The sequence below is a fragment of the Bufo gargarizans genome, chromosome 6 (genome assembly GCF_014858855.1).
Source record: "Bufo gargarizans isolate SCDJY-AF-19 chromosome 6, ASM1485885v1, whole genome shotgun sequence".
In the NCBI taxonomy this organism is placed as follows: Eukaryota; Metazoa; Chordata; class Amphibia; order Anura; family Bufonidae; genus Bufo; species Bufo gargarizans.
The window spans coordinates 236730779-236802867 of NC_058085.1; the positions used below are offsets into that span (position 1 = coordinate 236730779).

At 44.3% G+C, this 72089-nt stretch overlaps 1 protein-coding gene across 3 annotated transcripts; it reads right to left on the minus strand.

Annotated features, from left to right (window-relative positions):
- Positions 1-8762: 8762 nt before the first annotated feature.
- On the minus strand, positions 8763-50210 carry LOC122941356 (zinc finger protein OZF-like). Of its 3 annotated transcripts, none has more exons than XM_044298538.1 (5): positions 50095-50210; positions 48198-48358; positions 44160-44257; positions 28993-29101; positions 8763-10691 (listed from the first exon to the last, which is right to left on the minus strand). In XM_044298538.1, exons 2-5 carry the CDS (start codon positions 48322-48324, stop codon positions 9592-9594), a joined length of 1434 nt encoding a protein of 477 aa, XP_044154473.1. In that variant the 5' UTR covers positions 48325-48358; positions 50095-50210; the 3' UTR covers positions 8763-9591. The 3 variants fall into 3 exon arrangements, with proteins under 3 accessions (XP_044154473.1, XP_044154472.1, XP_044154474.1); XM_044298537.1 differs by having other exon boundaries at positions 50012-50195; XM_044298539.1 differs by having other exon boundaries at positions 49995-50195.
- Between the last annotated feature and the right edge of the window lie 21879 nt (positions 50211-72089).

Sequence of the window (72089 nt, forward strand, 5' to 3'; positions counted from 1 at the left end):
GCCGCTCATATACAATATCATTGAGAGATGAGAGGCAGGGCTGACTAGGCGAGATGAAGCGTTTATGGATAAAGACGCCAGCTATAATGCAGCACATATGAATGACAATGAATATAAATATAATGAATATAACTATAACTCAATAAAAATCTATGAAATTGAATGTAAATATAGATATAAATAATAATATATAAGCAGTATACAATTAAATCACAAATAAATAATTAATTGATGTTGAATAAAAATAGATGCTAAATGACCTGGACATTTAAAATGCACTAAAACTATCTAAAAAGGCAAAATTAATTTCCCATATTGACAATAAAATCATAATTGCATGACAGGACAGGCTAGTCCATAATGGTAAGATACACGTTAAACATAATATACTGTGACAATATCAGTTTGGTAGTGAAGCAATTGAGATGAAGTGATGTATAAATGAGTAGGTTATCTAAATGTGAGGCTACGATTGGGGCACTGCAATGCAAATGTGATGAAATCGGGGGGTTGGATGTCAGGGCAAGAGAGGGAAAAAAAAAAAATATCCCCTTCATAAATTAATCTCAAATGCTTTATTAAGACCGCGTGGGTTCAAGCTGTTGAGCTTATAAATCCAAAACATTTCTCTTCTCCGCAATGTTTTGATAATGTTGTAGCCATAAGATTTGATCTGCTCTATCGGGGTGATGGTAAATCCAAGGAATGAGCCTTGACGATGTTCGGTGGCATGCAGGGAGACACTGTGTTGAAGAAATCTTTTTTTGACATTGGATCTATGTTTGATAAGTCTACTGCAGAGGGTCTGTATAGTGCGCCCCACATACTGGAGGCCACAAGGGCACTCGAGTACATATATTATATTTGAAGAGCCACAATTCAAATGTCCTTTAATAAGAAAGGTATTGCCACTGGGGTTGAGAACCGTTGTAGTAGTGCATATACTTTTGCAGCATAGGCACTTAAAACTTCCAAATGGACCAGTACTGTCCGAACACAGATCGGGACTCAATTTTGGTTTAATTTGGCTGGGTGCCAATAAGTTCTTTAGAGACTGGGCCCTCTTAAATGTCAAACGGGGTCTCTCAGGTAGAATCTTATTCAGAATGGGGTCCCGTTTGAGGATGAACCAATGTTTGGAAAGGATCTTTTTGATTGTGGTATGATTGCTATTAAAAGTAGTTAGAAAATTGGTACTATAACCTCCCACGGAAGGGTCCTTCTTAGTAGTCAGACTTTTTTTTCTCCGGTAGGCAGTCTTCCTGTGTGAGTGCACGGGCTCTATTAAAGGCCGCTTCTACTATCCCGGGGGTGGGGAAGCCTTTCTGTGCAAATCTGGTACGAATGATCTCACTCTGGGCAATAAAGTCAGTGTCTTCTGAACAGTTCCGCCTAACACATTTAAATTGACTAAATGTAATGTTGATCATCCACTTTCTATAGTGGTTACTGGAAAAGTCGAGGTAGCTGTTACAGTCTACTTTCTTAAAATATGTGCGAGTAGTTATTTGTCCAACGGTACAATTAAGTTCTGAATCCAAATATTCTGCAGTTACCTGGCTGTGGGTCCCTGAGAGTGTAATGCCCCAGCTGTTGTTATTGACATGTCTGATGAAATTCTCCACTGACGTACTGAGACCTTCCCACATGAAAATCAAGTTGTCAATATAACGACGATAAAATATAATATTGTTAATCCAATATTCTGAATCGTAGATGTGGAGCTCCTCAAATGCCCCCATGAACAGATTGGCGAAACTGGGCGCGAAGCGGGTGCCCATTGTGGCCCCTTTGGTCTGAATGTATAGGGTGTCTTCAAATCTGAAGACATTATGGGTGAGGATGAAACGGCTGCATCTCAAGAGGAAGGATTTTTGTTCTTCGGGCATAGCATTATCATCATCAAGGAAGCGTTTGGTGCAGCTTATCCCTAATTCATGTTCAATATTTGAGTAGAGGGCCGTTACATCCAGAGTGAGCCATCGGTTCGTGTCCTTCCAGGTGATTCCTTTTAGCGCTTGTATCAGAGAGGTTGTATCCTTCAGATGTGACGCCAACTGGACTACATGTTTTTTGCAGGAATATATCCACATAATGTGACAAATTACACGTGAGAGAGGATATCCCTGAAATAATGGGGCGACCTGGTGGTTTGGAGATGTCCTTATGAATCTTGGGTAAATTATAAAACAGAGCAATGACCGGGTCTGTAATTAGGATATATTCTTGTTCCTTCTTAGTCAAAATATGGGATGCAGAGTCTAACAGCTCCTTAATTAGTTTCTTATATTCCACCTGGGGGTTTTCCTCTAATCTACTGTAGTATTCCGTGTCCGACAGAATGTGATATGCTTCCTGAATATAATCGGTTCTATTTTGCAGCACTATTCCTCCGCTCTTGTCTGCGTTCCGAATGATTATTTCCAAATTGTCCTGTAGCTGTTTGATGACTAGTCTCTCAGATTGTGTTTCGATATGGGTGTCTGATCGATGGTCCGAAAGTCTTCCATGACTAGATCATAGAATGTCTCTATAAAATTGCCCCTATGGTGTAAGGGGTAGAAGTGAGAATGTGGTTTTAGGTTCAACGAGATATACTGTATGCCAGAAACTGGGGGGGCACTGGTCCTCATGCTACTTGTCTTCCTACTGTTGCCTGGTAAGTTGAAGTGTCTTCTTAAAGTCAGCTATCTAATAAAATCATGTAGGTCCAAAAATATATCGAACCCCTTAACTTTGGACGATGGACAAAAAGAAAGGCCTCTAGATAATATTGCGATCTTGGCGGGGTTTAGAACGTAAGAGGACAAATTAAAGATTTTTATTTTTTTGACAGGTGGCTTGGAACATTTCACATTTTTCTTTTTGCCCTTGCCTCCTCTGAGTTTTTTCTTTTTGCGGGTCTTGTCCCCAGTGAATGGAAGTAATTTGTTATTGTCGTTGTCCCTGAGTCTTTCAGTATTGGGTACAACGTTACTAGGTCCAATAGAGGGGGTAGGTATGAAAAAGATGGTGGACAAATGCTGGTTGATATTAAGAAGTTGGAGTGATCATCCAATATAGAATTGGGACATATAGTGTGACCCGTGGGTACAGGGGCAGAAGGGGCGCTTGAAATGTGGGGTGGAGACTCCCCATGAAGGGTAATGAGTAAAATTCGAGATCAACAGGTGTGATGGGAGAACCCGGAGTCGATACTGTAGGTGAGGTACATCCAGTGCCGGGTCTGGTGGATGGAAATATTGTAGGTGGTAATTTGAGGGGGGCACAGTTTGAAAGGACCTTCTGTCCAAACAAATCAAGTGTGTTAGCTCCAGGAAGCTTGGTGATAAGAGGCAAATGAAGTGGATGGATATGCTGGGGTTCTGAACAGGATGGCACCAGATGGGAAGGGGGAAGTGTGAAGAATTGAGTTTCAGGTGTGCCTGGTGGTTGGCGGGCAGCCGGTGTGCGATTCTGACGCTGCTTCACACTAGGAGGCTGGTGAAATGGAAGCTTATTGGTGCGATGATGGATCTTGTGGGGGCCGTGCCTGTTGCTATGTGTGAATGTAACCTTATGTTGTGGTCTAGTGGAGATTGAACCAGCTCTAGGTGGGTCAGCAGGCTTGGGGGTGGCATGGTCTTTGAGACAAAATTTGATCTTATCCATGCAAAAATCCACCCTATCTCTAGAAAGTTTGCCCGCTTTCCTATTCAAAATATATTTTTCATGCTGAGTGATCCGTGTAGAGATAAGGCGGTCAAATTTCAGGAACGCAATATGATCCCTATACTTAAGGATATTAGTATGACCTTCTGTGTATGTGACATTGTTTAAGCTGTATACCTGTATTATAAATCTCCCTTTTGGGTCTATAATCGTGGCAATAGAGTGGTAGGCAATTGATGATTCAAAGGCTAACATCACCCCTCTGTTTTTTGTGATAATGGGAATGTACAACATGGGGGAAGAGGTGGTGAGCTAATCTATGGGCATCCTGCAGCACCACATGTGACTCCTGAACACAAAAGACATCTGCGTGGAGTTGAATTGCTTCTCTCCACATATAAGAGTGTTTTTGAGGGCTATTTAGGCCTTTAACATTTAGGGACACAAATTGAATTACCATGATGTAATTTGGTTATGCTGTGACAGATGGCATATCTAAAAGAGCCCACATTACAAGGGTGAGAAAAGGAGTTGTGTATAAGGTACCCTGTTCGGAGATATACACTGCCCCTACTATTGAAGAGATGCTGTATTGCTTCCCACTCCAAGTGAGTAGGATCTTTACTGGGAACCCCCATTTGCAGGCCATGCTGTGATCTCTGAGGGCTATAGTGATTGGGGCAAGGGCCCAGCGTTGACGCAGGATGGCCGCTGAGAGGTCTGCGTATACTTTCACTGTTTGGTAAGGTGCAGGCAGTTCAGGCATTTGTCTCGCTGCAGCCAGAGTAGCTTCTTTTATGTGATAAAAAAGGATACGCGCCAAGGTGTCACGGGGAGCTGTTTCTGGGAGATGCCTGGGTCGTGGCATTCTATGGGCCCTGTCTATAGTGAAGTCCATAACTGAGCTAGTGGGAAGAAGCTGTTTCAAAAGAGCCTGCAAGTATGGTGTCAACGCAGCTGGACTTATATCTTCAGGAATCCCTCAAAATTTAATGTTATTGCGCCTAGAGCCTAGATCTTGTTTTCAACATGGGAGATCCGAGTCTCAACCGCCGTAATGGAGGAGCGGAGAGGGGTAAGTAATGTGGATAAGTCCTTGTAGAGCTAAAGGCAACCAGCATATCCTTCATTAGGTTGCCAGATGCAGACTGGTCAGATATAGAAAGGCTGTGGAGTACACCTGCTAGGTGGCTTGCTGAGTGTTGCTCAGAAGCTGGGCCTACCTTTTGTGTTTCCTCCTCTTGGCACCGCGGCCTCTGTTCCGCTCGACAGCCACTGGGTGGAGATGGAGGTAAGCTGGGGATGTTCGGGCTCTGTCAGGTGGTGAGAAGACTGCTGTTTCCTGTTAAGCTGAGGTAGGGGAGTCCGCTAATGGCGATGAGCCAAGGCCTCTGTTAGAAGAGAGAGCCTTAGTGGGAGAGATATATGGAGATGGCTGTGCACCGAGGTCCGCGCTTTCAGCTTCTTTGTCGAAGTAAAACTCCAACTTTCCTTGCTTTGGCGGAATTATTTTCCCTCTAGGCATCTTGTAAGGGTCTTCCAGAGTATTTTGGCAGAGCTGTGGCTCGATTGAGACGATGGACTACGCTTTTTAATACGCTATGTGCCGGATCTGAGAAATCAGGCAGCCATACCGCTCAGCAGCCAAGCCACGCCCCACATCTAGGACTTTTTATACATAAAGGTGAAGTACAAGGTGTCACAAGAAAACAATCTCAGAATCGCTTGGAGTAAGTAAAAGCGTTCCAAAATTATTACCATATAAAGTGACACATATCAGATTTGTGAAAAACAGCCTGGTGCTTAAGATGAAAAATGGCTGTGTCCCCAAGGGGTTAAAACAGTTTAGTGAACCCTACTGCATTTGGGGCTCTGAATCAGACAGAAGGTCACTGCGGCTCTGCTAACAAAGTTGCATTGGCAGAAACGCTTCAATTTTTGCAGCAGTATCGGAATTGGACCTCTGCTTATTGGCAAATGGTTGCCTTCTCCAATGAGTCACATTTTCTGCTTCATCGAACAGATGGACGTTGGAGTGTCAGGTGAGAGAAATCAGAGAACAAATACTTTGAACCCATTGCTGGAAGAACACAAGCTGGTGATGGCAAAGTTATGGTCTGGGGAATGTTTTTGTGGCATTCTCTGGGCCCACTCATCCATATGGAGGGCACTCTCAAACGATTTGGGTATGAATCCGTCCTTGCAGATCACGTACACCTATACATGCTGATTGTCTTCCCTGGGGCAGAAAACATTGGTTGAAAGAGTATGACTAAGCATTCCAAGGACTACCCTGGTCCCCTAATTCCCCTGTCTGCCTCCACAGGAACAGACTCACAGCAACTGCTGTGGTGCTGGACAAGAAAACAGAGGAGGAACCAGAGGAGGGTCAAATGTATTCTTCTTGTTCCACCTCGATGGAGGAGGGTAATCTCAGCGTAGGTGATGTTCTGGAAGACGATAGGAAATAACAAAAATGCAAAGACAAAAATGACCTGCTTGTGAACAGGTTGAAATAGAATTTAAAAATATCTAAATTATAGTTTCTAAATCTCATTAGTACATAATTTTTTTTACCTAAATGGCTATGGACATTAGCAGCTTGGATCTAGAAAACATATCCTAAGTCCCTGAAATAAATTTTTAAAGGCTGTGAAGGCTAGAAGCTTGCCACCAACTTTACCACTCATCACAACATTCTCCTGCCACTTTTTTTTTTTTTACTCGGACTATACTTCAGAGAAGTTTACCCTAGGCACATAACAAGTCCTTTTTTCAAACCATCTTTAATCAATAGTTTCTATAATAGAAATGGGTAGGACATAAATAACATGGCATAAGTCAATCTCTAATATCACAGTATTTATATATGTACAATAATTGTTCCAAGAGAAGTGTTAACATTTGCAGGTACTGTACCAAAGGTGAAATTTCACATGTCACACAGCTCACAAAAAGTGCAGGTCTTTGTTGCAAGAATAAGCAAGATGATCATCCGGTGCAGGATGGTGAACTGTTTAAAGTTAACTAATGTGAAACATTTCTGGGCTGTCCTAGCCCCTTCCTTAGGCACAGATTTCAATAACATTACCTAAGCTTCAGGGATCAGCTAGTCTAGTTCTGAAAGGCACTGCAGTGGGTCACAATAAGAAAAAAATAATCACTACTACGTTTTCTCAGTTGTCACTTCTGCACCAAAGATCACTTCAAAATAATTCTGCAGTTTCAAGTAGTTCTGCAGCTTCTGCCCACCCTCACATACGTTACTACATGGCCATAAGACGCCTGTGTCTCCTGCAGTTCAGGAACTGGAAGGTAAGCACAATAACATCTGCCTATTGGCTCACACGTTTTTTTTTTTTTTTCTTTCTCATGTAAAAAATTTTTTAACGGTTCTGCAGAATCAGGATACTTATAACCGATCTAACTCCTTGCACCCCTGCCAATCAACTGGTTGAAAAGGCAGTCATGCGAACAGTGGGTCTTCTTCAGTGTTTACCTGCACGCTGTCTCGCTTGTAGAGGCAGTGTAATGACACCTTCCTCTCCCATTTAGGTGAGTGGAAGATGTAATTATACTGCACCACCGTTACAACAGAGACAGCGTGCAGGTAAACACTAAAGAGGACACTGCACTCACACAAGCACCGTGTCCTCTTCAATCAGCTGGGGTGCAAGTAGTTGGACCTCGCCAACCTGATATTGATTATCTATCCAGAGGATAGGATGTCAATATCCAGACACTGCACAACCCCTTTAAGAAACAAATAAAGAAAACTCAACCATCACATTGTTTATATGTGATCCTTCTACAAAAAGAGAGGAGATTCCAGCTTCCATAAAACCAGCGTATTCTTTATTGGCTCCAGGAAATCCGCTGGTACAGACACGTATACACAATGGACGGATAAAGAATACGCTGGTTTTATAGAAGCTGGACTTGCTGCAGGTATTCCGCACAGCCACAGGTGAGCTGAATCTTCTCTGCTATCTCCATGACATTTTCCTTTTAGTTCAGCACTCGAGACAACTCTGTCAGTTACCCCCACCTACACAGATGTCAGTGGGCAGGTGCACAAAGAAGGCGGCCATGTTAATACACTAATTTACAACAAAAAAAAGAATGCACCAAAAAGGAGTTGCTGCAATCATATGAATCTTTCATTTTGCGAATGTAATGATGATATATGTAAGTTCTTACAATATTTGGCAAGACCCAGTGTCTAATCAGACCACGCTGTAATCATTTACATATCTGCATGCCAACATTGGTAGCAATCCCACATTTCTAGTTCTGCTTTATTTATTTTTGTCAACGAGTGTACTTCTAACTGGCAGCTAGATATGATGCCTCGTAGAGAGAACCAACATTATCAAAGACTGGTGCTTGCAGAAAGGGGTAGCTATTATTGTAAAATGATGTGATTTGTTATCAGTTTGATGTTTATTTCCTATACCTACTTCTAACTTTTTTACAACACTGCTGTTATAGCCAACTCAAACCTCTGATGTGCCTAGAGATGAATAGTAGAAGATGGCACACGTGGACTCCACAGACAAATCTGCCACAACATCTGCACGCATTACATGTTGATTTTGATGCAGATTTAGTTTTAAAAGGATAAAATCCAACTCTGCATGCACTTCTGCACCAAATCTGCATCAAAACATGTGCATCCGCCCTAATAGCATCATTCATGTGTATATATAAAAAAAAAAAAAATTGGGGTCTATTACATTAGCCAAAAGCTGAATTTGCATTTTTTTTACCTGGAGTAATTTTTTGGGGTGGATTAAAGCTACATATTTAAGTTTAGTTTTTTAGGGGCAAAAAACACCATGACCATGCAGGTCAACAGGATATTGTAAAGCACCCTACACACACTTTTTTTGTAGTACCATTTTAACTGTACCATTGACTGTTTCCTAGCATTTTCAGATTTTATGGCTATTTTTTATAATCGTAGAATGCTCTGGGTGTTTCAGTTAGGGCTCATGCACACGAATGTATTTTCTTTCCGTGTCCGTTCGTTTGTTTTTTATATACAGAACCATTCATTTCAATGGGTCCGCAAAAAAAAAACCTGAAGTTACTCCCTGTGCATTCTGTCTCTGTATGTCCGTTCCGCAAAGAGATAGAACATGTCTTATTATTGTCCGCATTAAGGACAAGTATAGCACTGTTCTATTAGGGGCCAGCTGTTCCGTTTGGCAAAATACGGAATGCACACGGAAGTATTTTTTGCAAACGGCAAAATACAAACGGTCGTATGTATGAGCCCTTACCCTGTGACTTCTCGATAGAAAAAAAGTCATAAAAAAACACCACCCCAAAAATACTTGCAAGAATTTCACTCAAAAGCCAAGTCAAAAATATGTAGTGTGGTAGCACCCTTTTACATGTATTTTCACATGACTGAAATGTCTGCAACTGAAAATCCGTTTCATACTGTACATCCGAAGTGGGTTGTGTCTGCCAAATGAATGGGACAGTAGAACTAAAAGTGAATTCACCCTAACAACAGAAGCTTTTAAACTTGCTTTTGTAAGAAAATACCATCATGAGGTCCACTAAGAAATGAAAAATCAGTCTATGGCCACTTTCACACAAGCGTATTTGCAATTAGTATATAGACTGGGCTATTCACATGGGTGTATAATTTCCATCAGTATTTGAAATCTGCAGCATATCTGAGTTTTGTGCGTATTTGTTTCCAAATACATCTATTACAGTCTGTGGGAGGGCTTCAAAAATACAGGGAGGGAAAGCATACGCATGTAAATATGTATATAGACATGTGTATATCATCAGGAATCCGTGCATAATCCAGAACCAGTACTGACGGATTTCAATATGCTCGTTGGAAAGAGGCCTTAGTCTGATTTCTGTGTGTGCGTTTGTTTCTGTGGTGTCGAGAAAGTAAAGGAATTTCTGAAGAAACTATTTCTCGCTTGCAGACTCACTAGACTCGCCAACAGTGTTGGGATATATGTGAAGCTGCTGATGTTTAATGAGATGAGACTTCTGAGTGAAGCATCGTCCACATTCGGTGCAAGGAAATGGTCTCTCCCCCGTGTGAGTCCGCTGATGTTTAGCGAGAGTTTCTTTACGTGTAAAACCCTTTCCACATGCCATACATGAGAAGAGCTCTTCGCCTGTGTGCATTCTCTGGTGTATTATAAGATTAGACTTGCGTTTAAAATATTTCCCGCAGTCAGGACAAGACAACGTGTCTTGACCATTGTGAACCTCCTGATGCACATCGAGGCTCGATTTCATTGTGAAACACTTTCCGCACACCAAACAAGTAAATGGCTTTTCCCCTGTGTGGACTCTCAGATGCTGGACAAGTTTAGCTCTTTGGACAAAGCCTTTTCCACATTCAGAACATGAATAAGGATGCTCGCCAGTGTGGACCTTTAGATGATTATCAAGATTTGATTTATTTCTGAAATATTTCCCGCAATGAGAACAGAAGAAAGGCAGCTCACCCGTGTGGATTCTCTGGTGTTTGAGAAGAGCAGTTTTTTGGGTAAAACTTTTCCCACATTCCGAACATGAAAATGGCTGCTCGCCAGTGTGAATTCTCTGGTGACTAATAAGATTGGATTTTTTTGTAAAGCATTTTCCACACTCCAAACAAGGGAACGGCTTCTCCCCCGTGTGGACGATCTGATGGGCATCAAGATTTGATTTAATTGTGAAACGTTTCCCGCACACAGGACAAGGGAAAGGCTTCTCCCCGGTATGAGTTCTCTGATGCAAAATGAGTTTGGCTTTCTGTGGAAAACATTTTCCGCAATCAGGACAAGAAAATGGCTTTTCTCCAGTGTGAATTAATTGATGTCGGAGAAGGTGTGATTTCTGCTTGAATCTTTTTCCGCATTCAGAGCAAGCATATACTTTGTCATCATCAATGCTACATGTAATAATATTCAAGTTCTCAAGATTAGAGGGATCAGATGGTAGATGTCTGAGGTCATCATCTTCAGTGTAATGATATAGACTTGAGTGCTGCTCTGGGATATCATCATGCTCATCTAAAGAAATTACATAGAAAAAACAGAAATATGGCAGGATTGCAGTAGGCATAAATGTAAATCTGCGAGCGGGAGAAAGATTAAAACGTTTTAACTGTATGTTTTCCAGGAGCCATAATATAAAACGCAATAAAAATTCATAAATGTATTGCAGAGGATTTAACATTCTCTTTGTGCAAGAACTATGTCAGGAAAAAGTATTTTGTCTCACACCACTACTTTTGACAAATGGCTATAGTTAGGTAAGTTAATTAGGTGTATGCCAGATTTATCAACTGCAACCTTTAAACGGTTGTAATGTTACTCCAGTAGGGAGGTAGTATAAAAGAAACTGTTGCAACATAACTAGACAAAAATTAAGGTTTAGGGAATGATCACATGGCAGATTTTGCAGAGGCTGGTTTTCACTTTGAATGCCACAGACATGCTAGCAGTTTAGCCCCACTGAATGGAGCTGGACCACGATAGGACACCTGCTGCGGCTTTCAGCGGCATCCATCCAAGGAGGACACTTCTTGGTGCTTGCTTGGTGCGGTTGCAGCTTTAAACCGCCAACTGTGCAAACGTCAGTCTGGCCTCCCATGCGGCATCCAGAAGGGGCCTTCCGATTTACATCAACATCATTTAAAATAATAATTTATGAAGAGAACCAATATACTGTATTAAATAACATTATTTCTTTGGGTGCAGAAGAAAAAAAAATGCAATTCTGCCATTGTTTTTGGAATTTATTTAGAGCGCATTTACTATACGGTATAAATAATATGTTAAAAGGGTTTTCCAACATTTTAATACTGATGACCTAACCTTTGGATAGGGCATCAGTATTTGATTGATGGGAATCAGACACATAGGAACCCCGCCGATCAGCTGTATTGAGAAGGCATCGGTGCTCACCGGCGCTCATCAGTATTAAAATGTTGGAAAACCCCTTAATTTCTACATTTATTTTTGTCTCTCTACTTTTGCACAATAAACCTTTTTTTTTTTATGAGGCAGTGAGTTATAACACTTTAACCTGTTCAGGACACAGGGCGTACGGGTACGTCCTGTGTATTTCCGATCACCGCCTGCTCAAGGCCCCATCGGGGCCCCATGCGGCTTTAGGGGGGACCCGATGGCATGGAAGGCAGCCCCCTGGATCTCACAGGCCGGAAGCTGTATGAGTAATACACACAGTATTACTCATACAGCCAATGCATTCCAATACAGAAGTATTGGAATGCATTGTAAAAGGGATTAGACCCCCAAAAGTTGAAATCCCAAAGTGGGACAAAAAAAAGTAAACAAAAAGTTGAAAAAATAAAGTTTTCCCCCCCAAAAATTAAAAGTTTCAATTAAAAATAAACAAAAACATCATTTTCCCCAAATAAAGTAAAAAAAAAATTGGTAATAAATAGGGGGGGGGGGGGGGAATATAGTAGACATATTAGGTATCGCCGCGTCTGTATCGACTGGCTCTATAAACATATCACATGACCTAACCCCTCAGATGAACACCGTAAAAAATAAAACAATTTTTTTGTCACCTTACATCACAAAAAGTACAACAGTAAGTGATCAAAAAGGCGTATGCCCACCAAAATAGTACCAATCTAACCGTCACCTCATCCCGCAAAAAATGACACCATACCTAAGTCAATCGCCCAAAAAATAAAAGCTATGGCTCAGAATATAGAGACACTAAAACATCATTTGTTTTGTTTTAAAAAAGCTGTTATTGTGTAAAACTTAAGTAAATTTAAAAAAGTATACATATTAGGTATCGCCGTGTCCGTATCGACCGGCTCTATAAAAATATCACATGGCCTAACCCCTCAGGTGAACACCGTTATAAAAAAACGGTGTAAAAAAAGCAATTTTTTGTCATCTTACATCACAAAAAGTTTAATAGCAAGCAATCAAAAAGTCATATGCACCCCAAAATAGTGCCAATCAAACCATCATCTCATCCCGCAAAAATCATACCCTACCCAAGATAATCGCTCAAACACTGAAAAAACTATGGCTCTCAAACTATGGAGAGACTAAAACATGATTTTTTTTGTTTCAAAAATGAAATCATTGTGTAAAACTTACATAAATAAATAAAAAAGTATACAGATTAGGTATCGCCGCGTCCGTATCGACTGGCTCTATACAAATATCAAATGACCTAACCCCTCAGGTGAACACCGTAAAAAAAAAAAAAAAAAAAAAGTGTAAAAGATGATAATTACTCTTACCAGTAATTGGATTTTCAATATAGCCTTCACAACGGCACTTCAGCAGGAGGGTACCCCGCCCCCAGGGACAGGAAACGACATAGAAAGCAGAAGTTTAAATGCCTCCTCCCCATTACCTTCTCCAGTAAGTACCAAAGGAACCAGGATGATGCTGAAGAAGTAACCTTTTATTTGTAGGGAGATATAAATCAAGTTATAATAGACAAAAGAATATAAGCAATTAATGGGTGGGAAAAACACAGTGCTGTTGTGGAGGCTATACGGAAAATCCAATTACCGGTAAGAGTAATTATCATCTTTTCCGTACACCTCCCACAACGGCACTTCAGCAGGAGGAATAACAAAGGAATCCATTATGGGGGGACTGCCGCTGACAGGACTTTACGTCCGAACGACAAATCCGAATTGGACTGAACGTCCAACCTATAGTGGTTAAAAAAGGTGGAAGGATTTGCCCATGTAGCGGCCTGGCAGATCTGAGACAAGGAGGCGGAGGCAGATTCTGCCCAGGAGGTGGAAATCGCTCTGGTTGAATGAGCTTTTAAACCCTCTGGAGGAGTAAGACCCTTAACTGTATAGGCCATTGCAATGGTCATTCTTATCCAGCGGGCTATAGTAATTTTTGATGCTGCCTGCCCCCTATTTTGGCCTGCATAATGGACCAGAAGACGGTCGGATTTTCGCAGTACTTTTGTGGCTTCCAGATAGCCAAGTATACATCTGCGTACATCCAGATGGTGAAAACGTCTTTCTTTTGAAGATTTCACCCCTGCGCAGAAGGTGGGTAAGGAAATCTCCTGTTAGCAGTGGAATTTTGAGAAAATCTTTGGTAAGAAGGAGGGTTCATGTCTCAATATAATCCTATTGTTAAGGATGGCTAGGTATGGAGGTCTGCATGAAAGAGCGTGGATCTCCCCCACTCTCCTGGCTGAGGTGATAGCTATGAGAAAAGCGGATTTAAAAGACAGCAACCTAAGGGGGATTGACTCAAGAGGTTCAAAGGGATTGTCCATAAGGATGGAAAGGACCAAATTAAGGTCCCAAGGCAGAACCGTGAAGTCTGCTGGCTCCCTTTATTAACCTCTTGACGACATCCAAATCTGCCAATCTCATATCCAAGAAGGCACTAAGGGCTGAAATCTGGACTTTAATTGTACTGACATGAAGACCTTTATCTAATCCCTTCTGAAGGAAGTCTAGAATTACCCTCATATCTGGTGGAAGAGTGGGATTCCAGGATTCCTTGGCAAATGAAAGGAAGGTTTTCCAAGTTCTCCAGTAGATATTGGAAGTTACTTGCTTTCTGCTAGAGAGCAGGGTGGAGATAACTGCATCCGAGAAGCCCTTGGACTTCAAAATGGAGCGCTCAAATTCCAAGCTGTCAATTTTAGTTGGCCGATTGCCGGATGCCAGGCTGGGCCCTGATGGAGGAGGTCCGGAGACTGAGGATGGGTCCAGAAGTCCCCCTTGGAGAGGCTCAGGAGGAGGGAGAACCAAGGCCTTTTGGGCCAGTATGGAGCCACTAGGATGACATGGGCTCGTTCCTCTAATATCTTTGCCACAACCTTTGGTATGAGCTGGAAAGGAGGAAACGCATAGAGCAGACCCAATGGCCATGGCCCCGCTAAGGCATCCACTCTCACCGGGTGGTCCTTCGCCGAGAGGGAATAGAAAAGGTCCACCTGTTTGTTCTTCTGGGAAGCAAAGAGGTCTATTCTTGGGACTCCCCATTTGCTGCAGATGTTCTGGAACAATGCTTTTTTGAGGTTCCACTCCCCTGGCCAAATTCTGTTCCTGCTCGGGAATTCTCCCAGTGTATTCTCGCCCCCCTTTAGATGGACCGCGGTTATGGACTAGATGTTTGACTCTGCCCAAGAAAAGATCCGAGATGCTATCTGACAAAGGTAACTGCTTCTTGTGCCCCCTTGCTTGTTGAGATATACCACCGTGGTGGCGTTGTCGGAGAGGATTTTTACGTTTTGTCCTCGGATGACTGGAGCCAGGGCTTTTAGGGCCAGAAACACGGTCAGAAGCTCTTTGCCGTTTGAAGAAAGGGGAAGGGTCTCTGCATCCCAAGACCCCCTGTAACAACTGACCTTGACAATGGGCTCCCCAGCCTGCCCCGCTTGCGTCTACCACTATTTGACTGGAGAGCCTCCAAGGGACCCCCTTGACTAGGTTTCTTTCGTTCAGCCACCACTGCAAGGAGAGTTTGACCCCTGGAGGTAAGGTACGTGCCTTTTCCAGGGAGAAGATGCTTTTGTTCCACTGTTTTAAGAGGAATTCCTGAAGCGGTCTCCCGTGAGCCTGGGCCCATCTCACCACAGGAATCGTCGACGTCATGAGTCCCAGAATTCTCATAATCCTTCGGAACGTGACCTTTCTCTGGTGTGAAAAGACAGAAATCTTTGACTTGATGTCTCGGATCTTTTGTTCTGGAAGAAAAGAGGTCATTTGGCTGGAACCCAGAAGAATACCTAAAAAAATCATCTTTCAGCTGGGTGATAGATTTGATTTTTCTAGATTTAGTTTCCAACCTAGGGATCTTAAGGTCTCCAGGACGAACTTCACCTGTAGCTGCAGCTGAGTCCGAGAGGCTGCTGTAATGAGAAAATCGTCCAAATAGGGTATGAAGTTTATCCCCTTCTGGTGGAAAAAAGCTGAGATTTCTGCAATAATCTTCGTGAACACTCTGGGTGCTGAGGCCAGGCCAAAAGGTAACACCTGAAACTGGAGATGGAGAAGACGCTCCCCCTTGAAAATGGTGAAACGCAGATATTTTTAATGTTTCTGATGGATCGGAATGTGGTAATATGCGTCCGCCAGGTCGAATGTTACCATGGAGCAGTCCTGAGTTAAAAGGTTCACTGTAGATCTGTCTCCATTTTGAACCTTTTGTATTTTATATACTTGTTGAGGAGCTTTAGATTGATTATTGCTCTGAAGGAGCCATTGTTTTTTTTTTTTTACAAGAAAAATTGGGGAGTAAAATCCCCTTCCTTCCTGGTCTGCTGGAACTGGAACCACCGCTCTTTTTTCTAACAAAAGGGAAATCTGAGACTCTAGAAGATTGTGATCTGACTTCAATCTTTTGTTCAATACAAATCTGTCTGGGGGGAGAGTGCAAAATTCCAGCTGGTATCCCTGACGGATTACGTCTAGGACCCAGGCTGAGTTTGAGATCTTTTCCCAGGAAGGGACAAACTCTTTCAATCTGCCCCCCACTGGGCTCATGGTGTCATTGGGAGGACTGTTTTGTAGACTTATCCTGGCTAAAGAGGAAATTCCTACCTCTCCCCTTTGAGGACTGCCAAGAACTAGAGGGATCCTTTTTCCTACGGTCCTGTCTACCCTTTCTTTGGGGGCGAAAGGAACGATGCGGTTGGAAGAACCTGGACTCTGGCGGAAACCCCTTTTTTCTATCAGAGGCCTTTTCCAGCATGTCGTCTAAGACAGAACCGAAAAGACGATCTTCTTCACAAGGGATACTGCAGAGTTTATTTTTTGAAGCGGTATCGCCTGACCAAGAGCGTAACCAGACTGACCTCCTTGCCATATTAGAAATGAGCCGCCGACCTAGCTGATAACTTTACCAGATCGGCAGACACGTCTGCCAGGAAATTAGAGGCCTGTTTCAAAACCGGCAAGGAGGCCAGGAGATCCTCTCTGGGGGTGTCAGAGACCAGGTGTTCCTCCAGCTGAGAGAGCCAGAGATCTAGCCATATAGGTGACTGCTATGCTAGGTCTCAACATAGCGGTATTGGATTCCCAAGCTTTTTTAAGTACGGATTCACACTTTTTATCCATCGCATCCTAAAGCCAACATCTTCAAAAGGTATTGCTGCCTTTTTAAAAATTCGCGCAACAGGGGCGTCAACCTTTGGCGTTTTATCCCAAATAGCTGAATCTTCCTCGCTAAAGGGATATTTCCTTTTAAAGACTTTTGATGTACCAGCCCTTTTCTCTGGGTCCTTCCATTCATCCCGTATAAGTTTTCGGATCCGGTCATGGATGGGGAATACTCTCCTCTTCCTATCACCCAGCCCTTTGTAGATCTGATCCTGACCGGCTGTGACTGTCTGGATTCCTCAATATTTAGAGTTAATCTTATTGCTTTCAAGAGGCCGTCAGTGTCTTCTACTGAGCATAACGGACCACTGACCTCCTCTCATCAGAGGAGGATCCCGAGTCAGACTAATCATTAAAATCGTCGTCCTCCATATCCCATTTATCTGGGGCTCCGTGACCATTTTAGAAGTGGAAGGTTTTTGGGAAAAGGATGCCATTTTTTCTTCCACTGCTGAACTCACTTCTTCTCTTATAATGGATTGTAAATTTTCCACTAGAGAAGGGGAATCTTCAGCCATTATTTTGTCCGTACATCTTTGGCAGATAGGTTTTTTGCTATGTGCTGCCAGATGTTTTTTGTCAAATAGCACATTTTTTCTTCTGTGAAGATTCCCCACTCCTTCTGGTTTCTCTATTCTGAAAGTACAAAAAAAGAGCAGGGGCTCCTTTTTAGTGTAGGGGAAGGAGTGGGGTAACAGTCACCAGGATTAAAAGAGGCAAAAAAAAAACACAGGCGATAGCGTAAAATAAAACTACTCCAGAGGAGGCGGTTTACCGGACTGGGGGCCTTAGGGGCATCAGAAGGCTTCTCCTGCTGCAGAGACATGCTGAGGGATCCACTGCTGCTCTGCTGGAGACACTGTGCAGCTTTTTTCAGCTTCCTGCCGCCAATTTGAATTGCTTCCTGGTCACATGACCTGCCGGCGCGTCACATGGCCCAGCCGAGGTCACGTGACCAGATCTCACGAGACTTACTCCACAAGCATGCGGTGGGAGCCGTATCTCGCCCCCAGTGTCCGCCGCTCTGCCACAGCAGGCTGGGCGCATGAAACTTCGGCAGGAGGGAGCCTGCCCTCTTTCCACTCATACCAAGGGACAGGAAACGACTGGAGAAGGTAATGGGGAGGAGGCATTCAAACTTCTGCTTTCTACATTGTTTCCTGTCCCTGGGGGGGGGGGGGGGGGGGGGTACCCTCCTGCTGAGGTGCCGTTGTGGGAGGCATACGGAAAAAAGCAATTTTTTGTCATCTTACATCACAAAAAGTGTAATAGCAAGCGATCAAAAAATCATATGCACCCCAAAATAGTGCCAATCAAACCGTCATCTCATCCCGCAAAAAATTAGACCCTACCCAAGATTATCGCCCAAAAACTGAAAAAACTATGGCTCTCAGACTATGGAGACACTAAAACATGATTTTTTGGGTTTCAAAAATGAAATCATTGTGTAAAACTTACGTAAATAAATAAAATTGTATACATATTAGGTATCGCTGCGTCCGTGACAACCTGCTCTATAAAAATACCACATGATCTAACCTGTCAGATGAATGCTGTAAATAACAAAAAAATAAACACGGTGCCAAAACAGCTATTTCTTGTTACCTTGCCTCACAAAAAGTGTAATATAGAGCAACCAAAAATCATATGTACCCTAAACTAGTACCAACAAAACTTCCACCCTATCCCGTAGTTTCTAAAATGGGGTCACTTTTTTAAGGTTTCTACTCTAGGGGTGCATCAGGGGGGCTTCAAATGTGACATGGTGTCAAAAAACCGGTCCAGCAAAACCTCCCTTCTAAAAACCGTATGGCATTCCTTTCCTTCTGCGCCCTGCCGTGTGCCCGTACAGCAGTTTACAACCACATATGGGGTGTTTCTGTAAATTACAGAATCAGGGCCATAAATATTGAGTTTTGTTTGGCTATTAACCCTTGCTTTGTACTGGAAAAAAAATATTAAAATGGAAAATCTGCCAAAAAAGTGAAATTTTGAAATTGTATCTCTATTTTCCATTCATTCTTGTGGAACACCTAAAGGGTCAACGGCGTTTGTAAAAATCAGTTTTGAATACCTTGAGGGGTGTAGTTTCTTAGATGGGGTCACTTTTTTGGAGTTTCTACTCTAGGGGTGCATCAGGGGGGCTTTAAATGGGACATGGTGTCAAAAAACAGTCCAGCAAAATCTGCCTTCCAAAAACCGTATGGCATTCCTTTACTTCTGCGCCCTGCCGTGTGCCCGTACAGCAGTTTACGACCACATATGGGGTTTTTCTGTAAACTACAGAATCAGGGCCATAAATATTGAGTTTTGTTTGGCTGTTAACCCTTGCTTTGTAACTGGAAAAAAATATTAAAATTGAAAAAATTGGTCCTTAAAAAGTTGGTTTTTGAAAATTTCTGAGAACTTTCAATATTTACTTCTAAACTTCTAACCCTTGTAACGTCCACCGAAAATAAAATGTCATTCCCAAAATGATCCAAACATGAAGTAGACATATGGGAAATGTAAAGTAATAACTATTTTTGTAGGTATTACTATGTAATATAGAAGTAGAGAAATTGAAACTTGCCAAATTTGGTATTTTTTTTTATAAATAAAAGTAAATTTTTCTTACTCCATTTTACCAGTGTCATGAAGTACAATATGTGACTAAAAACAATCTCAGAATGGCCTGGCTAAGTAAAAGCGTTTTAAAGTTACCACCACTTAAAGGGACACTGGTCAGATTTTCAAAAAATGGCCTGGTCCTTAAAGGGGTTGTCCCACTTCATAAAATAGGTTTTATCTAATCTATTTACCCCCACACAACATATCTTCCTATCCATGTTATTATCCAAAAGCTACCTTTCATTCAAAAAATCATGTAAAGCGATTCCTTTGTTGTTTTCTGTATCCCATGGATACGGCCTCTTTCGTCCGGCCGCATCGCTGTGCCGCGCCTGCGCACAACGGCTGAACAAGTACTCGGGCCGCCTCTCCATTCCTACAAGTACGCGCACGCCCGCGCATGCGCAAATACAGCAGGCGGGTGCCGGAATCAAATAGCCGGCACCCGACCTCTATGACAGGGAGCGGGACCTTAGGGGTTAACTGCCGCTGATCGCAGCCCCCTATCATAGAGGTCGGGTGCCGGCTATTTCACTCCGGCACCCACCTCCTGCATTTGTATTAACATTGGTGGCGCAGTGCGCCCCCCCCCCCCCAGTATAATATACATTCAGTGCGGCCACCCCCCCCCCCCCCAGTATAATATACATTCAGTGCGGCCACCCCCCCCCCCCAGTATAATATACATTCAGTGCGGCCACCCCCCCCAGTATAATATACATTCAGTGCGGCCACCCCCCCCCCAGTATAATATACATTCAGTGCGGACCCCCCCAGTATAATATACATTGGTGGCGCAGTGGGAAGTGCCAATGAGGGTTAAAAAAATAAATAAAAAATTAACTCACCTCCTCCAATTGTTCGCGCAGCTGCCGGTCTCCTGTTCTATCTTTAGGACCTGTGAAAGGACCTTTGGTGACGTCACTGAGCTAATCACATGGTCCATTACCATGGTGATGGATCATATGATGTACCATGTGATGACCACAGTGATGTCACCAAAGGTCCTTTCACAGGTCCTAAAGATAGAACAGGAGACCGGCAGCTGCGCGAACAATTGGAGGAGGTGAGTTAATTTTTTATTTATTTTTTTAACCCTCATTGGCACTTCCCACTGCGCCACCAATGTATATTATACTGGGGGGGTCCGCACTGAATGTATATTATACTGGGGGGGGGGTGGCCGCACTGAATGTATATTATACTGGGGGGGGTGGCCGCACTGAATGTATATTATACTGGGGGGGGGGGTGGCCGCACTGAATGTATATTATACTGGGGGGGGGGTGGCCGCACTGAATGTATATTATACTGGGGGGGGGGGTGGCCGCACTGAATGTATATTATACTGGGGGGGGGGCGGCCGCACTGAATGTATATTATACTGGGGGGGGGGGCGCACTAAATGTATATTATACTGGGGGGGGGGGGGCCGCACTCAATGTTTATTATACTGGGGGGGGGGCGGGACCTCACATACGGCTCCATGTGGATGACCTCATACACATGAACGAGCACGCAGGGTGAGTCATGAGGAGGCGTGGCCTTCACTCAACTGCCTGAGAACCAGGAAGTTATCAGGACATCTACTGCTGATAAGATTAAAAAAGCAAAGTGGGACAACCCCTTTAAGGTGAAATAAGGCTGTGTCCTGAAGGGGGTTAAGGAATGGGACAATTTTAATTTTTGCATTTTTCGTTCTCTTCTCCCCATTGTCCAAAAACCATCTTTTTTACATTTTTAGTTCTCATAGCATATTTTTTTTGCACCATAGTTTTCTTGATTTTGGTTTTAACTGTGGCATAACAACCATATTCTGTGAGTCACTATGATTACAATGGTACCAAATTTACATTAAAATAACCTTTGAATTTTATTTTTATTTTCTTTGTATCATCATATTCTTCCACCTATAACTTTTTATATTTCCTAGCTGCACATGGGTTATTTTAGGGTGAGCTGTAGCTTAAATGTGTAGAATTTTGGGGTACATAAGATTTTTTTGATCCTTTTCATACAATATTTTTGGGAAGCAAGGTAACCATATACAGCAAATCAGCAATTTTTACTTTTTTCCCCCTCGTTTACAACATTGACCAAACATGATATTTTTACATTTTAATAGTTTGGACACACAATACCAATTATGTTTATTTTTTTTTATTCATCTGTGAATGTAAAATTAGAAAAGGGGGTTGATTTCAATGTAACATTTTTTTTTTTTTACTTTTAAAGACATTTTTATTCCCTTTAGGGCACTTGAACATGTGGTCCTCTGATCATTTATACCAGAGACTGCAAAAGACTGCCTGGCAGCAGGGCGTAAGAGGCAATCTGCTATGGCAGGCCTGGGAGCATTCAGAAGGCCCCAGGCTGCCATAGCAATCAATAAGAATCTGTCAACTTCGCTGTGGAGACTCCTAAGGACAGAAGCATTTCCTTTTCTGTAACCTATCAAATGACATGTTTGCTCCTGATTGCAGCATCTGACGGGTTAGATGGGTGGTATTTGAGTAATCCCGCAAAGTATGGACCAGACACAGCTTGTGCATCTGCTCCATACACACCTCAAGTACCTCAAGTATATCGTTATGCCCCAGTGTGTGAAGGTTTTAAAGGGGGTGTCTGGACTCATGATATTCATGACCTATCCTTAGGATAGGTCATCAATATCAGATCAGTAGGGTCCGTTTCCCAGCACCCTCATCGATCAGCTGTTTGAAGGAGCTGTGGCACTTGTGCAAGTACTACAGCCTCTTCAATGCTCACCACTACAATCTTCTTTTTGTGTTACCTGTAAAATCTCTTTCTCATTGAGTTCACTGTGAACACAGAACTGTGGCATAGCTGCAGTCACTAAGTGGCAGACATGAAGTCAAAAAGTGCTAGCTCCTACTACCAGCCATAACCCCTTTGTACAAAAGCAGTAGGAGCAGGCGAGATGAGCCAGCAAGGAAACAGACTTAAAGGGGTTGTCCAAGTTGTTTTTATTGATGACCTATCCACAGGATAGGTGTCAGAACCTATAAAAAAGTGTCCAGTCCAGAAAACAACAAATATAAAATGCCCACAACAGATATCTGAAGAGCACATGCCTGATCTTGCACCGCCCAAGAGGCACCAACTGCCCTAGTTGAATGAACTGTGATCCATAATGTGGCCTCACAGATGGCCAACCTTATTTATTGGGCAATTATGGACTTGATGCGAGCGCCATACAAAATAAAGTATCTAAATGGAAGGAAGATGTCAGAGACAAATAAATTCAAAGAGCCCTAACAATGTCGAGACGATGAAAGGAATACCCCCTGGGGTGGGACAGAGAAGGGCAGAAAGAGAACAATGGGAAGGATTTATCACGAGGGGAATATTTGAAGTCAGTTTTGGTTGAGTCTGTGTTGTTGTACTTTATGCCACATTTATTAAATGTCGCATTTTGTATAATAAACCTAGCACATTTGTCTAGAAAAGCTACTCTAGTTTTCCAACTCCACCCTCCTGCTGGAGTGAGACTGTGACTAAGATTGTGAGATTTGTGAAAAAGTTGCATTGATATATCTGGAGTGAAATTAATTAACACTGCTTACAAAGCCCCATTTTGCAACTTTTTGTAGCCAGAATTCTGGAGTGAAAGAGTGATAAATCAGGGCCAATGTCTTTATTCAAATGGAAAGAATTCCCGGAGAGGCTTAAAAAGAGACCACTGTAAACAATCGATGACCAACATAGGGAGTGAAGTCCAAGCCATGCTCAAGAAAGGATATGATCCTAGGGAGTTGAGCTGTTACTCCTAAAAGTAGATAAAGGTCTAATGATAAATAAAAAATTAAAAAATAATAAATATAAAAGCACGGTCCTCACAACAAGGTGAGAGAATCACTGGGAATTTAGGATTTAACAATTTTGTCATAAAACGTAGCAACTATAAATGCTGTTAAAAGACATAATGCCATCTCTGAGATGAGAACATTGTCCAGAATGGATGACGTTGGCGTACCATCCCTGCCGGGGCAAATGCAAGGAGATCAGGATTGTTAGGATGCCTTTGGACTTGATGCTCCAGCAGAGGATATTGGACAAAAGAAGAAAAGAGGGAAAGATGTGTAGAAGACTGAAGTGATCCTATTAGAATGCCATAGCGTTCACTGTGCAGGCTTGGGGATCCCACACCCTTGCCATGCAGTGATGAGCTTGTGGTTGAGTCTGCAGTCCATTGTGTAGTTTTCTAAACTTGGTGCACAGTTCCTTAAAGGCATCCGGATGGCGGGACCTGGGTCTATTCGTTCCCTATTATAAAGTCAGCTATCAAACTGAATAGCCTAGTCTCCAGGGATGAAACCATGGACCCTCATGAAAAACAAATAGGGAAACCAGACATTCTGTTGCAGGGACAAGTGTTTGTCCCTTGGAAGTATGATCTGGACGGATGCTTTATTGAACCCATCCCAAAAAAGGGCATTTATCTGTCTGGGAAAAAGCAGGACTTCTGGTAGTTTAAGATCCAAACAAAGAGAGCCTGTGCCCAGAAGGATGTAGATGGTGGGAATATAACAGGGCCTCTCACCAGAATGATGTCCAGGTAAGAGATAGGATAGGGCCTGGTCCGAAGAACTGCCATGAATGAGGAAAGAACCTCATGAAAATACAAAGAGCAGTGCCACAAACTGGTAGTGGTGGGAAAGGATGGCAAACCAAAGGAAACTCTGGTGAGTGAGAGCAATCGAGATGTGAAGATAGGCGTTCTTGATGTCCACTGAGTACATAAATTTGCCCTTCGTGGAGGCAATTAATGAACAGAAATTCCCTCATGAGGTGTTTAATGCAAACAGATCCATTGAGAAACACAAAGTCCAGGATCGGATGGACTGTTCAATTTTTTTCTGAGTACCACAAACAGATTGGAATAAAACCCCTTTAAATGTTCCACGGATAAATGGGGTCGATGACCCCCTGAAGAAAAAGGATATCCACCACCTGAAAGAAGGTAGAAGCTTGGGCTGTCTTCTTTAGGTAGAGGGAGACAACTTGATCTTGTAACTAGAGGAAACAATGTCAAGAACCCAGGCATCTTGAATGTGGGGATGGGAGGAATCCTGAAATGGAGCATGTTCCTCATCTAGACAGGACCATGTTGGGATGACACTTCAGGCAGAATTCCTGTTGGATACAGTCCAAGACAGGGCTTGAAGGACGGCTTCTGAGAAGTCATCTTCTCAGAAGGGAGTGTGCTGGAAAAGCACTAAAGGGACCAGAAACAGAGGCCCTACCTCTTGGAAGAACGCTGTAGACTGGTCCCGTTCTGGGGGAAGTGGGTACTCATTCTGTCTGTAGTTTTGGACATAATCTCATTCAATCTTAAACCAAACAGATATGCAGAGAGGAAAATAGGTCAATAAGAGGCTGGATAAGCTGCCCAAACATTCAGCCACAGTGCACAGTTCACGGATACAGTGAAAGCTTTAGCTTGTGCCAAGAGCATGCCCACATTGAAAGAAGTCTTAGAGATATTTGCAGAGCTAATAACTCCAGATCTTCTTGGGGAGAATGACAATGTGTTTTGGAAAAACTGAAAAGCCCATTCCATGATCACCTTACCAACTTAAGCAAAGCAAAAATTGGTCTATGGTCCTAGCCACCTGCCTCAAAGGCAGACTTGGCAAATGACTCCAAGCTATGGTCCATGACATCACGGAAAGACAAGCCAAATAAGCCATCCACCATAGGAATAGTAGGGTTGTAGGGTTCCTGACAAGGCGGGAAACATGGGGAATCCACCTTAGAAGAGGCAGGAGGAAACACTTTAGGAACGTGCCAGGCAAAAGGAAAACCCCTCATGAAGGGCAGACTGTGTGGAGTCCTGGATTTGAAATGTCTCACATATGGAGATGACCAGACTGTCTACCATACAGATGATTTTGGAGGACTGCTCTGAATGAAGATTTGAGTCAGACTCTGTCAAGGAAATATTGCCTTGCAAAGATGATATGTGAGATTCAGTCTCTGGGGTAGGGGAAACAGACGACATAGGAGTAAGTGTAAGGTAAGTGGTGTAAAGCTCTGGGTCTCTTGTAAGGTGGCCTGTCCCACGGAGGGTCTTTGGACAGGAATGTCAGAGGAGAATGACAAGGGGCTTTGTAGACTAGACACCCCATAACACCCAGCATTGACAGAGACATTAGCAAAAATGAAAAACAGGGGAGGCAGAATGGGGTCTAGAAGCCAATGGCCTCAAGTAAAGCAGGAAGCCAGCTGGGAGCAGGGACCAGAAGTTATGCAAAGCCAGTGCCAGACCCAGACAGAAGAATATGGCTCCAGAAAACTTGTGCTGTGGCAATGATAAGTGTCAAAAGCCGAGTGGGAGTGGGGGACCTGCACGATGCAGACCTGAGGCCCACGGTCAGTGTCGGAAGGTGATGAAAAGTCCCAGTGACTGGGGGAGGTAGGAGGGGTTTCCCTTTGTTCCCACGACACCAGATAAAGGAAAGAGTAAAAGGATGATTAATATGCAGCTGTGACCACTGTGCACTAAGAACCCTAGAAACCTGCCCCTAGAAAGAGTGGTGGGGGGGGGGGGAGGCTGACAGAGCCTTTTCTAACAAAAAAAATGAGAAACACCCCTCCCAAAAAAAAAAAAAAAAAAGAGTGTAAAAAGGACACTGCTGCAGAACTTTTAGGTGGGAGGCTGGGACAGACCTAGCGAGGGAAAGGCGGGGAGGGGGTAATATACTTACCAAATCCAGAAATATTCAGCCTGTCTACACACTTCGGCTCAACCACAATAACAGCAGGGTAATCCTCTGATAAGCAGTTTTGGCTGTACACTGACATGGCAGAGAGAGGTAAGCAGATACAAACAATTGGTGACTACATGGCTAGCGGGTAACAGAGCAGGGCTACTCTGTTCCACTTTGCCTCACTGTGGGGGGGAGGGTAGTGTAACGATGAGGTGTAACACTGTTCGCCCTCCCCTCTGTGGACACCAGCTATCCCTGTTTCTCACCTAAAGGAAAAAGAGAAATTAACGGTCGAATCTTAAATGAGAAGAAAGAACAAATGAGAAGGGTGGTCGGTCTCCTACAGTCCCTAAGCTAAAACTGATTAGCTTAGCTGATGAGTGGTAGCAGCTATACTTACAATTCTGTGTCCTCCAATAACACAACTGAAAAAGATTTGTTTTCCCCTTTTTTTCCTGTAAAACTACTTCGGTCAGCACTGACCACACTATCTGAGGCCAAGCAGTAAAAAGCCTAATTGGGTGCAGAAATGTGAGGTTAGTTGAGCAAATGCTTATCTTTTTACTCCAGTACTAGAGAAAAATGCCTATGTAATAATCAGACAGCAAGTATGCTCTCTGATTAATAGCATGATCCCACTTCAACCTGCTCTAACTCAGGCTGGATTACAGCTAGAGCCAACAAAGATTCTTAACTTTATAACAAAAGTGACCTGAGCTAAAGCCTTTGGCAACAGTTCCCCTTTGCAGTCACACTGCCTTGGCCTGTGTTCTATAACTTTTCAATATACCTTGTATTTCAATCCCCTACTAGTATTTGTGTCAGTAAATGCGACCACTACTGATATAGAAAACCCCTACATATTGTGCTCTCTGTTAACAATTGGAAACAATTACATCCAGTCTAGGCAGTGCTCTGTGACCCTAGTACATCTGCAGCACAAATATTAGTTTATAGCCCACGCTGTGCAGGTCCTAAAGTTTGTCTGGATAAAACTTTGGTGGTCATTTATCAAACTGGTGTAAAGTAGAACTGGCTAAGTTGCCAATAGCAACCAATCAGATTCCACCTTTCATTTGGAAGGCTCCTTTGGAAAATGAAAGGAGGTATCTTATTGGCTGCTATGAGCAACTAAGCCAGTACTACTTTACACCAGTTTGATAAATGACCCCTATGTCTGAAAGCAGTTACAGAGTCAAGGTGGAAGTCATGTACAGTATTTCACAGACTGCAAGCTGTATATATACAAACCGGATTCCAAAAAAGTTGGGACACTATACAAATTGTGAATAAAAACTGAATGCAATGATGTGGAGGTGCCAACTTCTAATATTTTATTCAGAATAGAACATAAATCACAGAACAAAAGTTTAAACTGAGAAAATGTACCATTTTAAGGGAAAAATATGTTGAATCAGAATTTCATGGTGTCAACAAATCCCCAAAAAGCTGGGACAAGGCCATTTTCACCACTGTGTGGCATCTCCCCTTCTTCTTACAACTCTCAACAGACGTCTGGGGACCGAGGAGACCAGTTTCTCAAGTTTAGAAATAGGAATGCTCTCCCATTCTTGTCTAATACAGGCCTCTAACTGTTCAATCGTCTTGGGCCTTCTTTGTTGCACCTTCCTCTTTATGATGCGCCAAATGTTCTCTATAGGTGAAAGATCTGGACTGCAGACTGGCCATTTCAGTACCCGGATCCTTCTCCTACGCAGCCATGATGTTGTGATTGATGCAGAATGTGGTCTGGCATTATCTTGTTGAAAAATGCAGGGTCTTCCCTGAAAGAGATGACGTCTGGATGGGAGCATATGTTGTTCTAGAACCTGAATATATTTTTCTGCATTGATGGTGCCTTTCCAGACATGCAAGCTGCCCATGCCAGACGCACTGATGCAACCCATACCATCAGAGATGCAGGCTTCTGAACTGAGCGTTGATAACTTGGGTTGTCCTTGTCCTCTTTGGTCCGGATGACATGGCGTCCCAGATTTCCAAAAAGAACTTCGAATCGTGACTCGTCTGACCACAGAACAGTCTTCCATTTTGCCACACTACATTTTAAATGATCCCTGGCCCAGTGAAAACACCTGAGCTTGTGGATCTTGCTTAGAAATGGCTTCTTCTTTGCACTGTAGAGTTTCAGCTGGCAACGGCGGATGGCACGGTGGATTGTGTTCACTGACAATGGTTTCTGGAAGTATTCCTGAGCCCATTCTGTGATTTCCTTTACAGTAGCATTCCTGTTTGTGGTGCAGTGTCGTTTAAGAGCCCGGAGATCACGGGCATCCAGTATGGTTTTACGGCCTTGACCCTTACGCACAGAGATTGTTCCAGATTCTCTGAATCTTCGGATGATGTTATGCACAGTTGATGATGATAGATGCAAAGTCTTTGCAATTTTTCGCAGGGTAACACCTTTCCGATATTGCTCCACTATCTTTCTGCGCAACATTGTGGGAGATGGTGATCCTCTACCCATCTTGGCTTCTGAGAGACACTGCCACTCTGAGAAGCTCTTTTTATACCCAATCATGTTGCCAATTGACCTAATTAGTGTTAATTGGTCTTCCAGCTCTTTGTTATGCTCAAATTTACTTTTTCCAGCCTCTTATTGCTACTTGTCCCAACTTTATTGGGATTTGTTGACACCGTGAAAATTTGAATCAACGTATTTTTCCTTTAAAATGATACATTTACTCGGATTAAACATTTGATCTGTCATCTACGTTCTATTACAAATAAAATATTGACATTTGCCATCTCCACATCATTGCATTCAGTTTTTATTCACAATTTGTTTAGTGTCCCAACTTTTTGGGAATCCGGTTTGTATATATATTGGAATATTTATTGCAGTTTCTTTTGGCTCCGACTCACCTGTGTTTGTATATGAAGGACTTTCCTCCTCCTTCCATAGTAGGTCTCCCCTCACATACTCCTCATCATCGTCTATATCTTCTACTTTAACAATAACCAAATCCTTACTCTAAGGAGACACAAAACCAACAATAATGCAATTCTGGAATAATGTCGGTCTATAACAGTGATGGCGAACCTATGGCACGGGTGCCGGAGGCGGCACTCAGAGCCCTCTCTGTGGGCACCTGCGCCCTGGAAAGTCTATGGCGTACCAATATGCTTTAGACTTTTCCTGCCATTCATCAGCACAGGACGCACTATGAACAGCGCAGGCAGCGCACTGAATGTAGGCTATTAAGCTATTATAGCTATATGATAAAGTACATGAAAGATATACTATATTGTATTCAAGTTAAATTGCCGTGTTGGCACTTTGCGATAAATAAGTGGGTATTTGGTTGCAGTTTGGGCACTCGGTCTCTAAAAGGTTCACCATCACTGGTCTATAAGATTAGTCACATCATGGACAAGCATAATTGGATTTTTGCACTTACCGTAAAATCTGTTTCTCATTCAGTTCATTGGGGGACACAGCACGATGGGTAAACGCCCAGCTACCACTAGGAGTCGACACTAGATATGAAAAAGGTTGGCTCCGCCCAGGTGGGTTATACCCTCTTTACAGACACTAGGCTAATCAGTTTGTACCAATAGCAGTAGGAGAGAGAAACAAAAGCAAAGAACCAACATGTTCTGAACCAGGGAAGGAAGAACAGCAGCTCGGTGACAAAAAGAGAAATGAAAACAAAAGGGTGGGATCTGTGTCCCCCAATGAATTGAACGAAAAAATGGATTTTACGGTAAGTACAAAAATCTAATTTTCTCATTAATGTCATTGGGGGACACAGCACCATGGGACATCACAAAGCAGTCCCTAAAAGGTGGGAAGGAAATCTCATGCAAAAAGTTGGGCGCACAGGTGCAAGAAAACCATGTTACCCAACAGGACCAGGAGATGCCATAGCATGAAATGGTAGATAGAAAACTAAGGAAGTGAGCCGAGAGTCTCCAGGACCAGAAAGAGTCCAAAGAAAAAAAAAAAATTATGGGAGACTGCCAGTTTCCCAAGGACAAGTGAAGTGCCTGAAAAAAAGGCCATATGCAAGAAAGGAACAAAGGGAAACACCCAGCTCCACCAAAGGCAGGAAAAATAAGAAGCTAAAGAATAGGGAGCAGGGCTAGAATTCCTTTGCAAGAACCAAGAGTTGAACAAGCGCGCACTAGAGAGCCCGAGGAAGGATCTGGACGAACTAGGGCTCCCCCTGAAGAAACAGGAGAGCAGCATAACCGGAAGGCGTCTGTTGGTAATGACCTAGCTCTCTGCATATAGAAGGATGTTCCAGGAGGAGGGCCTATAAGAGGACAGACCCAACAAGAAAAATTAGACTATGAGGGAACCTGGCAGGAGAGAAAATGCCTGGAAAAAGGACAGGAGCACTCGCGAACCAAGGAAAAAACTTCCTGGAGACAAGCTAAAGGAAGACCCTGTGGACCACCCCTCGGCAAAAGGAAGGTGATTTCATAAGGCCTGGAAGCAAGGGAACCCAACAGTAAGAGCACCCGGCAAGGAAAAAATAATCGAAATTGTCTCAGACCAAAAACATCGCCTGTCTGTGGCAAACACCATGTGAAGGCCAGGGTAGAGAGGAAACAAGAAAGCACTGGAGGCTGAATGATTGAGAGAAAGAATAGCAAAGACTCACCATGGGAAGGGAGCAAGCCTCCTTCCATTGCAAGGCAGGTGGGAAAAGAGAAACACCCTAGGAGAAAGTGGAAACCCCATCCTGCCAGAGAAAGCAGCCAACCTCTGGGGGAGAAGGGAACGTAAGACATGCGTCACGTACAAAGGAGGCGAGAATCGAGACTCAGAAAAACTGGAACTAAACATCACTGTGAAACGTAAGGCCAGAGAAATCCCTGGCCACATGAAGTCTCAGGAAAAAAGGGAACCAGTCGCAGGTCCTGGTAATACAGTCCTGATCAAAAGTTTAAGACCACTTGAAAAATGGCAAAATATCATATTTAGCATGGCTGGATCTTAACAAGGTTTCAAGTAGAGCTTCAACATGCAACAAGAAGAAATTGGAGTGAGACAAAACATTTTTGAGCATTAAATTTAATGAAAACAATGAATAAACTGAAACAGGCTTCTTTCAGCTGATCAAAAGTTAAGGACCACACCTCCTAAAAAAAACTAAACCCCCCTAAAACTGAAATCCAACTTCCAAACATGAACTCAGTAATGAGTAGCTCCGCCGTTATTGTTTATCACTTCAAAAATTTGTTTCGGCATGCTTGATGCAAGCTTTTCCATCAGGGCTGTGGAGTCGGAGTCGAGGATTCGGAGGCAATTTTGGGTACCTGGAGTCGGAGTCGGCAAAAAATGAACCGACTCCGACTAGATTTAAATTGGAATAAAAAAAAATAAATAAAAAAAAGCAAGTTTGAATGTCCCAATTCACAAAAAGTTATAATTAATTACCGTATTTTTTGCCCTATAAGATGCACTTAGGTTTTTGAGGAGGAAAATAAGAAAAAAATATTTTTAACCAAAAGGTGTGCTTTTGGTGGGTTTTGAACTAATGGTGGTCTGTGGGTGGTCTGTGGGTGGCACTGTTATGGGGGCATCTGTGGGTGGCACTGTTATGGGGGCATCTGTGGGTGGCACTGTTATGGGGGCATATGTGGGTGGCAATGTTATGGGGGAATCTGTGGGTGGCACTGTTATGGGGGAATCTGTGGGTGGTACTGTTATGGGGGCATCTGTGGATGGCACTGTTATGGGGGATCATTGTGGGGGCATCTGTGGATGACACATATATAGCATCTTATCTTATGTGTCATCCACAGATATCCCCCCCCCCCCCAATAACAGTGTCCCTGTGTAGTGAATGGGGGCCGGCATCTGTTTCTGTAATGGCAGCGGGACCCGGTGCCTGCTTCATTCATAAAGTGGGCGGAGCAGGCGCTTTGAAGTAGTGAGCTACGCTACGAGTGCCAACCCGGCCTCCTGACTGACAAGAAGTTAGTAGTAAGTAGTACAGCGCTAGATTTAAGATGATTGGAATACTTTAACAATACCCACAAGTTAGATATGATTACCATATACTACAGTGAGTAGGGCCCGGTGTAGTAGAATAGAGTGACTGCACCGGGCCCCGCTGCCATTACAGAAACAGATGCCGGCCCCCAGCCCTCCCTCCCTCTCAGCGCCGGCCCCCAGCCCCTTCTCCCTCTTGGCGCCGCCCCCCGCCCCTCCTCCCTTTCGGCGCCGGCCCCCAGCCTCTCCTCCCTCTCAGCCTATTCACCGGACGGTCGCAGCATTCACCCCCATAAGACGCACTGCTATTTTTCCCCCACTTTTGCGAAAAATACAGTACTTCTCTACTCTCTAGAATAAAGGCCAATGCATGCAGTGCGTCACGTTACCGCAAAACGAACACGTTAAGTGACCATGAAGAAGCATGCTTTTCATATGCTTCACTATATGGCACGCAACACACAGTTAAGGAGCAGCAATACTTACACTTTCCATTGTGTTGGGTTTTGCTGTTACAGAGAACGCAACGCCCATGGTTAACCTAGCCTCTCACTGATAACTGATTAAGTAAATATGTTTTTTGCAGGACTAGCCACTTGTATAAGTGAAGGGAAAGGATAGTCAATAGCTCAAGACTGAAGCTGTAAACCATTTGAAAAACTGCTGTCATTCAGCTAAGGCTATAAAAACTTGTAAACTCAGATTGTTAGCTTAAACTTTAAACATGACTATGGGATTCTACTAGGGAAATGATGTTTTAAAATAAATGCCCCTCCTCCTGCCCCTTCCTGGATCCTCCCATTGCCCTATCTTCAGCAGAAGATCAGCACACAAAGGAGAAGGCAGCGGCTTCCTAGCCAGTAGTTCTGTGTATGTTGCCTTTCTTTCCTCCAAGGAATGTATAAAATACATTTGCATATTAAATACAGAGGAGTCAGAAGTACCAAAAACTGAGGAGTCGGAGTTGGAGTATTTATCTACCGACTCCACAGCCCTGGTTTCTTCCATGAGGTGAGTGGGAACATTTCTCCAAGTGGTGAAGACGGCCGCACGAAGGCCATCTATTGTCTGGAACTGTTGTCCATTTTTGTAAACTTCCCTTGCCATCCATCCCCAAAGGTTCTCAATTGGATTTAGATCAGGGGAACATGCAGGATGGGTGATGTTATTCTCCTGGAAGAAGTTCCTTGTCCGGCGGGCATTGTGTACTGTAGCGTTGTCCTGTTGAAAAACCCAGTTGTTACCACACAGACGAGGGCCCTCAGTCATGAGGAATGCTCTCTGAAACATCTGGACATAGCCAGCGGCCGTTTGACGCCCCTGCACTGCCTGAAGCTCCATTGTTCCACTGAAGGAAAAAGCACCCAAGACCATTATGGCACCCCCTCCACTGTGGCGTGTAGAAAACATCTCAAGTGGGATCTGCTTGTCATGCTAGTAATGGTGGAAACCATCAGGACCATCAAGGTTACATTTTTTCTCATCAGAGAATAAAACTTTCTTCCACCTTTGAATGTTCCATGTTTAGTGCTCTCTTGCAAAGTCCAAACGTGCAGTTCTGTGCCATTCAAGGAGACGAGGTCTTTGAAGACATTTTTTGTTTTTGAAGCCCTTCAGTCTCAGATGTTGTCTGATGGTTATGGGGCTGCAGTCAGCACCAGTAAGGGCCTTAATTTGGGTCGATGATCGTCCAGTGTCTTGACGGACAGCCAATTGGATCATCCGGCTCAGTGCTGATGAATTTTTTTGGGGTCTTCCACTTGACTTTTTTGTTGCATAACCTTCAGGATCATGTAAGAAATTCCAAATGACTGTCTTACTGCGTCCCACTGCAGCAGCGATGGCGCGCTGTGAGAGACCCTGCTTATGCAGTTCAACAACCCGAGAACGTTCAAAAAGGGAGATCTTTTTTGCCTTTGCCACCACAACGTGTGACTACCTGACAGAAAATGACAAAATGACAATGAATCCACATCTTTGCACAGATTTGGCCTTTTAAAAGGCATGTGGTCCTAAAATTTGGATCAGCTGAAAAACTGCCTGTTTCAGTTTAATCGTTATTTTCAATTAATTGAATGCTCCAAAAATCTTTTGTCTCACGCTCATTTCTTCTTGTTGCATGTTGAAGCTCTACTTGGAACCTTGTTAAGATCCAACAATGTAAAATATGATTTTTTGCCATTTTTCAAGTGGTCTTAAACTTTTGATCAGGACTGCATTACCAGGACCTGTGACTGGTTCCCTTTTTTCCTGACACTTCATGTGGCCAGGGATTTCTCTGGCCTTACGTTTCACAGTGATGTTTAGTTCCAGTTTTTCTGAGTCTCCATTCTCGCCTCCTTTGTACGGGACGCATGTCTTACGTTCCCTTCTCCCCCAGAGGTTGGCTGCTTTCTCTGGCAGGATGGGCTTTCTCAGGACTGTACAAGTGAAGACACACTCGTCTGAAAGATATTGGAGTAAAAGAGAGAGGACTCCAAACAGCCCAAGGAGGAACAGTTCTCAAATCGAGGGAAAGCTCCATCCCAGAAGTGGCCAAAACGAATGTAAATTGCAAACCGGAGCAACAAACTCCCATCTACCAGGACCTCAACCCGTGCAGATGGGAAAAGAGGTTGAATCTCAAGAGGGAAACAAGCCTATGGGGAACCAGGAAGGAAAAGAACCAAACCAGGCCTAAAGAAGCAGCTGTCATACAGAGCATGTGCGGTCAGAGATGTCATGAGTAGATTCCACAGAGGGAACCGGCCAGCTAGATGGTTTAAGAATCATTGGGGCAGGGACTCCAAGCAAGATTACCCAGATAGAGGCTCAAGTAGGGTCCACAGAACTGGGCCACATGAGGACAATAATAGCCAGATTATCAAAGGAAAAATAAAAATGTAGCAACCATAGGGAAAAAAACAGCAACCAACCATTCCAAGTGTAATGACTAGCATACTGTATAACACTGCCCCAGAAGGGGAAAGTACAGCACCCTGGATTTTGTAAATTAAATCGCCAGATTTCCATGTCAGAAAAGGATGCAGAATTCGCCAGGGGAAGCTGGGAGAGACAACTCTGACGTGTAGAAACCAGCTACCAGCAGAACACAATGAAACCCCCAAGGAAGGCGCAAAGAAACTGACAGGTGCAGATAACGGCAAGGCCCAAGCGAACATCACTTCTGTCATGTAGCACACTAATGAGAGAACATAAGGGAGTACCAAGAATGCCCGGACTTTGGAAGAACTATGGGACCATGTCCGATACCAGAATGAGCAGCGGAAAATTCCACCCACCAACTAGGTGTGTGGCACTCACTAGTCTTGTCACAGCCATAACAGAAAGGACGTCCAGTGATAACCTGAAAACTGCAGTAGCGGCTGGTGCTCACAATGCTTCGTATCCCTGCAGGATAGAACATCCAGTGGTGATCCAGGTACTCTGCCAGGACTGGGCAATGTACAGTCATGGCCATAAATGTTGGCACACCTGACATTTTTCAAGAAAATTAAGTATTTCTCACAGAAAAGTATTGCAGTAACGTGTTTTGCTATACACATGTTTATTCCCTTTGTGTGTATTGGAACAAAACCAAAAAAGGGAGGGGAAAAAGCAAATTAGACACCAAACTCCAAAAATGGGCTGGACAAAATTATTGGCACCCTTTCAAAATTGTGGATAAGTAAGATTGTTTCAAGCATGTGATGTTCTTTTAAACTCACCTGGGGCAAGTAACAGGTGTGGGCAATATAAAAATCACACATGAAAGCAGATAAAAAGGAGAGAAGTTCACTTAGTCTTTGCATTGTGTGTCTGTGCGTGCCACACTAAGCATGGACAACAGAAAGAGGAGAAGAGAACTGTCTGAGCACTTGCGAACCAAAATTTTGTAAAAAATATCAACAATCTCAAGGTTACAAGTCCATCTCCAGAGATTTGCCTCTGTCCACAGTGCACAACATTATCAAGAAGTTTGCAACCCATGGCACTGTAGCTAATCTCCCTGGGCGTGGACGGAAGAGAAAAATTGATGAAAGGTGTCAACGCAGGATAGTCTGGATGGTGGATAAGCAGTCCCAAACAAGTTCCAAAGATATTCAAGCTGTCCTGCAGGCTCAGGGAGCATCAGTGTCAGCGCGAACTATCTGTCGACATTTACCGTAAATGAAATGAAACGCTATGGCAGGAGACCCAGGAGGACCCCACTGCTGACACAGAGACATAAAAAAGCAAGACTACATTTAGTAAAAATGAACTTGAGTAAGCCAAAATCCATCTAGGAAAACGTCTTGTGGACAGATGAGACAAAGATAGAGCTTTTTGGTAAAGCACATCATTCTACTGTTTACCGAAAACGGAATGAGGCCTAGAAGAAAAGAATACATTACCTTCAGTGAAATATGGTGGAGGTTCATTGATGTTTTGGGGTTGTTTTGCTGCCTCTGGTACTGGGTGCCTTAAATGTGTGCAGGGCATCATGAAATCTGAGGATTACCAACGGATTTTGGGTCATACTGTAGAGCTCAGTGTCAGAAAGCTGGGTTTGAGATCTTGGGTTCCAGCAGGACAATGTGGGGTCATTGTCCTGCTGGAACCCAAGATCTCAAACCCAGCTTTCTGACACTGAGCTCTACAGTGTGACCCGAAATCAGTTGGTAATCCTCAGATTTCATGATGCCTTGCACATACGTCAAAAAGCACCAAGAAATAGATGGCAACAAAGCGCTGGAGAGTTCTGAAGTGGCCAGCAAGGAGTCCAGATCTAAATCCCATTGAACACCTGTGGAGAGATCTTAAAATTGCTGTTGGGAAAAGGCGCCCTTCCAATAAGAGAGACCTGGAGCAGTTTGCTAAGGAAGAGTGGTCCAAAATTCCGGGTGAGAGGTGTCAGAAGCTTATTAATGGTTATAGGAAGCAACTGATTTCATTTATTTATTCCAAAGGGTGTGCAACCAAATATTAAGTTATGGGTGCCAAAAATGTTGTGATATTATGTCCAATTTGCTTTTTTTCCTCCCCTATTTGGTTTTGTTCCAATACACACAAAGGGAATAAACATGTGTATAGCAAAACATGTGTTACTGCAATACTTTTCTGTGAGAAATACTTCATTTTCTTGAAAAATTTCAGGGGTGCCAACATTTACGCCCATGACTGTAACTAAAAAAAAAAAAAGCAGAGAGGCAGTAACAACAACGCGAGTACTCCATCCATGAAATGGGGTAACGCGGCTGTGCAGAATAATGTAGTACTTTATAGGGTTGACAAAGAACAAACCTACCATGGAGTGTGGTTGTCTGGTGCATAACAGGACTGAGAAGTCTTGTTAAATAGTGCGTCAAGCAATAAAGTAAAAATCATGCCTAGTACAGGGGCAATGAGAAGACTTAGTGCACTCAGAGGGCCTGATTCAGGAGGTACTGCACTGGGTGTCAGATCTGAACAGGCCAGCCATATACTGGATCTAACCATTGCAACTCTACACCGCCCAAGAATGGGGGGGGACATATGGCACATACTACAACCAGGATGGTTTGTCGGATACAGCGCCCTGAGATAGTACAAGTACACCGCCGAGGACGATGGTAATGGGGTGCCAGATGCATACCAGAACCAGAAAAGAGTGATGAATACAGCGTCTGGGGATGGTACCATCACTCCGCATGAAGAGGGGCCATATGATTGCCTAGCATACATTAAAGCCAGGAAAGGGCAATGCAGGAGCCGTATGGGCCACAGATTGTACCAATAGGGTACAGCACTTGGAGATACTACAAATACTCCGCCTGAGAATGGGAGTAATCTGGCTGCATGGTGCACACTATAATGAGAGTGGAGGCATGGCTACAGCATCTGGAAATGGTATAAGTACTCCGCTTGATAAAGGAGTAATATGACTGCGTGATGCACACTAGAACCAGACAGGTGTAATGGCTACAGCATTTGGAGATGGTACAGGTACTCCACCTAAGAAAGGAGCAATGTGGCTGCATGGTGAACACTAGAGCCAGATAGGTGCAATGGCTACAGCATCGGAAGATAGCATCTGTACTTCGCCTGATAAGGGAGAAATATGGTTGCATGGTGCACACTAGAACCAAACAGGTATAATGGCTACAGCCACTGGAGATTGTACAGGTACTCCACCCAATAATGGAGTAATATGGTGCATAGGGCACATTAGAACCAGACAGGTGAAATGGCTAAAGCATCTGAAGATGGTACAGGTACTCCGCTTAATAAGGGAGTAATATGGTTGCATGGAGCACACTAACACCAGGATGGAGTATTGGCTACTGCGTCTGGAGAAGTAATACGGTGGCCTGGAACACTTTCCGACTAGGAGGGTGTGTTGAAAATAGCCCCTGGTAATTGTGAAATTACTCCAGCTGAAAAGGAGATACATTGGAACCAGGAAAGTCTGCCAGATACAGCATTTGGCAGTGGTACAAGTACCCCCCTGAGAAGGGAAAGGCGTACATACCTGGGACACCACATAGGTGTGACGGCGTGCTAACTACGGTGGCGGTTAAAGCACCACCTAGTGGAGAGGCGGCAAGCTGACTTACCTGTATGGATAATTACCTGTGCTAAAAGGGGAATGCCATCTGAAAATCTACTAAAGTGGATACCAACCCTGGAGGGGAGAGGTTCCTCAGTTGACATTTGTCTTTGACCACCCAGAGAGATTCTGTACGGTGTAAGACCGCCTGATGCTCTGTTCCGAGTCAGAATCGGTGCAGAGGAGTCCCCCGATGAGGCAGGAGAAACCTGAGGCGTTTCCCTCGGTTCTAGTCCTGTCCTGGGAGGAAACCAGGATGCAGGGGGTGAGCGGGACCTATGAGGGGAGACCCTAGGACGCTATTGGACTTTGTCCCCTGATATGGACCGACGCAGAAAGCAAAGGACTCCCAGGGGAGCTAGTTGAGACAACCCTAGGTCGATTACTGGACCTGGTGTCTGAGCGTGAGCGTACTCCGTCAGCAGAGGAGTCCCTGGGGGGGGACAGAGGCGGCTGCAATTGGGCAGGCAAGCGGTCCAATAACTCCACCATGGATTTGGAGGGTAGGGCTAGATTCTCTATGGCCTGGGACAGGGAAGAGGGGTCCATTCAGGAGAGACCTAAGCAGAAGGGGGAGCCCTGAGGGAGCCTGGGTACAAGGCACTGCGTACAAAGAGGGATAGGCTAACCGCATAGCAACAAAAATGTGGCCTAGTCCCAACCAAAGCCGGAGACTAAATTAGAAGGAAAGGCCGAGGATGCACTCTATAACCAGGATGGTGAGGAGTGGGTAGCCAAAAGGAGAAAGGAACCCCGGAGGGGGGCGAAAAAAAATACCCCACGAAGATGGAACAGGGAGAAGTAAAGGGGGGGGGCAAGGGAAACAAAAGACCACCGAAAAATATGGAATCCCATCCCCCTGGCCAGGAAAGGGGGGCTAACCTGGAGGACCCCATGGGGCAGGGATGCCGTCCAGCATTTTCAGACGTGCAGAGTCACCCCTTCAGCAAACTTGCACTTACGTGGGATTGCTGGCATGCCACTGCAGTAAAGGGGGACTGGGTGACCAGCGAGGTATGCAAAGTACGTGCCTGCAGGGGGTGTAACTAAAGTGGCTATCCACGATGGAGCCCCATCCTGCAGCAGGCAGAGACCTGCAGACGAAAAGAAAAAGGAATAAAATAATATAAAAAAAATATAAAAATAAAAAAGCAGCAAGACCTGCAAAAAAACAGCAGGTAATGTCTGCCTCCTACGGACACTAGACTAAAACTGATTAGCCTAGTGTCTGTGGAGAGGGTATAGCCCACCTGGGTGGAGCCAACCTTTTTCATATCTAGTGTCACCTCCTAGTGGTAGGTGGGCGTATACCCATGGTGCTGTGTTCCCCAATGACATTAACGAGAAAAAAGGATTTTGTAGAACTCACATATTGATAACCTATCCATAGGACAGGTCATTTATACAAGATTGGTGGGGGTCTGAAATCACCACCGATCATCTGTTAGCTGCAGCACCAGTGTATGGAGAAGGAATGCCGTAGCCCTGTAAAATTTGTAGTATACTGCAGCCCAGCTCCCATTCCCTTGAACAAGAGAATCTGCTTTAGTACCCACTAACAGCAAAACAATGGGGGTCCCGGGTCTCTGACCCCCCCCCCAATCTAATATTGATGACCTACTCTATTGATTGGAACCTGTTACCATGAAATGCAGTGCAATCTGCAGGCCGCATGTTATAGTAGCTATAGAGTCAAAAGAGTCAATAAAACTTGTAACATTTAATTCTCCGCTCATTCTGTTTTCAGTTGTAGACGGGGCCGCCTAAACAGTGATTGACAGCATTGCCTGCAGGATCAGACCGGCCCACAGGGGTAAAGGTGAATCCCCCTGTATGCCGCTGAGCGCGGTGGGCCCCTAGTCCTCCACCCTCTGCACAAGTGCACATGGCACAGTAGAGTGACTGCAGGCAGGGTATAGCATCTTAACTAGCCTATGTTGGTGTGAAAGCCTGGGTAGATTATTTAACAGTTTATTATTTTAGATGCATCGGGTGGCTGAGATGACTTCTGAACACTGAAGCAGGTCACCCAGCATCCTAGACACCTCCCTTCTTGAAGTAGCTGCAGGGACTCCTATAAATCAGTCACCTTGTAACATCTTGCTGCCCTCTGCCGCTGTGTAAATGGGTAATGTCTGCATGTATCTGTGTAGTGGCCCCTTAGAATACATTTTACTGTGGGCCCTAAGCACCCCAGTCTGACACTGATTCCCTGTATAAGTATGTATACACAGATAGCTGTCAGTCAGTGATAGTTGTACACGGGGAGGTCTTACGTTCAGAAAAAGCAGAGATATAAATGTATAAATTACAAGCGTTGTTAAGTATTTTCCCATAAAACCATATATCAATTTTCTCAGCTCCTCCGGCTCTATAACATGCTGCCTGCATTTCGTGGTCACAGGTTCTCTTTAACCCCTTAATGCAGAACCCTGTACATGTACGGCGGGGGATGCTTTGCCAGAATGCATTCCGCCGTACATGCACTGCGGGATGATCGGGCAAGCACTGGAGGGGTGTGCGCCCGATCACTGCAGGGGTCCGGCAGTCTCTAGTAGCCGGGCCCCTGCTGAATCTGCCGGCATCGCTGTTTACAGCGATTCCAGGGGATTAACCCCTTCTATGCCGCGGTCTGCGCTGACCGCGACATAGAAGTGGTTTGCAGCGGGTGAGTGATCGCATCGAGTCCCTGCTCTGCTGTTGCGGGGACCTGATGTGTGACAAGGCAGCCAGATGCCGTGCAGAGGCTGCCCTATGCCCTGCACGGCATCTGGACCTGCCTTCTACGGGAGCCTAGGAGATCCAGCTTCAGGCTGGGTCTCGTAGGCAACCTGTTAGTGTATGACTCAGTGTCATACACTAACAGACAATGCATTACAATACAGATGTATTGTAATGCATTGCAGAGGGGATCAGACCCCCAAAAGCTGAAGTCCCAGAGTGGGACAGAAATAAAGTTTAAAAAAAAAGTTTAAAAAAGTGTTCTGAATAAAAAAAATTCAGTTTCAAGTTAAAAAATTAAAACACGCCCCTTTCCCCTGATTTTCTAATAAAAAAATTGAAAAAAAAAGAAAAACTGCACATATTAGGTATCGCCGCGTCCGTAACGAATGGCTCTATAAATATATTACATGATCCACCCCGTCCGATAGACACCCTAAAAAATAAAAACTGTGTAAAAAAAAAAGAAGCAATTTTTGTCAACTTACATCACTAAAAGTGCAACACCAAGCGATCAAAAAGGCATATGCCCCCAAAAATAGAACCAATCTAACCGTCACCTCATCCCGCAAATGTGTCTGTAAAAACCTGCTCTATAAAAATACCACATGACCTAACCCCTCAGGTGAACACACACAAAAAAAAAGCAATTTTTTTGTCAACTTACTTAACAAAAAGTGCAATAGCAACCGATCAAAAAGTCATATGCACCCCAAAATTGTACCAATCAAACCGTCATCTCATCCCGCAAAAAATGAGATCCTACCTAAGATAATCGCCCATAAAACTGAAAAAACTATGGCTCTCAGAATATGGAGACACTAAATGATTTTTCTTTTGGTTTAAAAAATGTTGGTTAAAATTTACATAAATAAAGAAAAAAAAAAGTATACATATTAGGTATCGCCGTTTCCGTAATAACCTGCTCTATCAAAATATCACATTACCTAACCCCTCAGGTGAACACCGTACAATTTTTTTTAATAAAATACAGTGTAAAAAAAAAGCTATTTTTTGTAACCTTACATCACAAAAAGTGTAATAGCAAGCGATCAAAAAATCATACGCACCCCAAAATAGTGCCAATCAAACCGTCCTCTCATCCCGAAAAAAAATGAGCCCCAACACAGGGCAGTCGCCCCTAAAAATAAATAAAACTATGTTATATTGGGTATTGTCGCGTCCGTGACAACCTGCTCTATAAAAATACCACATGATCTAACCTGTCAGATGAATGTTGTAAATAACAAAAAATAAAAATGATGCCAAAACAGCTATTTCTTGTTACCTTGCCTCACAAAAAGTGTAATATAGAGCAACCAAAAATCATATGTACCCTAAAATAGTACCAACAAAACTGCCATCCTATCCTGTAGTTTCTAAAATGGGGTTACTTTTTGGAGTTTCTACTCTAGGGGTGCATCAGGGGGGCTTCAAATGGGACATGGTGTAAAAAAAAAACAGTCCAGCAAAATCTGACTTCCAAAAACCGTATGGCATTCATTTTCCTTCTGCGCCCTGCCGTGTGCCCGTACAGCAGTTTACGACCACATATGGGGTGTTTCTGTAAACTACAGATTCAGAGCCATAAATATTGAGTTTTGTTTGGCTGCTAACCCTTGCTTTGTAACTGGAAAAAAATTATTAAAATGGAAAATCTGCCAAAAAAGTGAAATGTTATCTCTATTTTCCATTAATTCTTGTGGAACACCTAAAGGGTTAATATTACAGTTTGTAAAATCAGTTTTGTATACCTTCAGGGGTGTAGTTTCTAAAATGGGGTCACTTTTTTGGAGTTTCTACTCTAGGGGTGCATCAGGGGGGCTTCAAATGGGACATAGTGTCCAAACACCGTATGGCATTCCTTTCCTTCTGTGCCCTGCCGTGTGCCCGTACAGCAGTTTACGACCACATATGGGGTGTTTCTGTAAACTACAGAAGAATATATGAAGAATATACAAAAGAAAGACAACGGGAAAACACACAACTCTGCCCCCCTACCAGAGCGTGAGAAACCGTCCTAAAGAAGAAGAAACCACATATGATTTTAAAAGGGTTGTACAGTGGGTTAATGTTGATGATCTATCCTCCGACTCCCAACACCCCCCCATGATCAGCTTGCCACTCATTCACTCATGCAAGTGAATGGGACGAGCAGTTGTAATCACGCTGCACCGTCTCTACATCTGAGACACACAGGTAATTTTGAAGAAGTAGCTCTTGCAACAGCTGATCAGCAGGGGTGTCAGGAGTCGGATCCCCACTGATCTGATATTGAGGATGGGACATCAATATTACAGCACTGCACAACCCCTTTAATGTTGATACTACGCATTGTGGGGAGAAGATAAAGGAATTGAAAGAATGGTAATAAGCTGCAGCTCTACATTGTAGTGCAGCAGTAAAAGTATATAATTATATTCACAAATACCTATATTTTACCCATACTGCATATACCAGCAACACTACCCATGCCACAAGTAGCCAAGGTCATACATTAAAATGCCTCTTAAACTGCTAGTCAAGGGATCATTTAAAAGAGTCCAGATTTCTTTTCTCATAAGTCATGAAGCTTATCATGTGATATATCTCAGTCAGGTATCAGTGACATGTGCTGATTTACATAAAAACTTATCTTTGATCCCCTGAACAGCACCTTGTGGAAGACGGGTCTTCAATGAATGTTGTTACCAATTAGCAAAATGTCACAATTCGGAAAGGTCTGTCTCAATAAAAGATCCTTTCCAAGACTTAAAGCAGTTCTACGACAGAACAAGTAGAATATGTTCACCATTCTAAGACCTGAGCACCATCTACCTGATCATCCAGCAGGGCATCCTGATTTTCATCTGAGCTATCCCAGGAATAATGAGGACTTGAGAACCTCTCTGGTGTATTTGTGTTACTGGATCCATCTGTAGGGAACACACAAATGCTCAACATACTGTAGCTCCATCCAAATTTTATCTAACATGCTTAGGGGCACATTTATTAAGATCAGTGTTTTAGACGCCGGTCTTAATAAGCCCTGTATCTGGCAGTGGATCGCCAAAGTTGTGTAGAGACGCAGGCCTCTACATAACTTCGGCACATCCAACTTCCTTGCTGTTTTACATTTAGACAATTTTTAACGCCTAAACAAGGTGTAGAAAATTATGAACGAAATGGACCTGCTGGCCCGTCTCCTTCCACGCTATGTCCACATTTTTAGACCTGGCGTGAGCGGGGGAAAAAAATCACCCCAAATTGGCGTACATCTGGTCATAAATGACCCCCTTCGTTTTTAAGGATACATCTAACCGTGAATAATTTTGAGTTTGCATCATGAAAGACATCTTCAGTTAACAAGACCATGCACAATCGTGGTGAGCCTGCTGTGATCTGTGTTCACCATCTCAGACGCTTACGACATATCGGCTGTATATGCCATAAACGCCTTTTAAACACGAGTTCCACCTTTGTTAGCTCAACTGCTTCCGTAATGTCTGTAAACGTGAGAGGCATGGACATTCACAACCTCTTCTCAGCTTATTACATCTCACAATATTGCAGCCATTTTATCAATCGGTAAGGGGACACTGACCGTAAGTCTCAACATACATTTGGGTCCCCATCAACTGTGAATATGTCTTTGACTTAAAAAAACGTACTTTATGGGTAGGGCCACATGGGTCAGCAGTGATGCAGCCGGGATGGGCCGCTGTGGTTTTCAGGTAGATTAAGTAGCTTGATTTTTGCCAGGAAACAACTGTTTGACCCTTACTATTTTAATGGTCACTGATGTCTTCTGTGGCCCTACCCTACGGGGTTCCCCACACATGTATTAGGGTCCATTCACATGTCCGTTGTTTCTTTCCTGATCTGTTCCGTTTTTTGCGGAACAGATCTGGACCCATTCATTTTCAATGGGTCCTGAAAAAAAATCAGACATTGTGCTGATTTTTTTCAGGACCCATTGAAAATGAATGGGTCCAGATCTGTTCCGCAAAAAACGAAACAGATCAGGAAAAAAACAACGGACGTGTGAATGGACCCTCAAGTTCTGGATTTTTGTTACCTGGATTTTTTTTGTCTACAGAGAAGATGATGCTAAAACAGCTGGAAAAATGTCAAGAGCAAAAGCATGCAGAATTTTTGAAAAGAAGCCAGCAGGTCAAAAACATTAAATTAAGTAAACCGCTTGTGTGGACTGTGTTTCACATGTCCTATAGAACTTTACCTAACGTCTGGGGCTGGTATTTTTTCAGCAAATAAAAAAATGTGTAAAAAATGCTGGTGCAAAAAACACACTAAAAAGCGATAAAGTGCAGAAATAAGCCATTAAATCCCTGTGTTAGAAAACACCCTAAAATGTCTTCTGATAAACACCTTAAAAATATTAAGGAGCTCTGGCTAGGGGGACCTTTAGGCCCCTTTCACACGGACGAGATTTCCATGCGGGTGCAATGCGTGAGGTGAACGCATTGCATCCGCACTAGGTCTGCACGATATGGGAATTTTGTGCGATTGCGATTAGGGCCCTAAAAATTGCAATAACGATATGCGATGCAATATTTTAAGGGAATTGTGCTAGAGGTCTATTTGCTTGGATTTTCCCATATGAGCCGCTGACGTGGCTGGGTATCACATAGTTATGGGGGATCTGTGGATGATGCACTGTTTATGGGGGATCTGTGGATGATGCACTGTTTATGGGGGATCTGTGGATGATGCACTGTTTATGGGGGATCTGTAGAGGACACCGTTATGGGGGGGGATCTGTGGAGGACACCGTTATGGGGGGGGGGGGGGATCTGTGGAGGACACCGTTATGGGGGGGGGATCTGTGGAGGACACCGTTATGGGGGGGGATCTGTGGAGGACACCGTTATGGGGGGGGGATCTGTGGAGGACACCGTTATGGGGGGGGATCTGTGGAGGACACCGTTATGGGGGGGGGATCTGTGGAGGACACCGTTATGGGGGGGGATCTGTGGAGGACACCGTTATGGGGGGGGGGATCTGTGGAGGACACCGTTATGGGGGGGGATCTGTGGAGGACACCGTTATGGGGGGGGGGGATCTGTGGAGGACACCGTTATGGGGGGGGGGGATCTGTGGAGGACACCGTTATGGGGGGGGGATCTGTGGAGGACACCGTTATGGGGGGGGGGGGATCTGTGGAGGACACCGTTATGGGGGGGATCTGTGGATGGCACCGTTATGGGGTGGATCTGTGGATGGCACCGTTATGGGGTGGATCTGTGGATGGCACCGTTATGGGGTGGATCTGTGGATGGCACCGTTATGGGGTGGATCTGTGGATGGCACCGTTATGGGGTGGATCTGTGGATGGCACCGTTATGGGGTGGATCTGTGGATGGCACCGTTATAGGGGATGTGTGCTATGACACATAGGGCCATGAGGGGCGCCAGCATAAGACACACATTTAGCAGAGGCCAGCCTCTGTACTCACTTTCACTATGAATGCACTGCCGGCCGGCGCGTGACTAACGTCACTTAGCTCCTCCCACTTAATTCAGGAAGCAGGAGCGTGACTAAGTGGCGTCAGTCACGCGCTGGCCGGCCGGTTCGCTGCAGTGCATTCATAGTGAAAGTGAGTACAGAGGCTGGCCATTTTATCAATAGGAGAGAGCTTGTTTCACACAGTAGTAAAATACTTTACACACAAAGCCAGTTATGTGCGCGGGGCCTCTTCATATAACATAGCAGCATTTTCGGGTCAGCCAAATCGCATTTGGCGATTCGATTACTTTTTCGATATATCGTGCAGCCCTAATCCGCACTGAATCCGGACCCATTCATTTCTATGGGGCTGTGCAGATGAGCAGTGATTTTCCCGCATCACTTGTGCGTTGCGTGAAAATCGCAGCATGCTCCTCTTTGTGCGTTTTTCACGCAACACAGGCCCCATAGAAGTGAATAGGGCTGCGTGAAAATCGCAAGCATCTACAAGCATTCATTTCTAGCACGGTTGCTAGGAGACGATCGGGATGGAGACCCGATCATTATTATTTTCCCTTATAACATGGTTATAAGGGAAAATAATAGCATTCTTAATACAGAATGCTTAGTACAATAGGACTGGAGGGGTAAAAAAAAATATTTAAAAAAATTTAACCCACCTTAATCCACTTGTTCGCGCAGCTGTCTTCATCTTTGCTGTGCACAGAAAAAGGACCTGTGGTGACGTCACTGCACTCATCACATGATCCATCACCATGGTAAAAGACCATGTGATGAACCATGTGATGAGCGCAGTGACGTCATCAAGGGTCCTATTCCTCAAAGAAGACAGAAGAAAAGCCGGGCTGCGCAAACAAGTGGATTAAGGTGAGTTAAATTATTTTTGTTTGGTTTTTTTAACCCCTCCAGCCCTATTGTACTATGCATTCTGTATTAAGAATGCTATTACTTTCCCTTATAACCATGTTATAAGGGAAAATAATAAAATCTACACAACACCTAACCTAAACCCGAACTTCTATGAAGAAGTCCGGGTTTGGGTACCAAACATGCCGATTTTTCTCACATGCGTGCAAAACGCATTACAATGTTTTGCACTTGCGCAGAAAAATCGTGCATTTTCCCGCAACGCACCCGCATCTTATCCGGGCCAAAAACATGACACCCGTGTGAAAGAGGCCTTACTGGCTTCTCAGAACATGGGGGCCATTGCAATCAGTAATTTTCCCCACATAATATTCGGAAACCTCCAGACTTCACATGTTCAACACTAATCTCCCACCAATGTTAGGTTTGGTTACTGCACATTACAACCAAAATGGTCTGTACTGATTCTTATTCTTGTATTCAACTGAGAATATTCAGATTATTTCCAGCTCAATACTCACCTCTGCACATATCTGTAGGCTTTTCCTCGTCTTTAAAATCCTGGACCACCTTTGTACAGATGTCATCTTCTTCCCCGAGAGCTTTATGTTTAAAGTCAAACAGGATCTCGTCCTGGTGTTTCTCCATTATCACGTTCTTTTAAATTTGTTTGGCTCAGTCTCTGTATAGAAATATCAGTGAAATGGCTGTGATATATTTTGAGACCTTCCCAGTCAATGAATGCATGAAATCAATGGATAATGAGGGTTATCTCCTGACATGCTGAAATACTGGAACAAAGCACAGCCCTGAACCAGGTTTCAAGTTACTGTGCTGGTGAGTATGCAACATATGCCAAATGATAACTGATAATATACATAATGACTAGGAACTGATTGCTCTTTTCCAACAAATACTAAGATTTAAAGGGGTTGCCCAGGGTAGAAAAAAAAGTTGTTGAGTGGGGTAAAAATAAAAATCCAAGTGATACTCACCTTCACTGATCCCCACCACTGTAGTTATGAGGCTTACCAGGTCCCTGTTGGTCTCTGCTTCATGGTTAAAGACCAAGAGAACCTGTGGCAAGTGATGAACGCGAGCAGTGGGGAAATCAGCGACTATGGAAAACGTCTTAAAGACCTGACATCTCAAAGAGTAATAAGGATGATGGCAGGTGACATATGAAGGGAAGGAAGGTAAAGGTCAAGTGACACAAAGAGTGCAAGTGCTGTAAGGGCGGATTTTGCACAGGTAAACTCTGCAGAGAATTCGGACACCCCTCTGTTTTCCGCCTCTGGATTTTCAATTTGAATGCTGCTGACCAGCTTGCAGTTTAGCCCCACCGAGTGCCATGGTTTTCAGTGGCATCCATGAAATGACTGCACTGAAGTAGGACATGCCCTTTTGTGGTGCAGTCATGGCTACAAACGGCAGCATGGTTTCCCATTGAAAACAGTGGGAGGCAGATTCGGAGTGGCATCAGGCGGCTTTCTAGTGCAGAATCTAAGTCTCCGTGTGAAGTCTGGATTGTCAGGTACCAGGTGGGGCCAATTTGCCACTGTAATACGACAGCTACAACGCTCCCAGGTTATGGGATATGGCGCGGTTTTCCAGGATGCAATCTGCCAGTGGCTGCACAAATTTGGGGGTTAGAGGAGGTCCCAATTTCAAATCCATGCTGCTGATGTAGATTTTGGACACTAGCAAGAAGCACATTTATATTGCTGTCCCCGTGTGCAGACAGTCAGCTCCTGTGTAAGCATAATGATCCTTCCCAACATGGGGAAGAAACTTAACTATACCTGTCCATCACCCGCCTCCAGTGTGTAGCATTGTGCACGACCTAGGTAAGTAGCGCATGCATAGCCCACAGTGTTACATAATGAAGGCCACTGGTGGGCAGGTCTAGTCACGGTCCCCTCCATCAGCAGCCATGTTGGGGGACAGATCGGGATGTTTACCCAGGAGCCAGCACTGCAATGAAGGTGACACCAATGCCAATGTTACTACAGCCTATTACTAAGCGGATAAAAGTGCTGCTTCCTGCACATTTCTGAAGGTTACTATAAACCGGCCAACCCCTTTAATGAGAGGACAGAACATGGGCTCCTTAGATGAAGAATAAACCCTGGGGAGTCAGGTGGAGCTGTACTGGCAGCTCCAGAGGTGAACCCTAGGATGGTGGATGGAGGGGATCACAATATAATGACATGAAGTTGTGCTCAGTGACTTAACCCCTTAATCACCACCCCACTGAAGAGCTGATGGCAACGACATTCCCTAGGTCTCTTATATGAAGCGTGTGAAGGAGGACACACAATGAGGTAATTGCCACCTGTTGCAGGGCTGTCATGTGACTATGGTGCTGGGTCACGTAGGGAGCAGACTCCCTGTATAAGACCCCACATTGGAGGTTACCGGCTGCCGGGGATGCCAGAGCGTCTCATCAGATGGCCAATGAGGAGAACAAGCAGCTCTCCTAATTTTCCAGCTTCCGGGTGCTGCGCCGCACACTCGGCTTTCGGCGCATTTCTTGGCGTCATTTCCGTTGTTTGACACGCAAACAGGAAGTGCTAAGCATCTCACTTCTGTCCGTTATGAGCATGTCACGTGACCGCGTAATAGATATTAGATACAAGGCCTGTGGAACTGTATGTGCGCGGGCTGCGAGGTGGGTGCGTCTAGAGTGGAGTTGGCTGGTCCTCTGTATTGTAAAGCAACTCCACGCTAGACGAATCACTGCTGACAGGAGCTGCGAATAGAAACTCCATTCTAGTCGTTTCTCTACAGAACAGACTAAGGCCTCTTTCAGACGGGCGTTGCAGAAACATGCATGATTTCTCCGCGCGAGTGCAAAACATTGTAATGAGTTTTGCACGCGCGTGAGAAAAAGCGTCATGTTTCGTATCCAAACCCGTACTTTGGCTTGGGATCGGTGTTCTGTAGATTGTATTATTTTCCCTTATAACATGGTTATAAGGGAAAATAATAGCATTCTGAATACAGAATACATAGTAATATAGCGCTGGAGGGGTTAAAATTTTTTTTAACTCGCCTTAGGCCTCGTTCACACTTCAGTGTTTGGTCAGTGATTTCCATCCATGATTTGTGAGCCAAAACCAGGTGCAACTCTAAACACAGAACAGGAGCAGATCTTTCCCTTCTACCTCATGTCTGTGGAGGCTCCACTTCTGGTTTTGGCTCACAAATCACTGATGGAGATCACTGACCAAACACTGAAGTGTGAACGAGGCCTTAATCCACTTGATCGCGCAGCCGGCATCTCTGCTGTCTTCTTTTTTGCTGTGTGCAGGAAAAGGACCTGTGACGTCACTCCGGTCATCACATGGTCCATCACATGATCTTTTACCATGGTGATGGATCATGTGATGACCGGAGTGACGTCACCACAGGTCCTGTTACTGCACACAGCAAAGACAGAAGAGAAGCCGGACTGCGCGATCAAGTGGATTAAAGGGAACCTGTCACCGGGATTTTGTGTAAAGAGCTGAGGACATGGGTTGCTAGATGGCCGCTAGCACATCCGCAATACCCAGACCCCACAGCTCTGTGTGCTTTTATTGTGTAAAAAAAACGATTTGATACATATGCAAATTAACCAGAGATGAGTCCTGTATGTGAGATGAGTCAGGGACAGGACTCATCTCAGGTTAATTTGCATATGTATCAAATCTGTTTTTTTACACAATGAAAGCACACAGAGCTATGGGGACTGGATATTGCAGATGTGCTAGTGGCCATCTAGCAGCCCATGTCCTCAGCTCTATACACAAAATCCCGGTGACAGGTTCCCTTTAAGGTAAGTTAAATTATTTATTTATTTTTTTAACCCCTCCAGCGCTATTTTACTATGCAGTCTGTATTCAGAATGCTATTATTTTCCCTTATAACCATGTTATAAAGGAAAATAATAATCATCGGGTCTCCATCCCGATCATCTCCTAGCAACCGTGCGTGAAAATCGCACCGTATCCGCACTTTCACGGGGCATGCGTTGTGTGAAAAACGCACAAAATAGAGCTTGCTGCGATTTCTCACGCTCAAGTGATGCGTTAAAATCCCCGCTCATGTGAACAGCCCCATAGAAATGAATGGGTCCTGATTCAGTGCGGGTGCAATGCGTTCAACTCACGCATTGCACCCGCGCGGAAAACTCCCCCTGTGTGAAAGGGGCCTAAGGGCTTATGCGGACCGTATCCAGAACCATTCACTTCAATGGGTCCGCAAAAACAGGGGAAGTTACTCCGTGTGCATTCCGATTCCGTATTTCTGTTCCACAAAAAAGTAGTGTATGTCCTATTATTGTCCTCAAATCATGATCCGAGGCCCCATTCAAGTCAATGGGTCTGCAAAAAATGCGGAACACATCCGTAGGTCATCCGTATTTCGCTGCTCCATACTGAAGAAATGCTATGCCCAGCCCATAATGCTAATGTGTTTGGTGATTAATAAGTTATTGTTTCCGATCTGCAAAAAACGGATCGCATACAGATATGTTTTGTGGAATAACGTAATGGAGGACTTAAATTAGAGCATAAAAACACCCAGATACGGAACAACGGATCCGTGAAAAACATCGCAAAACAACAACATTCGTGTGCATGAGCCCTAAATTGGAGTTTCTGTATGGAGGATGCTGGCAAAATGAGAACATGACGCACGTTTATCAGTATTTATCAGTTTATTAATGGGTATTAAATATATATATATATATATATTTACATATAATGTGAATGTTATCATTTCATCCTTTTTTTTTTATTTATTCTGGTTAACATGAATTTTATTTAAGGGGTTTCTATCACCAGAAATACTGTTATGTAGCTGACTGACATGAGCGATGCGCCTATGTCAACACTACATAACAGTATGTTTCTAACGTTAGTCCCTGCAGCCGTTTTTGTTAAAAAAAAAAGCACTAATGAGCCTCTAGGTGCTATGTGGGCGTAAAATCAGCACCTAGAGGCTCCGTCCACTCACCCTGTATTCCACCCAGGTCCAGTGTTGTGCCCGCCCCGCTCCTCTTGATTGATGACACTGTTTCCTGCATCGTTGGCGAAATCCTGCGCCTGCGCCGTTCACTTCGGTCTTCGGCGCAAGCGCAGTGAGTGAAGGCTGCTCTCCTGATGCCGGCTTCCTCACTGTGACGTAGTCGGTGCAGGCGCAGTGAGGAAGCCGGCACCAGGATTGCATCATTCACTCACTGCGCCAAAGACAGAAGTAAACGGCGCAGGCGCGGGATTTCGCCAACGATGCAGGGAACAGTGGCATCAATCAAGCGGGGCGGGCACAACACTGGAGCTGGGCGGAATACAGGGTGAGTGGACTGAGCCTCTAGGTGCTGATTTTACGCCCATATAGCACCTAGAGGCTCATTAGCATATAATAAAAGTGCTTTTTTAACAAAAACGGCTGCAGGGACTAACGTTAAAAACATACTGTTAGGTCCCTTTCACACAAGCGAGTATTCCACGCGGGTGCAATGCGTGACGTGAACGCATAGCACCCGCACTGAATCCTGACCTATTCATTTCAATGGGTCTGTGTACATGAGCGTTGTTTTTCACGCATCAGTTCTGCGTTGCGTGAAAATCGCAGCATGTTCTATATTCTCCGTTTTTTACGCAGCCCTGGCTTCATAGAAGTGAATGGGGCTGCGTGAAAAAAACGCATTGCATCCGCAAGCAAGTGCGGGTGTGATGCGTTTTTCACTGATGGTTGCTAAGAGATGTTGTTTGTAAACCTTCAGTTTTTTATCACGCGCGTGAATAACGCATCAAAACGCATTGCACCCGCGCGGAAAAAACTGAACAACTAAACGCAATCGCAGACAAAACTGACTGAACTTGCTTGCAAAATAGTGCGAGTTTCACTGAACGCACTCTGAACGCATCCGGCCCCAATACGCAACGCCCGTGTGAAACCAGCCTTATGTAGTGCTGACATGGGCGCATCGCTAATGTCAGTTAGCTACATAACTGTATTTCTGGTGGTAGAAACCCTTTAAGGCTGAGTTCACACGGGCGAGATTTCCGCGCGGGTCCAATGCGGTAGGTGAACGTATTGCACCCGCACTGAATCCTGACCCATTCATTTCAATGGGGCTGTGCACATGAGCGGTTTTTTTCACGCATCACTTCTGCAATGCTTTAAAATCGCAGCATGTTCTATATTCTGCGTTTTTCACGCAGCCCTGGCCCCATAGAAGTGAATGGGGCTGCGTGAATAACGCATTGCATCTGCAAGCAAGTGCGGATGCAATGCGTTTTTCACTGATGGTTGCTAGGAGATGTTGTTTGTAAACCTTCAGTTTTTTATCACGCGCGTGAAAAACGCATCAAAACGGATTGCACCCGCGTGGAAAAAACTGAACAACTAAACGCAATTGCAGCCAAAACTGACTGAACTTGCTTGCAAAATGGTGCGAGTTTAACTGAACGCACCCTGAATGCATCCAGACCAAATCTGTCACGCTCGTGTGAACTCAGCCTAAGGCCTATTGCACACGGCCGTTTTTTTTTTCCCGTTTACTGGCCGTTTTTTGTGTTCCGTATACGGTCCGTATACGGAACCATTCATTTCAATGGTTCCGCAGAAAAAACGGAATGTACTCAGTATGCATTCCGTTTCCGTATTTCCGTTTTTCCGTTCCGTTTTAACATAGAACATGTCCTATTATTGTCCGCAAATCACAGTCCGTGGCTCCATTCAAGTCAATGGATCCGCAAAAAAAATGGAACACATACGGAAATGCATCCGTATGTCTTCCGTTTCCGTTCCGTTTTTTCTGAACCATCTATTGAAAATGTTATGCCCAGCCCAATTTTTTCTATGTAATTACTGTATACTGTATATGCCATACGGAAAAACGGAACGGAAAAACGGAACGGAAAAACGGAAACACAACGGAAACAAAAAACGGAACAACGGATCCATGAAAAACGGACCGCAAAACACTGAAAAAGCCATACGGTCGTGTGCAATAGGCCTAAAGCAAATGTTTCGTTTTTGCCTTCCTCCCTGATTATATACAGTATGTGTCTTTTTCACTTTTAAATTTTTTTGTTTGTTTTGACTCTGCTTTAAGTGAATTTCATTATTTTTTTTTGTTTGCCTTTTTGTTTTTTTCCTCCCTGCCTTCCTAGATCCATAACTTTAAACTTTTTTTCCCAGCCTTATTATGTCTTATTCTTGGGTGACAAGTTGTACTTTTTAATAGCACATTGTAATTTTTTTTAGTCTTTTTCATTTTGATAGTTCGGACATTTTTGGACTAGATACCCATTATGTTTAATTTTATTATTATTTTTTACATGTAAAAATAGGAAAGGGGGTGTTTTGAATTGTTAATAAATACATGTTTTTAAAGTAATTTTTTTAGGGGACCTGTACTGGGATTTTCTGATCTCTGGTACTAGGATTGTGACAGGCTGCAGATGAAGCTGTGTCTCAGGTTAAGGGTCCATTCACACGTCCGCAATTTCATTCCGCATTTTGCAGAAGGGAATTGCAGACCCATTCATTCCTATGGGGAAGAACGATGTGCTGCCCAGACACGGAATTGCAGACCCGCACTTCCAGGTCCGCAATTCCGTTCCTGAAAAAATAGAACATGTCCTATTCTTGTCCGCAATTGCAATATTCTATAGTGCCTGCAATGTGCGGTCCGCAAAATGTGGAACGCACATTGCCACTGTCTGTGTTTTGTTGTGTTTTGCAGCTTCGGGGATCCGCAAAACACATTGCGGACGAGTGAATGGAGCCTTAGGCCATATTCACACAAATGTGTGCCGGCCATGTCTGTGCTGCGGACCGCAATGCACAGGCACCATCTGTGTACCCACTGTCTGCAGATGTGGACCCATTCACTTGAATGCAGTCCATCATTTGCAATGCAAAAAAATAACACATGCACTACTTATTTGCATTGTGGAAGCACGGACAGAAATCCCACGGAAACACTCCGTAGTGCATCTGTGGGTTTTCCGTTCTGGACCCATTGAAGTGGCACAGCCATTGCCGTTTTTTGGTATAAATTTGCGGATCTACAAAAATGCAGATACCAGACATGTGCATTCCGCAATTTGTAGAAGTGTCCTATCTTTGTCCTTAATGTGGACAAGAATGGGACATGTTCTATTTTGTTAAGGAGAATCAACCACGGCACTCGTTATTTAAAGTTGAATCAATTATGCTTTTTTATTTTTTATCCATTCAGAAATTAATTATGAAAACTGGCGAACACTGAACTGACCATCACTAATAACAAGACCTTGTTCAACGCCTTAGTTTAGGAGACACTGTGTATGTTGGCATAATACACAGTATGTCTCCTAAACTAAGGCCGTGAACATGGTCTTGTGATAAGACCGAAACGTTGGCCAGTTTTTATAATTAATTTCGTTCATGTGCATGACCCCAACGCCTAGGACAGGCATGTCCAAAGTGCGGCCCTCCAGCTGTTGCAAAACTACAACTCCCAGCATGCCTGGATAGCTTACAGCTATTAGGGCATGCTGGGAGTTGTAGTTTTGCAACAGCTGGAGGGCCGCACTTTGGACATGCCTGGCCTAGGAGGTCCTCTATACAGAACCTCCATTCTAGCTGGTTCAGTACTGAAATGACTAGAACGGAGTTGCTGCAGGGAGGTTCATCATTTCTAGGCAGGTCGTAGTTGCTACAGGGAGGTCCTCCATACAGCACCTCCATTCTAGCTGCGGACTACTAAACTGACTAGAATGGGGTTGCTTTCTATACGCCAGTGCTATAAAAAGTCCCTTCCATACATCTCCTTTGTTAACCATCTATTCAGCATTTGGGCCACAATGAACTTTGACTTATTCTATCGAACCAGTCACGTTTTGACATCACAGCAGTGTCCCTAAAAATTTTGGGCATTGAGCAACCGGGTATGCTCTGTACCCTAATTAGGATACGGCAAAATTATTTTGAACCTACTTGCCTTTTGTTGAAAATATTGATTTAGGGGTATAATGTTTTTCATACATTGTTTATATGGTGTATTTATGACCCCGTGTGCTGTGCTTTTTGGAAAGTATTATCAGTAACTGTAGATTATCGCCACATGACATGTGATCAACTTCAGATCTGCATGGTGGATCCTTATATGATGGATCTCCATCCATAGGACACATTAAGTGATACCTGCTAGGTATATGTCTCAGGCCGCTAATATCAGCGCCTGATATCTGTGCAATTGCATGCGCTTCCCCAGCATCGATATTCCCTATAGACGCTGGCGGTAAGCGACTGGAGGAGACTGAGCATGCCTTCCCGTTGCGATTGGTTGCCAGCGCGGACTGCGCCTGCTGGGGGTGGGGCTCTGGGCCATTTAATGCCGTGTGTGCAGCCATCACAGAGGCGGGATTCTGTAGCGCTGCACATCACTATGTGCTGTGCTATTATGCCATATATCCTTTAGGCTTATCTTGTTGACCTGCTCCTGGTGAAATGCGGTTCTACATCTGCATAGAAACGCATTGCGTGGGGTGGCTGTGAGCCGGGTCAGTTGTGTCACATAAGATAGGAAATTCACGGCACTCAAAATATAGGAAAATGTAAAAGTATATCTTTATTGAAGCCACCATGAGTTTTCAATACATAAGGCCAACGTTTCAGTCCCTCCCGGACCTTGTTCATGGCCTACAAAAACATGGTATACATTTACAAGAAATGCCTATGCTCAAAATATAATAATGAAAACTAAAAAAAAATAGACAAAATTAATAAATTAAAAATAATGGTGCATCATATAGAAACATGATCAGGTATCAGACGTATGGTGTAGGGATCTTTCCGTAATTAAATAAGCAGATACATCAGAACCACAGTAGCATAATAATGTATTAGAAAAGGAGATAAGGAAAGGCAAAAGGGAGGTAAACCATACATGTGAGCGCTCATATTACATGGGGGGGGGGGGGGTGGCGGTTTGCACAGCTGATGTTGCTTTAGGGAAAAGTCCCTGAGGTTATATTGGATTTAACGGTGTACCTGTGTAAACACCATTATGTGGTAGTAGTGACACCATCAGTGATTGCACATAGTGTCACTGATCCTCTATAGGGTATTAACAGGTGGAAGATTTTTCTGTATGAGTGTCTCTAGCAAATAACAATTGAGAGATGCAAGGTGGGGACAGACATCTATACCGATCCCCCCTCTGTCCACACCTGCTGTACCTTCTAGCTTGACTAGATAATATGGAAGATTGAGCTTTTGAGCTCTGTTTTAATAAGCAAATATAATAAACATGTATTATTTTTAGTGTTCCGTTCAGGCTTTAGATTTACTTAACTATTTTAGGGACGTATACCAAATGGTTATCGATTAATCTGAGGTGTAGTTTCCACAATCTAAGGGAAGCTAGAATCCATTACTTTGTCTTTGGAAAATAAGTTCTGAGGTGTGTTGTTCGTTTTGTCTGCCGGCCAGGTACTTGCAGTGTAATGTTTTTCAACTTCTGTGAATGGCATCTTCGCTTCAGCAGCCTGGTAGGAGTTATACTCTGGTCACATAGGCAGTCTGGTAGGAGTTAGACTCTGGTCACATAGGCAGTCTGGTAGGAGTTAGACTCTGGTCACATAGGCAACCTGGAAGGAGTTTGACTCTGGTCACATAGGCAGCCTGGTAGGAGTTAGACTCTGGTCACATAGGCAGTCTGGTAGGAGTTATACTCTGGTCACATAGGCAGTCTGGTAGGAGTTAAACTCTAGTCACATAGGCAGCCTGGTAGGAGTTAGACACTGGTCAGATAGGCAGTCTGGTAGGAGTTAGACTTTGGTCACATAGGCAGTCTGGTAGGAGTTAGACTCTGGTCACATAGGCAGTCTGGTAGGAGTTAGACTCTGGTCACATAGGCAGCCTGGTAGGAGTTAAACTCTGGTCACATAGGCAGCCTAGTAGGAGTTAGACTCTGGTCACATAGGCAGTCTGGTAGGAGTTAGACTCTGGTCACATAGGCAGTCTGGTAGGAGTTAGACTCTGGTCACATAGGCAGCCTGGTAGGAGTTAGAGACTGGTCAGATAGGCAGTCTGGTAGGAGTTAGACTTTGGTCACATAGGCAGTCTAGTAGGAGTTAGACTCTGGTCACATAGGCAGTCTGGTAGGAGTTAGACTTTGGTCACATAGGCAGTCTGGTAGGAGTTAGACTCTGGTCACATAGGCAGCCTGGTAGGAGTTAAACTCTGGTCACATAGGCAGCCTAGTAGGAGTTAGACTCTGGTCACATAGGCAGTCTGGTAGGAGTTAGACTCTGGTCACATAGGCAGCCTGGTAGGAGTTAGACTCTGGTCACATAAGAGATATCAGAAGGGTAACGCCCCAGCTCTGATGTGCTACCAACAGAAATCTATAGTAAATATTATTGGCTCCCTATTTATTAAATGTTTCCACATTCATGGGGGTCCCCCGCCATATTATAACGTGTCACAATAGTGTTTTTTGAAAGAGTTTGTGTAAGTTATCCACAGGATAGGGGATAACTGACTAATCGATGGCGGCTGGGACTCCACTGATCCTGAGAACGGGGATCCCGTTCCCCCCAATCCACTGGGGATAACTAGCTAATTGGTGAAGGTCCGACTGCTGGGACCCCCACTGATTCTAAGAATGGAGGTTCCCTTCTCCTGATCCGATGGAGCAGTAGGTTAGCCATGTGCCCTGCGCTCCATTCATTCTCTATGGAGCCGCCTGAAATTGCCCAGTGTTGTACTCGACTATCTCCGGCGGTCTCATAGACAATGACTGGCTTCCTGCCCAACCTGCTGCTCCATCACTCCTGTCACAAGTGCATGGAAATCCACACAGAAAAAACTTGAAAATTCTGCAACGTGTGCAGGCGCCCTAAACATTTCAGACAACATGGCATAGTACATAGCCAACTAAACATATTTAAAGGGGTTGTCCAGTTTTAAGAGGAAACCAGTTAACTCTGATAGATGACCCCACTACTCTTTATTAGAGGTCAATCTTCTAACTGGTGTAAAGTAGAACTGGCTTAGTTGCCAATAGCAACTAATCAGATTCCACCATTCATTTCCACTTCATCACCACGACGGCTACAAGGCTACAAGGAGATTGACCCCTGACCTCTGTAGGGGCAGGAACAGAGAGAGGGTTTAAATCCCCCCCTCCCACCACCAACACCAGTGTTTCCTGTCCCTACAGAGGACAGGGGCAGAGAGAGTCTCCCTGCGGGGAGATGAAGATATAGCAGAACTTCCTGACACCTACCGGGTGTTCCCCCTGCCCTCCTGCGGTCTCCGTACTAACGCTGGGCAGGGGCGAAGGAGGGAGGCCTCGCTCCATTATTATATGTGAGCCTGCTCCCGGTCGCGATCTCCCGCCGGGCCTGTTTGGCTATCGCCGGGTGCGCGCCTAAGCGCTTCAGGATAACGGCGTCGTCACTTCCGGGTGCCGAAAGGAAGTGACGTCATTCAGAGGCGTCTCCGAGTTCAAATTTTCGCGCGCAGCAGCGCCGATTGTCAGTGTACCGGAGCCAGTGTGCAGTCATGTCGGCTGAACCCCGCTCCCCTGGAGACCCTTCTGTGCCGCCTGTAGTAAGTCCCCTGTGGGGAAGCGCTTTTTTTCCTTACCCTGTACTTGTCTTTACACTGTACCAGGTTACTTGTTCCTCCTCCTCCACATCTCTGGCTTGGGGCTATATCCTGCTGTTAGCATGTGTACTTACCATAGCTAATTAGGGTTGTTCTCCCCAGGTCACTAAGGAGGCTCAGAGAAAGATCAAAAAACAGTCCAAATGTGTGTCCTGCCTCAAACGGCTACCGGACGACTATCGTAAAAAACTATGTAAGGACTGCATATCTAATGTGATTGCCGAGGAACAGCCTTCTTTCCTTAAAGATCTAAGGTCCATGATCCATGAGGAAGTCAAAACCTCCTTATCTCAGATACCTTTACCCAGGGATGAACCCCCTTCAAAAAGACATAGGGGCCCATCCCCTTCACTATCTGATCCAGAGATTATAGAGGAGGAGGCCTCGTCCTCCAGAACACGGGAGGACGAGGTGGTCTTCTCTGATCTTGAGATTCCAGAATCAGAACAAAGATTCTGCTTCTCCTTGGACGAGATGCCTGACCTATTAAGGGCAGTCCGGGCCACTATGGGGGTCGAAGAAACCCCTAAAGCACACTCAGTCCAGGATGAGATGTTTGGGAGGCTCAGGGTTAAAAAAACCCGTGTATTCCCAATCAATGAGAACATACGGGATATGGTGCTGGACGAGTGGTCCAACCCAGAAAAAAGGTTGGGGGTATCCAGGTCCTTTAGAAACCGGCTGTTGTTTGACACGGACGAAGTTAAAATCTTCAGCGAAACACCAAAAATTGATATCCAGGTGGCAAAGGTCAATAAAAAGATTGCCTTGCCCTTTGAAGACACCTCTCAACTGCGTGATCCCATGGACAGGAAAGCAGATAGCCTCTTAAAAAAATCTTGGGAAGCAGCGATGCTTGTCTTAAAAACAAACATCGCTGCTACCTCAGTGGCAAGATCCATGAAACTGTGGCTAGAGGAACTGGAATCTCGTATCACAGATAATACTCCTAGGGATGAGATCTTGAGATCCCTCCCCCTGTTAAAATCCGCCACAGCATTTATGGCTGACGCCTCAGCGGAATCGGTCAGATTCGCCGCAAAGGACGCGGGACTCTCCAATGCGGCCCGTCGCGCCCTATGGATGAAAAGCTGGTCGGGCGACAACACATCGAAGATGAAGCTTTGCTCCATCCCGTTCTCAGGGGAATACGTCTTTGGGCCCGTCCTAGACCGTATCCTGGAGAAAGCGGCGGACAAGAAAAAGGGATTCCCAGAAGAGAGACCCTACAAAAGGAAATATCCCTTTCGGGCCCCCACTAGCCAGAACAATCCCTTTAAGGGTAAAGGGAAGTCAGGACGCTGGAGTTACCCTAAAGGGGGCAGGGGTAGGATTACCCCCTCCTCCTCCCAGGGTAAACCCTCGGATAAACAATGACGTCAGAGTGGGGGGGAGATTGAAGAACTTCCTGACTCCTTGGGAGTTCATTACCCCGAACCCTTGGGTCCGGGACATCATAAGATCCGGGTACCGGATCGAACTCTCTTCATCTCCCCCAAACCGCTTCATTGTTACCAACCCACATTCCCCCAAAGTACGCGGAAAGATATTGGAAGGAATCCAAAGCCTTCTGGCAACGGACGTAATAATACAGGTCCCGCCAACACAGCAAAAACAAGGTTTCTACTCAAACCTGTTTTTGGTAGAGAAAAAAGAAGGCTCGTTCCGTACGATCATAAATCTGAAAGCCCTGAACAAATTTGTCATCTATCGGAAGTTCAGGATGGAATCCCTGAAATCCCTGATTCCATTGATAAAAAGGAATGCCCTGATGTGCTCAGTAGACCTCCAGGACGCATACTATCACGTCCCAATTCATCCAGAGTCACAAAGGTTCCTGAGGTTCGCCATCCAGGACCACAAGAGGGTAATCCGTCACTACCAGTTTACGGCCCTTCCCTTTGGGATATCATCTGCACCCAGAGTGTTTACAAAGCTGGTAGTGGAGATGATGGCCTTCTTGAGACACAAGGGACTGGTGATCATACCGTACCTGGACGATTTCCTCCTAGTCGGCAACTCAGAGGAAGAACTCAGGACAGACCTGCAGTCCTTTCTGTCCCTTGTCCAGGATCTGGGTTGGTTGGTGAACTTGAAGAAATCAAACCTAGTGCCCTCCAGCACTATCCAGTTCCTGGGCGTTATCCTGGATTCTCAAACACAACGTACCTTCCTTCCGCCAGACAAGGTCAGAAACCTTCAATTAAAGGTCCGACGATTCCAGCACAGGAGGTCCTGTCCTATAAGAGAAGCTATGAGTCTCCTGGGTCTCCTCTCGTCCTGCATCACGTCCGTCCCATGGAGCCAGTCCCACTTCAGATCCCTCCAGTCGTGGATCCTGAGAGCTTGGAACAGACAGCAGGCCTCCTTGGATCAGAAGGTCATGATCCCTCCGGCAGTAAAAACCTCCCTAGATTGGTGGAAGGACACAAGCAATCTGTCATTGGGGGTCGTTTGGGAGAAAATCCCCTACATTCAGGTGCTTACAGACGCAAGCGAGAAAGGATGGGGAGCGACAGTGGGAGACCGTTGGTTTCAAGGTTCCTGGACCCCAACTATCCGCTCTCAGTCCTCCAATTTCAGGGAACTAGAAGCGGTCTGGAAAGCCCTGAAAACCGCAGAGATACTTCTGAGGGGTCAACATATAAAGATTCTCTCAGACAACACGACGACGGTGGCGTACCTATCTCACCAGGGAGGCACGAGATCGGAGAAACTGATGTCTATTACAAAGAAGATCTTCAACTGGGCAGAATCCCACGTGAATTCCATCTCCGCAATCCACTTAAAAGGGATACTGAACGTAGAAGCGGACTATCTCAGTCGCCAGTCGATAGACCAGACAGAGTGGTCCTTGAATCCAGAAGTGTTCCAGCTGCTGGCAGGAAGATGGGGCACTCCACAGGTGGATCTATTCGCATCCAAAAGAAACGCAAAGGTACCGACGTTCTGTTCATTAAACCCACGGGACAATCCCTGGGCGTTGGATGCGCTCACAATTCGTTGGGACTGGGATCTCAGTTATGCGTTCCCACCACTGCCTCTACTTCCCAGAGTAATCCAGAAACTCTACCGAGAAGATACGACACTAATCCTGATAGCTCCCTATTGGCCGAAGAGGAGCTGGTTTCCTGCTCTAAGGAATCTGTCAGTAGAGGACCCATGGCCTCTTCCTGCCAGGAGGGACCTGCTTCACCAAGGCCCAATACTACATCCAGACCCAAGCTTCCTCAAATTGTCAGCTTGGATCCTGAGGTCCAGAAGTTGAGGTCACAGGGGCTCTCGGACCAAGTGATAACTACCCTTAAAGCTAGTAGGAAGAAGGTTACCTTCTCAATTTATCTAAAAATTTGGAAGAGATTCTGTACATGGATGGGGAACCCAGCCCCAAACTTAGAGCCGCCCAATTTCTTGAAGATCTTGGACTTCCTCCAGCAGGGACTTGAACTAGGTCTCAGACCCTCTACCCTAAAGGTACAGGTCTCGGCACTAGCCTGCTTCTTTGATCGCGATATAGCCAGTCATCACTGGATCAGGAGATTCATGAAAGCTGCCTCCCGTCTACGTCCCTCTCTAAAATCTAGGATCCCCAACTGGGACCTTAACGTGGTACTCACCGGCCTAACTCTCGCTCCATTCGAACCCCTATCTGATTGTTCCATCAAACATCTATCATTTAAAACCGCTTTCTTGGTGGCCATCACGTCTGCAAGAAGGATAGGCGAGATCCAAGCATTATCGATACAGGAACCCTATCTCCGTATCACCGATGATAGGATTATTCTTAAATTGGATCCGGGGTTCCTGCCTAAAGTCGTATCGGATTTCCACCGAAACCAGGAGATAGTCCTACCCTCCTTTTGCAATAATCCCTCTAACGATAGGGAATCGGACTTCCACTCTCTAGACGTAAGACGCTCTGTCTTGCGGTATCTTGAAGTGTCAAAGGGTTTCCGTAGATCTAATAACCTGTTTGTCCTCTTCTCGGGGAAGAATAAGGGTCTGAAAGCCTCCAGATCCTCTCTAGCACGGTGGATAAAAGACTCCATTTCCATTTCTTACGGGTCCCAAGACCTGTCTTGCCCCTCAAATTTGAGAGCTCACTCTACCCGGGCCATGTCCTCCTCCCAGGCAGAACGGGCCGGAGCTTCCCTTGAAGACATTTGTAAAGCCGCTACGTGGTCTAACATCCACACCTTTACAAAACACTATAGGTTAGACCTATCCAGCTCAGACTTGTCGTTTGGACGGAAAGTCCTTCAGGCGGTCGTCCCCCCCTAAGCTATAATTTTTTATATCTCCTTGTAGCCGTCGTGGTGATGAAGTGGAAAGCCGGAATTAGACTTACCGGTAATTCAATTTCCACGAGATCACCACGACGGCACATATATTCCCTACCCTTCCTTAAGCCTTACCTGGGAGGTTATGAAGTAATACCCTCGGTTTAGTATGTTTTGTTCTCACCACTTTTTTTTTCTGTCTCTGTAATTTTGGACACACTGGTGTTGGTGGTGGGAGGGGGGGATTTAAACCCTCTCTCTGTTCCTGCCCCTACAGAGGTCAGGGGTCAATCTCCTTGTAGCCTTGTAGCCGTCGTGGTGATCTCGTGGAAATTGAATTACCGGTAAGTCTAATTCCGGCTTTTCCAAAGGAGCTGTCAAAAATGAAAGGTCAAATCTGCTATGGGCAACTAAGCCAGTTCTACTTTACACCAGTTTGATAAATGACCCCATTAATGATTACTTACCTGCCAGATCCCTCTCCAGTTTATTATAGTCAATGGGGCATTCCTGTAGCATCTGGCAGTGCTGGATTTGTGCCGCAGATGTGAAATATTGTTGTAATAAAATGAGAAAAAAAGAAAATCAAAACTTTCTCATCCAACTGTTTTATTAAAGGGCTTCTGTCAGCCCACTAAACCGTTTTTTTTTTTAGTTAATAATAATCCCTACACTGCGAGCTCCCTATACATAAGGTAAATATTCATTTTTGGTCAGTAGATTTTGTTAAAAAGCAATTTTTATAATATGTAAATTACCTTGCTACCAGCAAGTAGGGCGGCTACTTGCTGGTAGCAGCCGCATCCTCCTCTCATAATGACGCCCCCTCCGCTGTGTGATTGACAGGGCCAGGGAACGGGATCGTTCTCTGCTGGCCCTGTTTGAATTCAAAATATCGCGCCTGCACCGTACCTGTCTTTAATCGACGCAGGCGCACTGAGAGGCGGCCGCTCCATCCTCAATGCGCCTGCGCCGGGTGTAGATGTGACGTCATCGGCGCAGGCGCATTGAGGATGGAGTGGCCGAGAGAGCGGCCGCCTCTCAGTGTGCCTGCGCCGATTAAAGAGAGGTACAGCGCAGGCGCAATATTTTGAATTTAAACAGGGCCAGCAGAGAACGATCCTGTTCCCTGGCCCTGTCAATCACACAGCGGAGGGGGCGACATTATGAGAGGAGGATGCGGCTGCTACCAGCAAGTAGCCGCCCTACTTGCTGGTAGCAAGGTAATTTACATATTATAAAAATTGCTTTTTAACAAAATCTACTGACCAAAAATGAATATTTAGCTTATGTATAGGGAGCTCGCAGTGTAGGGATTATTATTAACAAAAAAAACAAAAAACGGTTTAGTGGGCTGACAGAAGCCCTTTAACCCCTTAAGGACTCAGCCCTATTTCACCTTAAGGACTTGGCCATTTTTTGCAAATCTGACCAGTGTCCCTTTAAGTGCTCATAACTTTAAAACACTTTGACTTATCCAGGCCATTCTGAGATTGTTTTTTCGTCACATATTGTACTTCATGACACTGGTAAAATGAAGTAAAAAAAAATATTTTTTTTGCATAAAAAAATACCTAATTTACAAAAAATTTGGAAAAATTTGCAAATTTCAAAGTTTCAGTTTCTCTACTTCTGTAATACATAGTAATACCCCCATAAAATTGTGATGACTTTACATTCCCCATATGTCTACTTCAGGTTGGAATTATTTTGGGAATGATATTTTATTTTTTGGGGATGTTACAAGGTTTAGAACTTTAGAAGCAAATATTGAAATTTTTCAGAAATTTACAAAAACCCAATTTTTAGGGACCACTACAGCTCTGAAGTCACTTTGCGAGGCTTACATAATAGAAACCACCCAAAAATGACCCCATTCTATAAACTACACCCCTCAAGGTATTCAAAACTGATTTTACAAACTTTGTTAACCCTTTAGGTGTTGCACAAGAGTTATTGGCAAATGGGGATGAAATTTGAGAATTTCATTTTTTTGCCTAATTTTTCTATTTTAACCCATTTTTTCCACTAACAAAGCAAGGGTTAACAGCCAAACAAGACTGTATCTTTATTGCCCTGACTCTGCCGTTTACAGAAACACCCCATATGTGGCCGTAAACTACTGTACGGCCACACAGCAGAGCGTAGAGTGAAAGGTGTGCCGTTTGGTTTTTGGAAGCCAAATTTTGCTGGACTGGTTTTTTGACACCATGTCCCATTTGAAGCCCCCTGATGCACCCCTAGAGTAGAAACTCCATAAAAGTGACCCCATCTAAGAAACTACACCCCTCAAGGTATTCAAAACTGATTTTAAAAACTTTGTTAACCCTTTAGGTGTTGCACAAGATATAATGGAAAATAGAGATACAATTTCAAAATTTCACTTTTTTGGCAGATTTTCCATTTTAATATATTTTTTCAAGTAACAAAGCAAGGGTTAACAGCCAAACAAAACTCATTATTTATGGCCCTAATTCTGTAGTTTACAGAAACACCCCATATGTGGTCGTAAACTGCTGTACGGGCACACGGCAGGGCGCAGAAGGAAAGGAATGCCATACGGTTTTTGGAAGGCAGATTTTGCTGGACTGGTTTTTTTACACCATGTCCCATTTGAAGCCCCCCTGATGCACCCCTAGAGTAGAAACTCCAAAAAAGTGACCCCATTTTAGAAACTACGGGATAAGGTGGCAGTTTTCTTGGTACTAGTTTAGGGTACATATGATTTTTGGTTGCTCTATATTACACTTTTTGTGCGGCAAGGTAACAAGAAATAGCTTTTTTGGCACCGTTTTTTTTTTTTGTTATTTACAACATTCATCTGAAAGGTTAGATCATGTGGTAATTTTATAGAGCAGGTTCTCACGGACGCGGCGATACCTAATATGTATACTTTTTTTTTATTTATGTAAGTTTTACACAATGATTTCATTGTTAAAACAAAAAAAGTTTTAGTTTCTCCATAGTCTAAGAGCCATAGTTTTTTCAGTTTTTGGGCGATTATCTTATGTAGGGTCTCATTGTTTGCGGGATGAGATGGCTGTCTTATTGGCACTATTTTGGGGTGCATATGACTTTTTGATCGCTTGCTATTGCACTTTTTGTGACGTAAGATGACAAAAAATTGCTTTTTTTAAACCGTTTTTATTTTTATTTTTTTACGGTGGTCACCTGAGGGGTTAACTCATGTGATATTTTTATAGAGCCGGTCGATACGGACGCGGAGATACCTAATATGTATACTTTTTTTTATTTATGTAAGTTTTACACAATGATTTAATTTTTGAAACAAAAAAAATGATGTTTTAGTGTTTCCATAGTCTAAGAGCCATAGTTTTTTCAGTTTTTGGGCGATAATCTTGGGTAGGGTCTCATTTTTTGCGGGATGAGATGCCGGTTTGATTGGCACTATTTTGGCGTACATGCGACTTTTTTGATCACTTTTATTACCTTTTTTGGGAAGTAAGGTGGGCAAAATTTCAATTTTCTCATAGTTTTTATTTTTTTATTTTTATGGCGTTCACCGTGCGGGGAAAGTAACATGACCGTTTTATAGATCAGGTCTTTACGGACGCGGCGATACCAAACATGTGTAGGGAATTTTATTTTTTTCATTTTTAATTAGTGATAATTAAAAATAGTCAGGGACCGCGGCGATCAGAAACAGCAGAAATAGCAACAAACCGCAGGTCTGAATTGACCTGCGGTTTGCTGCGATCGCCGATAGGGGGGGTCACATGACCCCCCCAGGCGTTGTGACAGGATGCCGGCTGAATGATTTCAGCCGGCATCCTGTGCGGATTAACCCCTGGGGCGCCACAATCTCAATTTAAACTCATGACGTACCGGTACGTCATGGGTCCTTAAGGACTCGGGAAACATGCCGTACCGGTACGTCATGGGTCCCTAAGGGGTTAAAATACATAACCACAAGCCACACAAGACAGAAATGTGTTTAAAGGGAATCTGTCACCTATTTTGACCATATAAAACCGTTAACATAGCAATGTGCAATAAAGTACCTTCTTACCTACATGTGTCTTCTTTTTTATTCAACTTTTCATTCTTATTCAAAAGCGATTTTTCTGATATGCAAATTAAGTCTCAAGGTCTGTTTTCTTAGAAGGCCGGCTGGGCACTGCAGGGGGGCATTACTGGGCACTAGAGCAGAGTAATAACGCCCCTCTGGGCACCTTGAGACTTAATTTGCATATCTGAAAAATCGCTTTTTAATAAGAATGAAAAGCTGAATAAAAGAAAGAAGACACATGTAGGTAAGAAGGTACTTTATTGCACATTGCTATGTTAACGGTTTTATATGGTCAAAATAGGTGACAGATTCCCTTTAAATATAAAACTGAACAAGCATCTGTCACCGTGATCTCTGTACTAAAGCATTCATACTGCCTGGTAATTTTATATTGACCTGTCCTCTAGATTGGTTAATATCAGATCGGTGGAGGTCCGACAACCAGGACTCTGCCAATCAGCTGAAGATGCTGGCGGCTCGTGATTGCCGAAGCCTCTTCCTAGGCCAATGACATTCAAGTCATTGGGGCTGAGCTGCAATACCAAGCACAGCCACTATATGATGTACGGTGCTGTGGTTGGAGAGTTGCCAGGGCGCCAACTGAGCAGTAAGCGAGGCGGCTTCCAGAAACAGCTGATCGGCGCGAATGCTGGAACCCTCCCCCAAGTGATAATGAAGAACTATCCTGAGGATAGTAAATCATTATCAATTCATGGATAACCCTCTTTAAAACTAGTCCTAGTCTCGGAGCACTGCTTCACCTCCTCCTCCGTCCCTCATCGCCATTACCCTCATGGTCTGATTGACAGGGTCATGCATCCTCATTGTTCGGAAGCCCGGCCTTGAAGTCTTGTTCTTGCACTGGTGAGACTTCATTGGCATGTGCGTTTGATCTCACAGGGCTCCCCGCTGATATCTGCACTAGGTAAGCGTCTATGATCTCAGTCTCCTCTCAGAAGAGTCTTCTTTATTTTGAAGGAAACCGACATCAACGCTTAACTAGTGTAGAGATCAGCGGGGAGAGCCCTGTGAGAACAACCGCACATGTGCCAATGAAGTCTAACCAGTGCAAGCACAAGATTTCAGGGCCGGGCTTCCGAACAATGAGGATGCATGACCCTGTCAATCAGACCATGAGGGAAATGGAGATCGGTAGAAAGGAGAAGGTGAAGTGGTGCTCCACGGGGATAGGCCTGCCTCCCAGTGCTCTGACCACCTCATTTGCAAAATGAAAGATTTTGCTACAACCACACGAGATTGCAGTAACATAGGGCTCATTTAATTCACCTTGATCAACCCTACTAGGCGGTATGTAAGGTTAAGAAATCTGTCGGCAAGATCTTGGACTATGACGTGCAGCAATACATGAGTAGTACTGCAGATAAGGATTCCAGATCACCAGTTTTTTCTAATGCTCCCCATTATACAACTGAGCGCTCAAATCTGCCCTGAGATACACACCCTGGACTGCCATGCTGTACTAATTGAGAGGACTCTTGTTAGGGTGAGTGCTGACAGCGGAGGGACCAGGGGTAGTTGGAAAATAAAGATCTGGACTCCTTTGCAGAACTCCTCATATATTACTGCAGATAACAGTCCAAGACCTCAGTGACAGATTCCTTTTAGGGGGAGGCGCTCTTGGAAGAGGACAGTTTTAATTATGTTAGGTAACCCTATATTACATTGCCATCGGTTACATATAGTAAAATTAGGTGACATTCTCTTTAATAGGGTTGATCCTGCTGAACGTTGCTCTTTAACAGTACAAATCTTTAAACTGAAGCCACTTTTCAAATTAAATTAGTGATAGGGAAAAAATTATTACTACCATAGGAGGAGGGGGACAATGCTGGCCTTATAATACTGGTGGGGGAGGCATTATAATACAGGAGGGGAAGCTGGGGCTGCTGTTCAGTGACTACACGTCAGGCTCTCATCCGATTCACCAACCATTTCCCTAAGCTCTTGGGCAGCAGGGGGCGCTGTAACAATGCTTAGTGTTCATAAGCTGGGTGGAAAAAAAAAAAAGACTTCATTAATAAAGAGAAAAACAGAGAAAGTCACAATTATCTGACACCTATCTCAGATGACTGCGATAAATACCCATTTAGAAGAAAAAAAATGAAAAACGCTTGAAGCCAATATACTGTATGGGGGCCACAAGGAGACAGTATACTGAATGGGGCTTATACAGTTAAATGTCTGTGGCCCCCATACATTATAGTAACGTCTCGTTGTGGCCCTACTGTATGCGCCTATGCTGCGCCCGTTTTAGAAGTGTTCAGAGCTGTAAAGTACGACCACTCCTATGATGTCACTTGGGGCCTTTCTGCTGCCTGAGGCAAAAAAATTAAACAGTGCCCCCCAAATTCTCAATCCACCCTCCTCCATACCCTACTGTTAGACCTCTTGCACACAACCATATCAGTTTTGCTGTTTGCAAATCATGGACCGACAAAATACAGTCTGCGTGTGACCGGCAATAGAAATGCCTATTCTTGTCCAGATGCAGATAGCACACAGATTTAGAAATGAAGGGCCCCCCCCCCATACTTGAAAAAATTGTACCACCTCACAGTAGAATTGCCCTCATTGTACAACCTTCACAGTAGTTTTGTTGTGATATGTGCCCCCTCACGGTAGTTATACCCACACTGTGCCTCCTCATGGTAGTTATGCCCTCATTGTACAACTTTCACAGTACTTATCCCTTCATTGTGCCCCCTTCACAGTAGTTATTCCCCCCTCACAGTAGTAATGCCTTATCTGTGCCCCCTTTACAGTTATAATGTCCTCTTTGTGCCTCCCTCACAGTAGTTATGCCCTCTCTGTGCTCCTTTCACAGTAGTAATGTCCTATCTGTGCCCCTTCAGAGTAGTTATGCCCTCACTGTGCCCCCATAACAGTAATAATTCCCTCTGTGCCCCTTCACAGTAGTAATGCCTATTGTGCCTCCTTCACAGTAATAATGCCCACTCAGTGCCCCATAACAGTGCCCACCCACTTCACAGGAGTAATGCCACCTGTGCCCCCTTCATAGTTGTAATGCCCATTGTTCCCATTTCATAGTAGTAATGCCTTCTGTGCCCCTTCATAGTAATAATGACCACTGTGCCCCCTTCATAATAGTAATGCCCATTGTGCTCCCTTCATAGTAGTAATGCCCATTGTGCCCCTTTCACAGTAGTAATGTCCATTGTGCCCCCTTTATAGTTATAGTGCCCATTGTATCCCATTTATAGTAGTAATGCCCATTCTGCCCCCTCCAAAGTAGTAATGCCAATTGTGCGCCATCCACGGTAGTAATGCCCATTGTGCCCCCTCCACAGTAGTAATGCCCATTGTGCCCCCTTCATAGTAGTAATGCCCATTGTGCCCCCTTCATAGTAGTAATGCCCTCTGTGCCCTTTGTAGTAGTATTGCCCTCTGTGCCCCCTTTGCAG

What these genes read in the sequence shown, in the direction of transcription:
- LOC122941356 (XM_044298538.1), bottom strand. Translation starts at nt 48,324, where the DNA reads ATGGAGAAACACCAGGACGAGATCCTGTTTGACTTTAAACATAAAGCT. An exon ending in GCCTACAGATATGTGCAGAG is followed by an intron (nt 44,258 to 48,197) that starts GTGAGTATTGAG and finishes TGTTCCCTACAG; the next exon opens with ATGGATCCAGTAACACAAAT. An exon ending in TCCTTCATATACAAACACAG is followed by an intron (nt 10,692 to 28,992) that starts GTGAGTCGGAGC and finishes TAATTTCTTTAG; the next exon opens with ATGAGCATGATGATATCCCA.